This window comes from Prosopis cineraria, unplaced genomic scaffold, assembly GCF_029017545.1.
Source record: "Prosopis cineraria cultivar Desert tree isolate PC_DT_omini unplaced genomic scaffold, ASM2901754v1 PC2, whole genome shotgun sequence".
NCBI lineage: Eukaryota > Viridiplantae > Streptophyta > Magnoliopsida > Fabales > Fabaceae > Prosopis > Prosopis cineraria.
The window spans coordinates 9,929,025-9,998,303 of NW_026555333.1; the positions used below are offsets into that span (position 1 = coordinate 9,929,025).

Sequence of the window (69,279 nt, forward strand, 5' to 3'; positions counted from 1 at the left end):
CTCAGAACGAGTCTTCGCTTCCAACTCCGCTCGGTCCTCCCCAGTGACTTCTCTCACTCTCACTCTCCCAAAAAAACCGAAAAAAAAAAAAACACACTTTGTTTGACCGACTAAAGTGCCCTTAGCCACCAAGAAAACTCTCGCTTTCTAGCATGTTGCATTGTACCAGTACTCTTTCTGTTAACATTTATATATATATATTTATATATGATTAAATTAAGATGCAATGACTCACACACCGCGCTTACTTTTCTCATCACTTGTCACGCAACTTCCCCAACCCTCTGTTTCCCCTTCCCTTTATAATAAGCCCCCCTCTTCACTCTCACTCCAACTCATTCACCATTCAGCTCATCATACAAACAGCTTCTCCAAAATCTTAACTCTATCTCCCCCTCTTCCTGCTTCGAGTTCAGATCACATGGCTCTGGAAGCTGTCAAGTCACCCACCGCCGCTACTCCCCCCTTCCCTTTCGAATTGGACTCTAATCTTCATTCCTTGGAATCGTGGACTAAGCGCAAGCGTTCCAGGCGTCCTCGTCTTGACCATCCTTCCTCATGCAGCACGGAGGAAGAGTATCTCGCTCTCTGCCTCATCATGCTGGCTCGCAGCGGCCCCGCCGTCTCCCCCACCAATCCCACCTCATCCGACCGTCATAGCTCCCCTCAGGATAATCTTCCTCCTGCTGTATCCGGATCGGCACCGCTGTCCGCACCAGATCCAACCCCCGCCCCCAAGCTTAGTTACAAATGCTCTGTTTGCGACAGAGCTTTCTCCTCTTACCAGGCTCTTGGAGGACACAAGGCCAGTCACAGAAAACTCACTGCGGGCGGCGGTCATGGGGAAGATCAGTCCACCTCCTCCGCCGTCACGAGTACATCTGCAAACACCACGGCAACTGCATCCAACCCAGGGGGCAAGTCCCATGAATGTTCTATATGCCACAAGTCCTTCCCCACCGGACAGGCCCTCGGAGGTCACAAGCGATGTCACTACGACGGCGGTGCTGCTGCCGCTGGCGGCGGTAGCAGCGCTGTCACTGCCTCGGAAGGAGTGGGATCCACCCATACCGTTAGCCACAGCCAACGTGACTTCGACCTGAACCTTCCCGCTTTGCCTGACTTTTCGGCCAGGTTCTTCTCGCCCGGGGACGACGAAGTGGAGAGCCCTCTGCCAGTTAAAAAGCCGCGTCTTTTGGTGGCACCCAAAATTGAAGAAGATCACTGAATTGCCACGATTCATATGTGTTGGTCAGAATTAGATCACTAGGAATTTAGATCAAATTGAATCAAATTCTTCGTTTGTTATTTCAATTTTTCATTTGTTGGGGCATTTCGGGATTCATTTGTTTCTGTACATACAGTAACGGATCCTATTCGCTGGTTTGGATTCTGTAGTTTGACAGTGGAAATTCAATTTATTTATTTTAATGGGAATTCAAATTCATTTTAGTTCCTATTTCATGCGTCTATGTTGTTCTTTTCTCCGATGAGCGGGTGCTGTGTGTGAGCCGCCAAACGTACGCCGTGATGAAAGAGCAGATTCGCGTGAAGGGTGGGGCAAGTGCTGGTGCTTATCCACGTTGTTGACTGTTTTTACTGTTGGTACAGTGTGCAAAGCTTCCTTCAGTGTCCAGCGTCTACCACCACCTCACGCAAAAAGTGCACGCTATCTGCTGTTTCTCCCCACCGTAAAAAAAAAAAAAAAAAACCGGTTACCTTAGAAATTAGCAATTAGCTAAAATCAGAGAAATACTAAAATAGAAATAACGAGGAGCAGAGCAAATGGAGGATGGTTGGCGAGGATAAGGACGAGGTTTTGGAGGCTTTCTCGAGGTTACGGAGGTGGGTCGATGACGAGGACGCGTGGATTTACTTGTCGTTGCTTGTCGTCCAACGCGGGCTCTGTTAATTTTCTAATTAATGGAAGTGACGTGCCGCGTCGTTCAACGGTGTGGTAAGATGGCCAGACGCCAAATTACATGGAACAAGTTACAAGGGGAATGGATGCGTTTTTAATGCGTGGGAAAAGGAATTCAAACTTTTGTTGCTTTGTAATGGCATGCGTGTCCTTCATTTCCTTCATAGTTATCGCCAGGCCTTTTCAAATTTACTCTCCCTGTTTAGGGAGTCTTCTTAATTGATAAGCACCGGGCGGTACCCGACATTTAAAATTGAAGGGAAATCATGGTGTATTTGGTTGGCAAGGCATGTGCCCAATTTTAGGCCAGTTTGTTGTCAATTGTATAAAAAAGAAGCATATATTCTTTCGACAATTTCGACTATGTTCTTTGCGTGTTAATCAAGAACCGAGTTTTCTTTTGTTCTTTTATCAACCTACGCGTCCTTGTTCACACTTGTGGTTATGATCTATTGGGAATTTTACCATAATTTGGACTCAGGACTCTGTACACGTTTTTGTGGTCCAATAAAACAGAAAAAGATTCTACACACGTTTTGTAATTTTAGCTCACGCGTTCCACAGTTTCCACTTCCAGAAGGATTTACCGATTCACAGGATAACGTGCCATTCATTTGTGAGTAATTTTTTGTGTTTTTGTTTCTTTCGTCATGTATTTATAATTCACTGCGCGTCTTTAATTGTAGGATTATTTTGTAAGCAACCTCCGTGGATGTTTTATGTTCTTAAGTAAATATCAACCAATGTTGGAGAGTTTGGGAATCCTGGTCGGGTTCATCAAGAGATGAAAAAGGGACGTCAAATGATGCATAATGAAACCCAGGTCTCCCAAGCAGGGCAATCACAATCAGAATGCCCGTATATGACACCCGCAATTTACGCAAGCCAAAAATAAACAACAAACGCAAGATGCATGCACACAACCTTAATTAAGAACTGAGAAATCAACGAAAGGCAAAGAAGCTCAATTTGATCCCCACAAGAGCAATGACAGCTGCACATAGGATCTTGCATAACGAACTGGAAGAGCCCGCTCCCGAGGAGGGATGAAACAGTAGGCTGAAGAAGATTCTTAGTTTCCAACACCAAAGAGAATGGCCTGGCGTATTTTGGGCCCCACAGCCACAAGCATGACCGATTCACTATAAACCCAAGGATCGGAATATCATATCTTAATTAATTAGTAAAATAAAAGGGTTAAATTAATTGTTCACGTCATACGCAACTCTGTAAGTGAAGAAATGAACAGCTGACAAGTTGATGGGTGAATAATTTGACCCACGAATCAGAATTGCTCCTCCTCCTCCTCTGTGGGCTGAGCTAATATTCAGCTAACCTATGCTGCACAGTTGTGTCCAGGTTCTTTGGATCACGTTGTTGCTGAAGACGGCCGCGTTTTATTTGTCAGGCAATAGGAGAGAAAAGGATTTTTTTTTTGCTCTTTTTTAAAAAAGAAGAGCCAGGGTAGATAGAAGTATGGCCATCTATGAGTAGAGCATTTGAGAAAACACCACACATTCATATTTCATAAAATGTTACGCTTTGAATCTAAGGGACTTGTTCTGTCTTGGCTTTATTATTATTATTACTCTTTCTTTACGGAAAACGCATCTGGCATCGTTGAAATGCATGATGAACGTCAAAGCCAGGGCATTATATGTCACACTTACTTGGTTACTTTTTATCCTGTACAATTAGCCTAATTTCCTTTTATTTCACTTGTACAATTAGCTGGGCCAGGCGTTTACTTTTTGCAGCCCTGGATGGCACGCAATGTTTTGTTCCTTCTCACATTTGCATCATAAACGTGCAAACCCTGCGTTTTTGCTGTTAATTTGTGAGATACTTTTATATCCGAGATTAATTTTTTTAAAAAAATTACGGAGGGTTAAACTGGTTTGTCTTGTTGGTATAAATAAACAAATGAAATGGGTTGTCTTGTTTAATTTGTGTGTATGTTTATACGAAATAAATTTATCTGATCATGTCCCAGGAAAAATGAAAAAAAAAAAAAAAGATCAGCCGATCGATCAAATAAAACAAGGCGAATAGGACTAGTCCATTTTTCTACTCGGCATTGGTTTTTTTTTTCGCATGTCCCACGTGTTCATTATTGTCTGAAATTAAATCTTTTAAGACGGCCTTGAATAAATTATGAGATAAAATCAAAAAATCTGTGCGTGCGAGAGAAGAAGAGAGGAAGCCTCAATATAATTTCTATGAATATTATTTGGGTGGATTTTCTTTCTTATCTTCCCAACTTCGTTTGAAGTTTCGTTATTCTACAACTCTCTTTTGTTATTTATATTTTTAAAATCTTAATTCAAAATTTCTTATAACCATTGAATCAAAGGTACAGAAGATATATATATTCCGAAAAAGAATGGTAAAGAAGAGGATCACTACAAATTCTACAATTGATGTCTTTTTAGACATTCTTTTATATTCTGTCGTTTTTAGTAGTTATTTTCGTTCTCGGTCAAAATTTGAAAGAATAATCAATTAAAAGAGCACGTGCACATTGCACGATCATATATGGAATCAGTCAGCTGGTTAAAAAAAAAAAAAATAATGGAATTAGTCGTGTTGGCATTGGGCTCAGCCCAAAAAAAACTCACTGTAGATGGGCCAAGTTCAGACCAAGGGGAAAAGTATAAAATTCAGCCCACTCTTCAGGCCCCATATTTCCGGAACATTGACCGATTCAGAACATGTTGATTGAAGACGCAAACAACATGCTTGATTTTATTTTTTTTTAAAAGAATCTTTCTATTATTACCAAAAAAAAAAGCATCTTTCAATATATTGTAATTTTTGTGTACTTTACATATTCATGCCTCCTTCGAATTTAAATTCACTTAGTCCAGTTTGATTCTAATGAATTGCATTTACTCGTCAGAGAGCTGAAATATTTTGACCAAAGATTCAATTGTAGCATCGCAACAGTCATTAGTCAACTATACCACATATTTTGAAATTGAGATTATGTTTGATGTGATAGCTGAAAATTTAATAAAAAAGCGCCCAATATGCAAATAGTTTGGACTCTGATGAGAAAACAAAAATAAAATAAAATAAAACAAAATAAAACAAGGAGAAAGGAGTAATTGTTGCTCCTCTAAGTAACATATGCTTAGATATCCAGTAATAATGGCTTTTTTTTTTTGAAACTTTTAAACATGAAGAAGAGAGAAGTGAAGAATAGCGAAACTGCAGATGCCTTCCTTTCCTTCTCGAGCATATATAGGACATTTTATTATCCAAAGTAGTTTACAATTTTTGTTTCCCTAACCAACTTCTTTTGAAAGTCCTACATATTAGGGAGAGTTAAACACACGAAATGAGCATGGATGGTAGGGGTATCTGGCTGATAGTACAACTTTATACAGGACATGTTTTGGAAGAACTTGTTATGTACCTTTCAAATAAGAATAATAGAGAGCTCATTTAAGTTTATCCCCATACAATTGTCTGATATATGATATTCATTACCCCAATAAAATTTGAGTATATTTACTGTAAGTCTATTAGCAGATTATAAATAGAATAACCCGACTAATATTGGTAGATTATATTTAAATTATTACCTATTATAATAATAAAACATATTTTAAATAATCTTGTTCACTTTCTATGGAAGAATATAGCCTCAATAAATTAAGTACTGCACAATTATTCAGTTTTCATCCAATTCGCATTTTTGTTTTGCTTGAGATGCACGTGGGATATTCCATTAGCCACGAACCATGCAAGATTCTTAACATATAATTACTACGTACTACGTACCCCTTTCTTCTTTATCTCTGTCTTTCTCTTTCCTGATTCCTGACTCTTTGCATTTTCTCTGGAAATCAATTTGCTTCTGGTTGGAACTGATACGACTCTGCATGGTAGAAAGGAAGACATCAGCAGTGAGGGATGGATCCTGCTTCACTTTAACTTTTAAAAACCACCAACGTTAGGTTTTGGCGTCAACCTGATGCAGGTCTATAAAACAATGAATATTTTAAAGTCTCTACAGGTTGTCATTCAGTATATGGTCAAGTCGACAATAAACTCAAGAAGAGTTTCTTTTCTGTCGTATTAAGATCCTGATACTTCACAAATGGCGCTTTCCACATACGGGTAGTTTCTGAAGCATCTTGCAATAATTTGGATGGATGACATCATTTTTCTCAATCCTGGTGGGGTTCTGGGAAACGTAACATCTATCTCTCATCATTTGACAACTTTCCAGCTAACAAAAGCATTAATAATCAGAAAAGCAGAGTTCTTAACCTATGTGGTTAGTGGTTAGCATGCATTAACGAATGGCAGTACAACTCCAGTTAATTGCATCAATACAGCAGAAAGAACTATAGTTTTCAAGTATTAAAACTACTACTTAATTAAGAGTTCCTAATGATTTAATCATTCTCTCACTCAGCATACCTTTATCCTACTTAGCTTGAAAGTTGAAACTGATCATCTCCACCTGCTATACCTATAATCCGCAAGGTCTATAAGCAAATTCGATTTCCCACCTACGTACCCTTTCCAGTTATAGATAGCTACGATCAAATATCACGCACTTTCTGCAGTGTAATCTTCAGTTGTCTCCTTGCTTCGGAAAGCCCTGCGATATTGAGTGGATCTTCCACTATAATCAAATCCTTACCAATGATTTTCCAGGAGAATTCCTTTTTTTTTTGGGTCCTAAATGCATAGTAACTTGTGAGAAAATGACTTTCATTTTAGTTTTTCTTTGACTGCACGGTACGTCTCAATTTAATTTATGCATAATGCAGAGTTATTAAAAGGAAAATGTAGCATGAAGGATGTGTTATTATGAACTAACCCAAGGCGTGAAAAAAGAAAAAGCTTAACAAAAAAAGTGCACGCATAATTTCATTTTCCTTCCAATTATCTCTTTAGGCTTCGCGTCATGAATTCATTCATTGTATGGAAAATTGGGTTGGGCCGACCGATTTGATCTATGAGCTGGCTAACCGGTCGTGTGACTAGTTTGAAATCATACTTAAACTGGTGTTAGAATGGCTTGTGATAGATCAATCAATTTAATATTAAACCGGTATGAATTAGGCAACCCAGTGGATTGGCCCGTTTGACAAAAATAGAGGACAAAGAGTAAAAGAAATCAACCAGAGGATGAAAGATGAGCAAAAGCCAAGAAAGAATGAGAATCGAAGAATAAATCTAGTGGAAGAAGAGAAATGAAAAAGACAGAAAAAGGAGAAGAAGAAGAAGAAGCTCACCATCATCGGCAAAGCTAAAAGTAGAAAAAAGTAAGCACCTGCGAAAAAGAAAAAAGAAGAACGACAATGGTGGTCGAGTTAGTCTTGAAAGTTAAGAAAAATTGATAGTAAAAAGCTCACCTTTGCTGGAAGTACCGTTGCCACTGTTCTCTCTTCTGCTTTTTAAACTTCATTATGAGATTGCCTACTCACTCTCCCTTCTTTTAACTTGAAGCTATTCCAGTTTTCTGTATCTCGCGCTAACTAATATTTACTCAACAGGCTACTTTCTCATCTTTTAAATTTAATCCACTGCAACATGTTTTTTTCTTTGTTTTTTTTTTACCTGTTGCATTTTTTGCCTTTCAATTTCAATATTAAAATATTAAGCTTTTTAATTATTACTTAAAAAATAAACTCATTTTATGTTATCTTACATATTTTATACATTTCATCTTTTTTTTTTAATTACAAAGAGTAAAACAACTCAACAAGAGATTATAATCAATAATAATTATCTAAAAGGACACTTTCATCATAAACCTCCTTTTGGCCAAAAGAAGGTGGAATATTTCATCTTTTAAAATGTAATGATATACAAAATAGCATTTTTACATAATATTTTTAGGATTAATATTTTTATTTAAATATTTTTATAGTTAAATAAAAATATTTTTGTACATTTTAATTAAATTTTATAATTTTAATCATGACTTTTGACCTTGGTTTGACTTCTGGTTGAACTATTAACCTTTGAACTATTTTCTCGACTTGTTTAAAGTTGATCCACTTTTCAATACTTGAATTCATTAACCTCTTATCTACAAACTAAATATCTTGCAAGAAAGATCATATGTGGCGTCCTACTCAGTGACGAACTGATAAAATTTGCAGACTAATATGATTGGTAAATCATGTAAAGATAACCTGCTCGAAAATAGTCTGAAACTTGACGGACCAGATCTTTCCGATAGAGGTAAATAAGAGGATGAAGAGATTACCATTTCTTGATGCCCCAGTCGCGCAACTATTGAAATATTTCCTTTTCTTTAATAATCACTTTGTAAATTTTTGTTTCGTATGATTCGCCATCTTTTATCTTTTGGGGCTGTAATACTATATTCTTTAATTTTGAGAACAACAAACCTTTGACGATGCCGGACTTGGACCAGTACCTAGAAGATGGAAGGGCAAGTGTGTGAGAGAGAAAGACTTCAATGTATCAAGTCGCAAGATATTTCTTAAAAGGCCATGAAGGATCTAACGGACCCATCAACGAAGCCAAGTTAAAGAATCAAGATCACCTAGGGATACTGATGGCCATGGAACTCACACCTCCACCAAAGCAGGCGGGTCGGTAGTTGCAAAAGCTAGCCTTTTTTGGTTATGCTTCTGGGAAAGCAAGAGGGATGGCCACACAAGCTCGATTAGCAATCTACAAGCTGGGGAGATGGTCATTGCCACGAGACTGACATTATTGCTGCGATTGACAAGGCCATTGAAGATGGTGTTAATATCATATCCATGCCTATTGGGGGATCAAAACGGACGGATTACTACAGAGACGTTATAGCAATCAGATCATTTAGAGCCACAGCTCATGGAATATTTGTATCTGCTGCAGCAGGAAATGGTGGTACCGACCCAAACAGCTTGTTGAATACAGCGCAATGCATGGATAACCTGCGTTAGCACTGGAACCGTAGAGCGTGACTTCCCAACCTATGTCGGCCTCGAAAACGGGAAGAATTACACCGGAGCTTCTCTTTACAGCTGCAAACCCTTACCTGGTTCCCTATTGCCCCTTCTTTATGCAGGGAATGTAAGCAGCCCCCCTTCTGTTTACTGCTAGGCGGACACTTAGTTCCCTTGAAAGTCAAGGGAAAGATCGTGATATGTGAGCAAGGATTTCTTGGTGGCGTGGATAAAGGTTACCAGGTGAAAAACTTCTAAAAATTTTATATTTAATATATATTAACTATTCAAAATTTCAAATGTACTCTATACAATCTAGATTAACAATAGATTAAATCTAGACTTTGTAAAATATATCTAAATAATCAATATATATCAATTATAAAATTTTAATATTTAATTGAATCTTTTAAATTAAATCTAAACCAATAGGATTACAATTCATTTGTTTTAAAAAATATAATATAATAATAATAGTTTAAATTTGGACCATCCAGATTAGTCCAAATCTCATCACAATTATGAACACCCAAACCGGGTCCATGATCTGAATTAAGATAAGAGGAGAAAAACCAATAGGATTGGCTGCTCCGTGCTTAACCCCACGTTACTGGAGTGAAGGAAGAGGGCTGCGCTCTCACGTGTGTGTCTTTGAATTTCCCATCTTCACTCAGTAAGAGTTAACCAGAAGTAGTAACTTCTAATGCAAAAATTAAGGTTTCCTCCCTCAAGATCACTCTTTTTTGTGAAATGGAATCTTTAGTATTACAATTCATTTGCCTGTTCTATGCCCACGACGGTAAGCTATAACTGAAATGTCTGAGACACTCAAGGCAACGAAGTTTCCCATTAACAACAGTGATTCAGGCCGCTGTGATTCAACTGAATTCTACAGCACCATTATGGGCAGGCTATGCAAGCAAAGACATGAGAATTTCAGACCTATTCTAATAAGTAATTCGTTAAAAACAACAAACAAAAACAGAACTAACATCATTCAGAGTCCGCAGTAGACTGACAGACAGGGAGGTAGTACGTATCGAGTTGCCAATATTTATGTTTCACACCTTCCCAAACTTCTTCTCTCAAACAATCCTTAACAGGCAATGGAATTAATTGTGTGGAATACCCCAAATTCTCAAGTTCAAGAGACACCAAATGGCAGTAAACAACATGGAAAAAGGCGTTACTTCCGCATAAGCCATTGAAGAACGAGTAGATTCCACCAGGCTTCAACAGAACAGGAAGATGTTGATGGAACTCTCGCAAGTCTTCATAATATTCCCCATAGGTGTCAAAGAAAATACCTAAAGAAAATACAGATAAATCAACCTATCAAAGATTTAGAATAAGAGGTAAATTAGTTCAGTAAAGGATCAACAGGCACTATAAACAAACAAATATGTATTAATTAAAAAAAAAAAAAAACCTTCATGTCTTCCCTAATTCCTAATAGCAAAACCGATGCTCCTTGATAATATTTTGGTGACCAATTATGATGTTCAGAAATAAAAGTCCTCACAAAACATTAGTCATACTGATATTTAATCGTCCCAGACATACAATTCGATCAGCTAAAATCATGAGTATGCTACTAAGACGTAATACTGCCAACAAAAATTGCAGTTACCATCATATGTTTCAAGCTGAGTCAGAACATCTTGCCAACGACCAAAAATTATCTTCACATTTTCTTTCTGCCCCCATCCTGTCCGAAGCATGCGTTCATAAACCTCTGGATGGGCCTCAACAATGGTGTGTATCACAGGTGCATATTGCTGAATTGCTGTATCCACAAGACCCATTCCAAATCCAATATTCAGTATGTGACCACCTCCTGAACAAATAGCTTTAGCATGAGCCTCCATCAATGGCTTCTCCCAAGCCATCATGACAGCCTTGCTATTAGAGTCCATCAGCTTATCTTCGCTAAAACTTACCCTATCCTCCAAATAACCTTGATCAAAATTGGCGCTTTTCCTTTCTTTCCTTGCAATTGTACCCAGGATCAACTCAGCTTGAATGCCTGATTAAGCAGAACTTAGTAACTATATGAAAATGACAACAAATACTCAGGGTATGAGTGGTGGAATTGAAATTGGAAGGAGTCAAGGGGTAAAGATTTGAAACTTGGCAATATATTTAGACATAATGCATGGTTAGACAGGCATCCTTCATTTTCACACATCCCCTCTTTCACTCCATTTTCCAGTCCTACAGTCAAAGGCCTACAAAACACCCTTAGATAAACTAACAAACATCTACTTCGTAAGTGTATGTTATGGACAATTTAAACAACTAAACGTCAGCTAGGCAACCAAATGTGGGATTAAAACGCATAAGCAGTCTAAGGAAGTCAAATGTATCTAAGATTACCACAGGAATGGGCATTACACCTGACAACAGGCAGAACAGCCATTCTTTCTTCTTCTCCGTTTCTTTTCGCAATCTCGACATTTAATTTTGTATGGAGTGGACAATCAGTTTCTACTTGGAAAAAAAGAATAAAAAGGGAAAAAAGTACATCACTTTCTTCAAGTTGTGAGTTTTTAGCAGACTGTCAAGTTTTCAACACCATGTACTCCATTTAATTTCGCTGGATATCATGATTTATTACAAAGCAGAGCTACGCGTATAACATTTTACCGAAGTTCTTGAAAGTCACATTAGTCATCGTCATTCCTAAGTGGACCTTTAAGCCTAATGGAATGAATTATAGTTGAAGATTAGCTGACACTTGTATTGACACTTGACAGGGAGATAAGAAAAGAAGACCAAGCAGACAAGGGCAAAGGGAAACAAGCAAAGAAGGAACGTACCGGCATTGAGGAGGACCTCGAAGGCCTCCTGGTGGCCTTCCTGCATAGCGAAATCTCCGGCAGAGAGATTGGAAGGAGAAAGAGCATTCCAGGGGGCGCCAGCAGAGAGGAGGATCTTCAGCAATTCGGCGTGGCCAAGCTTTGCCGCTTGCATAAGAGGAGAAAGACCATCGGCGTTGAAATAGGTAACATCGGCTCCGGATTCTATAAGTTCCCTCACCTTGTCGGGGTCGCCGTTCTTCACAGCCTCGCATAGTTGCTCTCCCTCGTTCATGTCTGAGTTCCCTACTTCAGTCAGCCTGCGGAAGAAACCCTGCCATATCAGATTATAAGACTTGCCTCCGCCAAGTTTCTCATAATCACTCTCCAATCCCCGTGCTCTCTATGGAAGTGGTTCCCGTGCTCATCTCAAGAATTTTTGGGATGAAATCTATATCATCTAAATTTAACATGGACGATTTAAATTTAAAATACTATTATCTAGGCTGTACAGAATACAGGAATTAATTTCCCTGTACATCTCATCCAGATTTAAAGTATTAGTATATAATTTTATATTATATTTATTAAAATAAAAATTTATAAAAATTATAAAATAATTTTAATAAATTTTTTATTTTTAATCTAGTTTAAATTTAATTTAGAGGATTCAATTTAATATTAAATTTTTTATAATTGATGTATATTGATTATCTAAATGTGTTATGCATAGTCCAGATAAATCAATATATATCAATTATAAAAATTTTAATATAAATTAAATCCTCTAAATTAAATCTAAACCAATTTAAAAGTAAAAAATTTATTAAAATTATTTTATAATTTTTATTTTAATAAATATAATATAAAATAATACTTAAAATCTGGACCAAGATCTCATCCCAAAGATGAGCACATGATGCTCATTTATGGGATGAATAAGGAAACTGAACACACAGAGTACATCTAGATAATCAATATACTTCCTCCGTTTAAAAATATAAGGCATTTTTAACTGAATCTCGTTCCAATAAAGTAGTTATCTACTTTCAAACTAATCCTATCTTTTTATATTTATCTCTATTAAATACCATATAATAAATATAAAGTCACTATCAAAGGGATACTTTTGAAAAAAAGGCAATAATTACACCTCAAAAAAATTAAAATGCCTTACATTTTTTAATGGAGGAAATATATAAATTATAAAATTTTTAATATTAAATTAGATCTTCTAAATTAAATCTAATATTAAAAACTAAAAATTATTAAAATTATTTTATAATTTTTATTTTTATAAATATAATATAAAATAATACTTGAGATTTAGACCAAGATCTCATCCATGGGATGAGTAGCCGAATCACAAAATATGAATAAGTAATATATTTTAATTATAAAAATTTTAATATTAAATTGAATCATTTAAATTAAATCTATATCAAATTAAAAAAATTATTAAAACTATTTTATAATTTTTATTTTAATAAATATAGTATAAATAATATTTTAAATTTCAACCATCTAGATTAAAATTTCAATGATTTAGATTTCATCTTAGGAATGAGCTTCGTCTCAAGGATGAGGACCAGGGAAGCTGATCCCTTTGTCGTGGGCCGCTGAATTAATCGCATTCTCGTTATTTATTTTTTTGGTAAAATTGTTTTTTGTTGTTTTAATTTCGAAACCATTTTATCTGACTCTGCCCGCGCAGTATTCTTTTACTTCTAGCCTCAATACGCGAAGTAATAAAATTGGAAAGTAAAGTTAGCTTCTGAGAGAAAAAGACACGGGATATTGAACTCTTAAATTGCATATTTTTATCTAATCTCCAAATGGAGCAAGCCATTTTATGCCTACAAATGAATTTTTCTTTTAAAAATAAAAGTAACACGAGTTCTAGATTCAGATTCTAAAAAAATAGAGTGTAAATATAGAGCTGGGGACGGGGAGCCATCCGCGTTGATTTTAGTCTGATCATTATTGTTTGATTCTGAGTCAAAACCGAGTAGGCTTTGCCTTTCAGTTTGGTTTTTCGAATTTTTGAATTAAGGGAGTCAACTTTGGAAGGAGAAGGGCTAACACAGGATTGACCATTGCCTCGGCGGCATTTGAGAAACGACGCCGTAGCAGTGTGAGATGAAATGAATATTGCGCGTGCGGATGTACTTGCATTTCATGGTTTAACCAGGAGAAAACCTCGTTGACTGCAATCACCAAAAATAATCGAAAGAGACAAATTTATAAACGATGTGGTTGGCCGCTGTGACGCTGGTATTACCTTGCTTTTAATTTCTTCTCGCGACCACCGTATCCCTCCCCTGCAACTAATTGGGACTGATCTCGCCTGTCTATCTTCTTCGTTTTATCGTCGCCTCGAGTTTGATAGGATATTGCAGCCAATATTTCATCGGCTAGGGTTTTTTTATACTGGATTTATCCTTCTTACTGTTTATTCTGAATATTGTTCGAAATTCAACCCCCTTGTTTTGTAATGGCGTCGAGTTTGGATCGATGGGAAAAAGATCCTTTCTTTACGGCGGCTGAAGAGGTTCAGGAATCTGCAGACAGGTACCCATCATCATCGCTGCTACCCTTTCCGTCATTTGGGTCGGCTTTCTTAGGGTTCTCTATCATAGATTAATATTCGTTACGTAATTTTTTGATTGTGATTTTTTTGGAGTTTCGAGGGAAATATAGAACTAGAAGTTTTATTGTATCTTGGATTGTTTCTTACGTAGAGGAATTTATTACGCCTCGCAAATTCCTCAATTAATTGCTGTTGTTATTATGATCCCCGAAAATGGGAAGCCTAGGTTTTTATGTTTTAGTTGGTGGTTTAATTTTTGTCAATTTCTATCGCAGATTTTTTTTCTTTGGGCAACAAAGATATCGCAGAGTTCCAATGTTTTATTCTGCTTATTTTTAGTCCTTCGAATGTTGTTGTTATTGATTTTCTATCATTTTCTTTTCAAGGATGGAATCTGCTTATCGGAAATGGACTCACGCCAAAAAAGATGCTTCCGTTGGGTGGGACTCTGAGGAACTCCTCAGAGATCTGCAAACTTCTCTCGGCACTGCAAAATGGCAGGTAATCGCCCCCCGGGAAAAACTCTTTGATTTATTGTGAAAGTCGTCTGGGTCATATTTATGAGAAGCAAACGATAGTTAACCAGCTTCTTTATAGGAAAGAAATGATAGTTTTGTTTCTTATAAATAGGCCCAGAGGGAGTATTTGCTTGGTATATTTACCATCATAATGATTCTGGTCGCATTTTGGGTTGGCAATGCAGTTAGAGGAATTTGAACAGGCAGTTAGTACAAGTAATGGCAAAAGTTCAAGCAATGAAGCACAGAATAGGCACCGTGACTTTATTGCTGCTATTCAGGAAAAAGTTAGAAAAGTAGAGCAGTCTTTGCAGGAATCCATTGTCTCAGATGGCAAGGTACCTCTGCCTTGGGCGCATCTGAATGAAGGAGAGCGGAACGAGCTTGCCCTATTTCTTTCAGGAATGCCACCTGATGAAAGCAAAACCCCTACAAAATGTAAAGGTGGGGACAGTGAACGTAAACAATCAAGTCATAAAGAATTGGATTGTATTTCAAAAAATCTACTTTCATCTGAATGGAATGCCTTGGAAACAAAGGAAGATAGTTCACATGGGCATCGCAGGATAGCTAGTGCTAGTGCTGATATTAGTTCTTGGAAGATTGCAGTTTCTGATGATGTCCAACCACATGGTTCTTCCAATGGACCTTTTGGTCCTGTGCATAAGGTTCCCAGTTTTTCAGGATTTTTTAATTCCATGGAATCTGTTTCTAAGATTAAGTGGCCAAAGAATGCATTTAGAAAACTGAAAGCTACAGAAAATAATCAAGGAGCTGATAGTACATTGCTGCCATCGTCAGAATTGAACAGGGTGCGCTCTAAGTCTGTTATGGTTATCTCTTTTTTGAGTGTTTCTCTAATACTTTTGTTGAATCAGTGTGCTATGGTTTTTATTATTCTGGCAGGGCATAAGTGCGTGCTATGAAAGAAGTAAGAGCTACCTTGATAGTTGCGATAAATGCTATGACAAGCAACTATATGGTTGGTATGGGGCTATACAGAGGCAGCTTCAAAGGTCCCATTACCTAATGCAATATGGTCGACCTTTTCTAATACTTTTCTGGACGGTTGTTTCCCTTATCTTGATTGGTAAGCTCTACATCTTGCATTTGTTGGTGTGAATGCTGCATGCCTACACATGTCAATGTGCTAGCATCTTGCCAGCTGCAATTTTGTCTAATTTTGGGAAGGCTGGGCTTTAATGAATTGTGACTTGTTTATGCATCTGTGTGCTTATGTATTTCTTAATTCAATAATTTTTGTTGTCTTCTTGTTAATGATTTACATCTTCTTCCCTTCATCATAATGCTCTGGTTTGTTCTTTTATTCTTTCCGCCTGTCCATCTGCCTTCTGTGACTTTGTTGCTGTTGTTTATTTCATATATGTAAATGAGAAAACTTTCAATTTGTTAAACTCTGTTTATGAAATAGGCATTCTATAAGAATCATGAGGAATAAGTACATGAAATGTGGAACTTAGGCCCGCTTGGTAGCATGGGAAAGGAGATTTGGAGAGGGGAAAGAAAGGTAGAGCTTTGTTTGATGTGTTGGTATGCAATAATTATGGTTCCCTCGATGATCCTGTTTGCAATTTGGCAAAGGGGGTTCCTTCGTATCTGCTAAGCAAAGGAACTGCTTTCCAGGGAAGGATATTACCCACTTCCAGGCTCCAACATCCGCTCGGACATGTTGAAGGGCTCCTAAATTCTCACTTCATCTGTTTGATTAACTCTTTGCTGAAAACCTCCCTTGTAGTTTCTCTAGCTGTGGAAATTGAAGGAGAAGGGAGAGCTTGAAGGATATTGATCTACCAGTGTGGTGACTTAGAAATCTGATGTTTATGCTTTCAGGGAGTTGAAGTTGGAACTCTTATCAAGAGAGGAGCCACTTTTGACGACCTTGGTTGTGAGGTTGAAGTATGGTTCCTAAACCTTCAATGTGCCTGCTTCCTAGCACTTCCAGCTTGAAAAGAATGGCAGTGCTGCTTTTTGATTCTCTTTCCATAAAGTATTTGTAGTTGTAGAGACTTTCATTGATTCCACACTCTTTACACGAAGTATAGGAAGGAACTTCAATGCTGAAGGAAGATTTGAATTTTGAAGGATAACTGCTAGTGAATAAGTGCAGAGCCACTGAGTATTGAAACCATTAATTTCCACCAGACCGGCCCTTAGTACTTCCTTTTGCTTCTTTTAATGTTTTGCATTGAAATATTTAATTATCAATAATTCTTATTTGATGTTTTACAGTGAAATATTTAATTATCAATACTTCTTATTTGATGTTCTTTGAACTGCTTTATTCATACAACTTGGTCTGTGCTTGCTTGGTAACTGTTTGAAATAAAGGCCACTAACATGGAAGAAAGGCAGACATACTATCACTATGTTTGATTGTGGAATCTAAACACTCAGCGCAATTGCCTATGGGGTGTGTTCTTCCAAGTATCTTAATTTTCTTCTACTCTCTGATCAATAATAATTTGTTTTTCTTAACAAAACACTTATTTTTGTGGCTTACACTTGCTGTTATCTCTGCAGTTTTAGTAGCATTCCGAGCAGTTTAGAGGGAAGATTTGGATACATTTTCAATGTGTTTGTAATTGGCGGCAGCATGGAGGATAGCGAACCTGTTGGTACTAGTCAATATAATCTATGGTGAGAGAGAGGTTCTCTGATTCTCACGCGAACGGGGTCAATATTCATCAAAATTCCTTTGAAGTGCTTCGAGATTAGTGTGCGGAATTATCACCCTACTATTTCCTCCCAATTTGGTTGGCTTTGCTTGTATTTTTCCCTGTTTAATTTCAAAGCTGTCCACGAATATAGTTCTTTTGTACTATCGCAAGATAGAGATGACAATTGGCATACTGATGTAATTGTAATGCTTCGGAACGATTCCCACGAAGCTTTTATTTAGCCCAGCATGTACGCGCGCGCATCCTTACTAACCTTTTTAAGTGGGTTCTTTTTAGCTTGTGAAGACGTGATTGTCCCTTAACCTGTGTAATTAACAGTTTGCGAGACTTAAATGGATGGCAAATGTTTGATTGTTAATAACAAGCACCGAAGCAATTGCTTGATTTCCCCAAGTCTATAGCTTCGAAGGAGACATTTGACAGGAAAACAATATAGAGGAGACAACTTAAACATGAAGTTGGCGACTAGGAACCACGCGATTCTACAGTCGAACCCTTGCTTAATGAACCTGACCATGAACTGAGAAATGTGAAGAACTCGATGGCGCTCCCTAAGCAATCTGGTCTGATCGGGTGACGCACTTGTAACCAAGATAGAGAGAAGCGGCCAAGAAAGGAACAAAGAAGTCAAAGATGGCCTTGAATTTGGGGGTGGCGTCGTCTTTGATCACAAAGGCACTCATCTCTTTCTTGGCAGGTTCGTTGGTTGCATCGTCCTTACCGCCTAGGTCTTGGATTGTGTGACCTTGCAGTACTCCCACTTGGAACTTGGAGAGCATATTTTTGGCTCCCTCACTGTGCCCAATAGTATCAAACTCTTTGGTGGCATCCTTACCTGCAACTTCTAGCAGCACATCATCCCCTCCTGGGTGTTCCTCCAAGAACTTGGTCACGTTCAAAACCTGCCAAATTCAAACCCAGTCAAACCACATGAACACTGCGTGTAAAAGAAACAAGGCGAGAGAGGGAGAAGGGGCTCTTACTCTGCCATACACCACCACCCAGCAATCCCTGTTGGATTTGTGTTGGGCAACCTGGGAGAGGGTGTAAACTTTGTCTAGACCCATGGAATGAAGCAAGCGGTGAGAGTCCGAGAGAGGTAAAGTGGCAAAGTGTGGAGTATGAGGGTGAGAGAAGTGAAGAGCAGTTACTGGGAAAACAAGAAGCAAGAAGCCGAGTTTTGTAAGGCGAGAAAGGAGTGTGGAAGATGGGTTTTACAGGAAGCCCCAGCTACCCCCAGATGATATGCTTGGTTAGGTTGACCACCGGTGAGTCTACCCTCTTAAACAAGCCATGCGGCGTGGAATGGCGGATTCTCTCGAGTCTCAACCCATCCTAATATCCATCCAAGGAAGGAAAGCCACGTGTATTGCTCAGATTTATTTGAATTAAAATCCTTTTTTTTTAATCAATTTTATAGAGACTGATATATATAGAATTTTTTGTAATTTCTCTCTCAAGTGAGCTTTACAAATTTAAATAGAATTTATCATTAAAAGGGTCTCATAAATTTTATATTTATTTTCCATTCATTTATCAAACAATTAAAAAAAATATAGCGGTCTAATTTTGTTTAATTTCAGTATTAGTTCTTCTGTGATAAATTTCATTTGTATAGTCGGATGGTCTAATTATTGTATCTTGCGTGGGTTCACTATTCCATTTTTTCAGTTAAAATAATCATTACGTTTAATATTAATAAAATAAGCTATATAATCCGTTAATCCGTTCCCCGAACTCTGCAGTTGTATGAGTCCACATCTAATTTTATGAAAACAATCTATATATTTATACAATTAATAAATTATAGAAAGCTGAAGTGATGTATTCAACTAGCGAATAGTATTGTTCTTCAAAATATTTAGCTCCTATTAGATTGTGTGATTTAATATGTCGAGTCATAATATTTGAAAATTTTAATTTAACAATTAACATACCCCACTAAATAGCTCAAAGAGTACATAGAAAAACACAAACAGGAAGAAAAAAGCAGGAGAAAAAGTTAACGCACAGTGTGGAATAGATGAATTAATTTCGTAGCTTTAACAGTATGATCAACATTCAACAACGACTTGAACAGAAGTCTCTCGGGTCTAAAAGATTCCTCCGCAAACAGCCTCTTGCTTAGAGCATCTCGTAGCTTCCAACAAAGGATCCAGCGTTGGTCCCTGCCACGTGAATTAATGCTCCCCAGAATCCAATCTTTCAACGGTTTAGTTTAAAAAACAGTCATAATTAATGATTAACAGTCATCACTACAAAGGAGCTTCCAATGCAATCCTATGAAAATACATATCTGTGTTGCTCTCAAATCAATGCCCATGGAGGCACCGATGTCCTTGATAATACATTTTCTCGCTACTCATGGTCGCAGGCAACTGCAAAGAATTCTTATGAAGCGAGTTTGTTCTGGTTTTTTTTAACAGTTCTTTACTATGGTGTTGGTCAAATTATTGTGTTTACTTATGGACTAATGATAGTGGTTTTTCATTTGGTTGTGTTTATTTTATCAGGACAACAGGTTAAGTTTTTTTATGTACGGATCATTTTATCTTTTTATAAATTTGACTTATATTCTATAAAAAAAAATACAAAGGACCTTCCATCCTTAATTTCGTTAAGTAATAAATATTAAAAAAAATGGCGATATTCCTTGTACCATCCGTCTGCAATTTCGTTCTTTTCGTTTTGGTGTAACGCAATATTTTGAGTTGTTACTGTTTAAGGAGCTTTCTTGTGGGCTTTGCCGCGTTTTGTTCATCCAAATATATATATATGCCCTCCCTGCCATTTTCTTTTACTTTCCATTGTAATACCCAAATTTACGAAAATATTGAACCTTTCAGCATGCCCGCTTATTTAATTTGCTTGACGCATCCTCTTTCGAACATAACGTCTAATCAAACTAGACGCAGCATTTGACTGATTCTTGCCCTTAATTTATGATCCAAGTAAAACGCAAACACAACGGTCTTGTAGCTGTCAAAATCAGACTCGTTGGCGCATCGAGTCTATCAGCACTAATGAATTTTCCATCCACGAAACAAGAAATGCCTTGGAATCTCTTCGTTTATCCTATTAATAGTAGACATGTTTTGGACCTTTGGGCCTTCTTCACGATCCGATAGAATGCCTCATTTCAACTCCCAAGATGATTTTATCATGCCCGGACCGTGATCATAAACCGGGCCCATGACTACCTATTGGAAATTGCTCTCTCTCTTAGGATATATGACTACACGCTGGTATTATGAGATTGCTTCAAAAAGGAACTACAAAATAGAGGAGATTGAACCATCCTGGCATCAAATGCACCCTATTATGATTATGCAACTGTGAAGCAATCATTCAAAAGGACCACGAAGGAAATACAGCCACATTTACATTGTATCTAAGAGAGTGCATAATATTACAGCATTTAAGGCTGAGGTGCACAAAGAAGCAGGCCAACTCTGGCAGCTACTAAGATCCTGGAGCTGTTTATCTTTGGGTAGGGAGCCGCTAATGCTTTCTCATAACTTGTATTGATATATACTTTCATGAAGATTTCACTTGAGAACTGCCCTTTGAGAACTCGTTGCTGATACCTTTTTCCTTGCTGTCGAATTCCACTCCTTGAAATGTGACCCTTGATGACCGATACTGACTACCAAATGCAGTGCCGAATCCCCAACCAAGACCTACTCCGATCCCACAGCCCCCACCTTCAGAATAAAAACCAATCCACATCAGTCCCAGTGAGACATGCCGAATTCAAGACACATAAAATATGCCCCAGGCAGTCCATGAGTATCAAAGGCAAGAGCAGAACCAGATTTGAGGTTGGAGGAGAAAATGGTAGTCGAAACAAAGGTGACGCTTTGCAAATTATACATCACTGATATCTTAGGTTTAAACTATTAATTTTTATGATTTGTTTGGATAAAAAAAAAATGATTGGGAGGTGGGATTTTAAATTTTGGCGACCTCAATTTTAAAAAATGGAGAATTGTGGTTATAAAGTTTTTAATTGATTTTTTTTTATTTTTTTTCCCTTTTATGTCTCTCAAATAAAATTTTAAAACATATTTATCTATTTTTTAAAAAAAAGAACTTGTTAAAATATTATATTTCCTTTTTTAATTACTTTAAGTAAAAAATGAGGATTAATACATAAAATTAGTAATATATAGTATGACATTGATATACACTCCCCTCCGTTCAAAAATGTAAAATATTTTTAACCAAATCTTACATCTCAATAAAGTAGTTACCTATTCTCAAATTAACCCTATTTTTTCATATTTATTCCTATTAAATATCCTACAATAAATATAAAGTTATTCATCAATAAAGCCACTTTGAAAAAAAGACAATGATTACATCTCAAAAAACTAAAAATGCCTTATATTTTTTAAAATCCAACTCTTCAAAAAATGTCTTATATTTTTGAATGAAGATAGTATATATATATAGAATTAGAACCAAAGTTACTGCATAATTACTATTTACTTGGTAAAATGTGCATTATTTTCCCTCCAAATCTTAGCTTCCTCTGTAGAGTACTGCACAGGAATAAATTCTAGTACTCAATAAATTTGGAAATCAAAGTCACAAGAAATCATGGGCATCGTACCTGCACCAAGACCCAGAAGTTCAATGGCATACCTGTGGAGCAGGAAAAAAGCATCACATTAGAAAGGCTATGTTTTCTTGACGGGCAAAATACCATTTGAACATTGGAGCAGCTGCCATTATAAAATTTAAAATTATAATAGATAACAGACTCATTTTATGCCTTGATTTGGGTGAGAATGCAGAAGCAAAATTGGTAAATGTCGCTACTTGTTTTGTCATTAAAAACAAAAAAAATCTAATCGTCTGCAATGTTTTAACTGATTTTGATGCAAGGGGGAAAAACGAACAGGGAATTCAGCAATCACATTTAGACGCATTTAAGACAGTAAGAGGGAAAACAAAGAATGCAATTGCAAGGTGCCATCATTTTCATTGGTTCAATTAACACTATGAAGGAAGTGGATGCTCCTTTTGCCAACCTGGACACCTCAGCAATATAAAAGTATGGAGACTGCTAAGCAGTCACTCGGAGATTAGAGGTGAAAGTGCAGCAATGATAGCCTAGAAAAAGAAATAGATGTTCCATCTAGATTCTAACAGATTCATCATTATTTGAATCCTGTGAAGATAATCAACTTGTAAAGTCTAGCAGTAGTGTCCATAAAATGACAATTTTTATACATTTAGCCTAGAAATCTTAAGATCCCAAAATAGTTTTATGTCATCTAGTCATGTGGAAAAAAAAAAAAATTAATAACTCAGCCAGGTTTCTAGCGAAGAAGCCAGCTAAACGAAATGCAATATAAAGACGAACGAAAGACTTTTATGATCGAATCATGACTTCAAGCTCTTTCACATCCAAGCAAATTTAAAAATCCAGATATGATATCCAATAAGCTAATATAAAATGTGTGAGAAAGTAACTTTCGAGAGTACCAAGTGAACATAATAGAATGTAGCTTATATCTAAGGTAGATAGCTAGAAGCCAAAATGTTCAATAGATGTGGAATGGTCACCGCTGAAAAGAAGGGAGATAAAGTATAGCAGAGCATGAGTATGAGGAAGCTAGAGAAGACAATTAGGATAACTTAAAGGGAATTCATATTGAAGTGACAACTTTAAAATGTGGCCTGCATCGCCTGAAGAACATGGCATGATGAGTGATAACAGTTCGCACGATGTTCACTTGATAGGCGTAAGAATGCATCGTATCTGTGAAATCATTGAGCTCGGCATTTATCAGATATATGAGTTTACGATATTGTAGGATGAAGTTTAAGCATTGCTATTGTACACGGATAGATAGAAGAGTGTCAGACCTATTCCGAACTCGAAAAACCTAGAGGAGAAATTGAATTAGAAATTGAGTACAGCAGGAAGAAAACAGACCTCCGAAACCCCATCCTACACCAAAACCGCAACCAGCTCCAAAACCTGAAAACGCAAATTCACAATCAGATAGAAACTAGAGACTCGGAATTTACAGAAATTTTGATACCCAGAACGCCACAACTGAAACTCCCAGGTAATTAAGGTATACCGAATCCAACGCCAGTGCCGGTGAAATGTGTAAGAACCATTTCTTTCCGGTGAAACGGCTCAAGCAAAGGCACCGGTGGAAATCGAAGAGTCGACTGAAGTCTATCAAATGAGAAAATTACTGCAACGTCCAGTTTAAGAAAATAGTAGTGTTTGGAAATAAAAAAACTAAATTAAAATATTTTTATATTTAGTTAAAATAAAATTGTATTTTTTCGTAAATAAAAATTATAGGTTTATAAAAAAATTTAAAAATAATAAAAAATATTTATTGAGATATATAATTTTATTTATAAATAAAATAAAATAATAAATTATATTTTTTATATATATAAAAATGGAAGTGGTGTGCAACTGTGCATGATGACAACCCACATAAAAGAGACTCTAGATATTGGGTTCGGATCCTGACCCCCCTTTTTCTGTTTTCTTTTTTCTTTTGATCTGTTTAGTTTGTTTTTAAAAAAAATATAATTTTTTATTCTTACACTTTACTTATATTTTATTATAAATCTTTATATTTTTTTAAATATTTTGGATCTTTACACTTTTATTTTTAATATTTTACATTCATTTAAGGTCCCTACACTTTAATCATTTTTATCATTTAAGGACTTAGAACACAAAGAATGAAAGTGTAAGAACTCGGAACATTAAAAAAAGTATATGAATCTATAGCAAAATAAGAATAAAATGTAAAAACCAAAAGTTATATTTTTTTTTTTGCCAACCAAGAAAATTTGTTTAGTTATACCTGTTATAAAATTAATAGTAATATAAAATATGAATTCATAATGTGCCTATGTTTACTTGCGATTAACGATGATTCCTTTTAACAAACTCTGTTAATAGACTCTATGTAGCATGCAAGACTTACACTTAATTTTATTTCAAAAACTCCTCAACAAATATATGAAGATAGCTAGGTTTAAATCCTTCGACAAATTATATGACAATGTTTTAACAAATAATAAGACAAGGCTAACCTTCGTGTATCAAAAGACGGCCATAAGTACCATCTATATTTTACCTACTCCTCTCTCTAGGCAAACTTCTTCCAAATAATTATTTAATGTACATACTCACTTATTTCATAAATAAATGACTTAATGGGTTACAAGCACGTTTTAACCCATGCGAGCATATGTAATATTTTCATACATACTTCTTTTTCTAAAAACTTACATACATAATCTCCACATCACATATCTTTCAGGTCAACTTTTAAATTCACCTTTTCCATATCACAATAGCATTACATTACTAACTTTTCATTTCAATACAAAATTACAACATGGAACTTTTCAAGTTCAAATTCATCGTTATAGCCAAGTTAGGTTTAGTCAAGTCTTATATGATTTTTGGCATAATAACAATCACAATATTCAACCATTCAAATCAATTTATTCATTTTTGAAAACATACTCAATAGGCTAAAAGTGACTTATGCAATTCACCACAACATTCTAACAACACATAGATTAAAATTCAGTACTTAACTCTTTAATTACAAAAACAGAAAGGGGAGCCAATTTACTATGAAATGCAATAATAATCCTTTACAATTAATTTTTTTCATCAACATCATACTTGCACTAATATTTTAACCCTATTTAGATATTACAATTAATCATGCATACAACCTAAGAATTAAAATACACAACTTAACTCAAATTAACAAATAATGTAAGTAATCACCAAAATAATGATACTCCTAGTTAGCAACATCATTAAAATCATACACATAATACTCAAAATATTGAGGCTTACAAGTTAGGATAAAAGAACCTATGCCTTAGGCTATTTCCCTCTGTCTTGCCCTAATGAGCTAGCACCTACAATATTAAAAAAATGGGGGTAAGTACAACTACTCAATAATCAATGTTAATTTAGCCTATATAAATGTATGTTAATTAATTATCTTGATACAAGTGGCATTTTCAACTATCATAAATTCACACACTCAAAATAGTATAGTTCATCTAATCACAAAACTAGCAAACATGTGGCATAAATAATATCATTTATAAAGATCACAGTACTAACAACCATATGTCTCATACAAGATGCGAGACCGTAATAATACCAACAATGTGACCAAAATATGTTATGCACAATCAATGCCATCCTTATAGCCTTTAGATATCTCTGATATAAGACGATTGGCTATTTAGTTAGTTTGTTCATAAAATCAAACTACTCAAGCCTTTTACTTATGAGAAGATGCCTGACTAAAGCTACTACACTTACTTTTGAGTCACAATTTTTCCTACCACTAACAACCATGAAGTGCCATACCCCTAAGCCAGTCTCCTTATAAACTAGTGGAGATTAGTTAAATTTGAGTTCCTCAATGGATAAATAGAACAGTCCCTTAAAGAACAAGTGAAACAATAAATAAATAAACAGAGGCAAGCTATCGAGCTCTAAATGGTGGCCTTATTACGTGTCAAACTCTCACCACAAATGATCATACAAGGTACAATTACTTCGCTTATAGCATGCATCAAATCATCATGAATATCATGCATTATATCATCATCAATCCTTATTATATCACAAATCATTTCATATCCATATACACATCCATATATATCCTCTCACACAATCCAATAATCACTTTATTACAATCAAGGTTCATATCACATTCATTATCACATAGCCCTAGCCTACAATGCATGCATTCAAGTTCTCAACCATTCAAGGTCATTTTGCCAAATATCATTTAAAACATAATTTTAAGTCATATTTGCATTATTTACATATATTCGAAAACATACTCTTAATTTTCAAAGTAGCATAAAGCACTTACATTACACACATTTCAAATATCACAATTTGATTAATAAAAACTATATAACCAACCAACGCACAAATGCATAAATGAGATGTTCATTTGATTATCCCAAACTTTTAAGAGATTAAAAGCTTATCCCACGCTAACAAGCACTTTTAAGGCTTCAATTAGCTCGAATGGTTTCAATAATAGTTAATCTATAATTAAGCCATATCAACAATCATTAATATCCTTACTAGAAAATTTCTAACATTTACTCAATACTTTCAAGATTTCCAAAATTACAATTCTTCTCATATAAACATACCTATAGAGTTTATTGGCTTCCTTTAGCTCAAATTAACTTCACAAAGCTCCCAAGCCACCACTAATGACATTAAACAAACTCCAATTGCCAAATTGAATGTCATTTTTAGGTATTTATTATCCTCTAATCACCGAAACTCATAAACCATAACTACTAGTTCTTAATAAACTAAACAACTCTTATTACCTCTATTTAAGTCAATGGGTTTAGATCCACAGCTCTAAAAGTTTGAAATCATTATCCTAAACTAACCCTAGCTTATACAAGACAATTAAAAAGAGTTAGGAATCTTATATTTGGTGTTTAATGACTTTAAAATACTCCAAGACCATCAAATCTACAAGCCTTAACATAGTAAACTTCAAGCTTTTTGTTTACTCTTTGTTTTATTTCCCTTTTTTTTAATTCTAATTGTAACACACCAATTTTTTTTTAAATAATTTAACTCAACCATAGTTGGGTTACAGCCACCCAATATATTTTATATCAATAATTTTAATATAAAAATATTTTATAATTGGCTTCAACTCGCACAATACAACATTTCAGCTAAATTTTTACCTCCCACATGCCATTAGGCTAAATCACATTTGTCCATCCTTATACTCCCAACAAGTAAACTAAATCACATTTGTCCATCCTTATACTCCCAACAAGTAAAATAAATAATTTAGTCAATTTTCAAAACAAGCCAGTTATTTGGCTTCATAATCATACCATTTTAACCAATCCAAAGTAAACCAAATATTAAAATTACAGTCATCCAAAGTGTACCAAAAATAGAAATAGTTTGAAAGGCATGATTACATTTATATATTCATATAATTGTCAATAAACAAAAAGTCCTAATATTGGCAATATAACACATTATAAATCATAAATCAAATACCCAAAAGAGACAGTGGATCTATGCCACTAAGCCTCTGGGACTCCTCCACGTGTCACTCGTGGCTCTTCTCCTGAAAATTGTTAACCACATAATAAGACTCAAAAGTCCCAGTAACCAAAGCCAATTTATGATAGTATATACAAACAGTTAAGTATGTGCTTATTAAGTGATAATTAAAAATAATATAATTTCAACAAATATAAGAAATATTACAATACAGATAAATAACCATCCTTATATCCCTCCATTAACCTCGAGCCGTAGCCCTCACTCGGTGCTAAATTACCCGACCAAAGGTAGATTAGCCCGAGCCCTTACAAGCCACCTATTGAGCTCCAATAGGGGCGTACCACGTGGCACATAAATACAACAACAATAGCAAGTCTCCTAACACCTCCCACAATAATCAACAAATTCATAATAATATTGCACAATTATACAATATTACAAAATTCATAATTTTTTTAATAATCACCCAATTAACATGAAGTAACACTAATCATAAATTAAAAGCACGGTTACCTCGTGGCTTTTTCAATAAATTATTCCTTATAATTTCTCTCCCACCACAATCTTCACCAATAATACAATCTACAAATAACATATTATTTATAAATATTAGTTTTAATTTTTGAAACTAATAAAATAATTCTAATAATAGAATTAAAAATATAACATAATTCCTAATCTCAATCTTAATACAAATCTAGAGTCAATACTATTAAGTAAAATTTTTAACTCCTCTTTTACTTATCAATAAATATTAATAATCTAAAAGTCAACTCCTAAACTAATTTCTATTATCAAAGTTTTCTTTTTATTTTATAAATTCGCACCTAAAATACCCAAAAATTAAAAATTGAGTCTCTAGCTTAGAATCATAATCTTATAGCCATAATAATTCATTTCTCATCCCAAATAATCATCTAAATCTCAATAAATCAACATATATTTTTCAGATTTAATAAAAATCTAATCTAAAATTTGATCCATTAGTCACAAATTCAAAGATCATCAACAAATTTATACTCTAGAACATTTATTATACTATTAACAACCTCAAAAACTATATTTATTCAACATAAATTCATCCCTCTTCCAGATCTTAAATTTTCTACCACCACAAAATCAGAAACCAAAGAGGAAGGATGATTAAAATTTTTTTAGAACACTTATTTAATCTTGAAAAGCTTGAAATCACATCCTAAATATCCTATTAAAAACTCTTACCTTAAAAATTTAGATCTTCCGCATCGGCGACTCACGCTCACAGACGCTCTCTCTCTCTGCCTCAGCTCGCGCACAGGGAAGAATGAAGAAACGAAGGAAACAGGTGAGTGTTTATAAAAATTCAGTGGGTCCTATTTTTTTTTATTATTTCTTCTTTCCTCTTTTTTTTTATTATTTTACATGTAATCATTACACGGCCGCCGAAAGCAATCTTGTTCTTCTTCTTCTTCCTCCTTTTTCTTAATACCTTTTCTTTTTTTTATAATAACAATAATTTAATAATTTTTTTTATTATTATTTTTAATTAATAATTTTTTTATTTTAATTTAGAATTATATCCTAAGTTAGATTTAATAATCATCTCCTACCAATTTGCTTATCTCTAAATATTTTTTTAAAATTTCTATTAACCCAAATTAACTATTAAAATTTAAATTGGGATGTTACACTAATGTAGATTTATATATGTAAAATTTTGCCTATGTACTACGGCGCATGCAACATGAACTGCTGCGGACGGCATAGAATAAGGAGCTCCTGTTTTGTGTCGTGACTATGGCACAGGTAATGTGTGTCGTGGCGCATGGTGTGACAAGAAGGGTTCTGAACTTTTCTTGCCTTTCCAGAGCCCAAATCACCCGACGTTACTTTAAACTTTATCCTTGAGTTGTAACTGCAACCCATTAGGCAGATTAGTCCTTTCAAACCATCCTCTAACTATACAACAATTTAATTTACTTATTACCCTCATTTAGTTTAACTAATCAGGGGTTTAAATTGTAGAATGTTACAAGGGATGTTGAAATTATTCGGCTTGGAAAGAAGGTGAACCATATGTAATAAAGAGGAGCTACAATTGATTCTAAGAGGCACAAAATTAAGTAGGGTAATAAAAGAGAAAGACATGTATATCAAAGCGGTTATGACACCTTTCATTGATGTTATTACAGTTGATGCCATCATTAGCCTTGTAGATTTGCATCATTTGTGGGTTACTCATTAGCACTCAAGGGTAATGGACGAGTCACTTGTTGGAATATTAGTCATGTGTACTAGAACAAATGTAGATTGATTCTCAAGCAAAACTAAGACTCCAAATGCATATTGGGGTTCAGTGCTTTGGTGTTATGTTGAACTACCAAAATGCATATTATGATGCAAATTTGTCTACCTTGTGTAATTTCTATCCTTAGGGAGAAGATCTAATACAAATAAGAGGGGTAACTCTAATGTTTTTGAAGATGAAATTGATAATAAAATAGTATTTAAATTTTTTTATAATTTTTTATTTTAATAAATATAAAAAATATAAAATAATACTTTCAATTTAAACTATCTAAATCAAACTCTAGATAGTTTAAATGTCATCACAATTATAAAAAATCATGTTCATCAATACAGGTGTATAATAAGCTGGACAATCTTAACTAAAATGAGCTAGGCTAACCTATACCTGTACTTAGCTCATTTTAGCTGATCCCAAAATAGGCTAAGCTAACTCGGGCAAGCTAAAATGGGTTAGACTAGCCCATTTTCATGGGTTCTTTTTAAAAAAAAAGGAAATAAATCATCTAACATGAATTTTTATGGTATATTTCAACATAAAAGTCCAAATAAAATCAAAGAAAACAAAAATTAACAAATAAAAATTATCATATCAATTTGTGTGCTCACTAAAAAAAAGAGGAAATAAAAAAGGAAAGAGTGGAGATAATTGAATCAGTCTATTCTACTTGTCAAGCCAAAGAACGTACAACCACATACTGATAAGCATCTAAGTTCTAACTAATTTATTCTCAAAATTGAAGCGTCCAAGTTTGAATCACAATAAGTCAAATCCTAAAGAATAAAAAATAAAAAAGCCACAAATTAGGTGTTTAGATCCAGTATTATGTTGGCCATTCACAAAGGAGTAGAGAACTAGTAAAGGAGATGACTTTCCTAATCCAAGTTGTGAGAGTGGGCTTTGGATTTCAAATCTAGCAGTGATTGGGAGTTTCAACACCATGAGTTTGAGAGACAAGGGAGACAAGCCAAGACAAGATCAGGGAAGCTATTGTTGGACTTGAACCGAAGGTTGAAGCTAGACGAGAAGAGGGAGACAACTCAAACAAGAAGATCTGGCGATAAGTGTTGAATAGGGATAAGGGGCGATGAGTCGACAATGATGGGTGGAGTGGAATGGAGAGAAGAGAGTGAACGATGATGACTGATAATGAGAGTGAGCAGTCGAGTGCAATTCCAAATTGAACGAGGATTTTTTTTAGAGGGAGAGAGTAATATGCAACACAATGTTTGAATTTATACACACACACACACACACACAACTATACCACTATATGGGGCCGGACGGGCTGCCCGATGAGCAACCTTTAACTCGTCCTGCTTGTTTACGTTGAATACGAGCTGACTCGTTAAATTAGCTTGCCCCTTTTGTTTCTCTAAATAGGCAGGTTTTAACCACCCATTTCATCCGGTTGCAGGCGGGTTCAATGAGTTGAGTATTATTTGCTCACCCTTACTCGTCAATGTGATGTTAGTCATGTGATGAGAACTAAAGATGGACCCTTAATTAAACCTTCCATGTCAACTCAATGGAACACAAGCACGCCATGCATATACAAGTAACTATATATAAAGATGCCTCTTGTTTCTCCACCAATATCTCAGCTTTCATTGTCACAGCTAACTTACTGGGTCATGTGATAGTGTCCCTGCAAAATCTAATAAATTTCCTCGTGAATTGCTTAACATAAGAATTTCACAAAGTTATCAGAATGAATATATATAATGCAACAAGACCCCATCAGAGAACGAGTGAAAATTAAACAAAAACACTAATTCATAACTTTGGGGACAATTTTGTAAGCTTTGGTCTTGTCTATCCAATGCTGAAAGGAATTCTTGGTGCTCCTGAATCCTAAGAAGCCATGCTCTTTGGCTTTGTTCATGCTATCAATCAAGGGCTCCTCTGCCAACACAGTCTCCACAAACCACCATTGACCAATCTCTTCCAACTTCGATGGCTGAAGCTCGTACTTCTCAACGATCTCGTCCCACACTGCTCCTTTTCCCCTCATCCTCTCCGTCCACCTCAAATTCCAACCCTCCTCGAACCCGTAATTCTCTATCCCAAACTGGTCAGCCAACACCTTCCACAAATGCTTCCACCTGAATAAATCCCCATTGCTGCAATTAAACGCTTCGTTTTTCGCATTAGGTTCTACCGCTGCCCATATCTGCTGCTCTGCTATCAAGTCTGCGTCGGAAGCTGCAGAAAAAGACTCCCACGCCGCTTTACTACCGGGAAATATCAAGGGGACCCCCTCATGCTTGCAAATAGTGGCGTACACACACAGTGTGCCGACCATGTTCATCAAACTGAATGGGGAAAACCCAAATATCACACGAGGACGATGAATGGACCAGCTTAGTCCCTCTTTCTTTGCCGCCTCTCGGAACAGAATGTCCTCCTGGGTGTAGTAGAAATTGGGACCGTCGAGTCGTGGCATGTCCTCGGTGTGAGGCGGCTCGTGGGGTTTGATCTTTCCGAATAACCCAAACGGGCCTTTGTAGTGTTTGGCACCAGTCTGAAGGCATAAATGGCGGAGCTTCGGCGCGTTTGGAATGACTGCTCCCAGGACGTTCCTGAGCATAGCCCCATTGACCTCGCAATCCTCGAGCTCCGCGGCCGTGTTGACCCATGCCACGTAGAAGATGTGGGTGACGTCTGTCAATTTGGAGAGCTTAGCTTGGGTTTCGTTTGGATCCAAAATATCGCACTGGATGTATTCAATGGGATGATCGGAGTTCCAGTTGGGTCGGGGCCGTCGTGCAACGCCGTAAACCTTCCATGGACCTCCTGGTGTGTCCCCCAGCGGTAGAATCTCGGCCAAGCTGTTACCCACGATACCGGTAACGCCTATCACCAGCGCCACGCTTTGGATGTTTCGACCATCATCTTCATCTAATTTCTTCTGCAAAATGAGACATCAAAAGGCTTAGAGCGAGTCAGAGATGGCGCAAGAATTAGAGATAGAAAGAATGAGGAAATTTGGGAGATGCATGCCTTGATAGCACCAATAGCTCCGCCCCACCACCAACTCATTTCCTTGGCCAATGCCTGCCTGATGGAGAAGAAACGGAGGCCAACGCAAATAAGAAGGAAAGGTTCTTCAGTACGAACTTGGTAGTTGTCGAGCCGCTGGGAACAATTAGTCAATCCTGGGAATGGCTTTAGACAAGCCGTTGTGACTCTTGAGTTGCAGGGACTTGATTGTGCCATGACGCACTGGTGAGGAAGAAGCACGTGTTTTCCAAATCATGCCATCTGTTGAAGCCAAAACTCCCTCTTCTGAATCTGATCCTCTTTTTTTTTTTTTCCCTGATCAATCGTACCTTTCGTTCTGTGCTCCCACTTTCTCTTTTCTGAACTTCTTTTGGCTTTATTTTGTCCTTAATTTCAATATGCGAACCAAAAACAGAAGTGAAAGGCAGCCTGACGAGGATGCGGGTCAATTAATCACAATCCAATGGGTTATTCTCCTGAGTTCTGATTTTGAAATTAAGTCAAGTCATAATCCTCTTCCCCTTCCATAATGTCATTTTCTTTCGGTACATTTTTGTGCTTTGGTCTTCTGATAATTATTTTTTATCACCAAATGACGTATTCTCGTGATTCCTGAGGCCTCGTTATGTTGTTCTGTATTTGCGTGTTTCTGCGTGCAGATAGGAAATTCTCTTTCTTATGTGAAATGCTGTATAGAATTGAGCTGACTATTCCATCTTGCATGCATGATTGTAGCTCAAACCCTTGAGTGTGTGAAAAGGTAAAGAGTAATAGCAAAGGATCGATGAATTGGTAGGCGGATTAGGACCGAAAAAAAAAATTATGTAGTCACAGTCTCGCTACATGTTGAGCAATGAGAATTGGCACAGAAAAAATGGGTGAGACATATGCTTAATGTACGAAATTGTATTATATTATTCTCGTATGAAATTCCTTTTCATTTTTGCATTATTTATGCTCTTCTCTCTCCCAGTCTTTCTCCATGCATGCATATCTATATATATCATGTATAATAAATGTTACAGGTGTCTGTGTTCTCGTGGAAGACTTACATTCTCACTTCACCTTGTTACAGAGTTCTAATAAAACAATACAGTTCCAGGTACGCCCTTCCCTTTCCAAGCATCTGATTTTTGAACAAGTCGCTTAGCAACTGGATATACCCTGCAGAACATCAATTATTGTTCATGATCGCTTATAATATTTTATCCTCAACATTACATCCAAATGAACAATCAATGACAGAGTGGTCATGATTTCACTTAAACCACACTTTACCTCTGTTTTTTTCTTAAGCACCGCAGTTGAAAATTTTGAAGTCATAAACCAAAACAACCAAACAAGTGGATCGAAGGAGTAAAAAACAATACATAGCAGTCGAAACAAAACTACTAAAAATATTGTGGTGATCAACATTCATCAGATTCTCGATAATCATAATCAGATCAACAGTCAGAAGCTTTGGATTTGCTATAGATGCCTGCATCTATAGACTACACTGGGGGCATCTATAGACTACACTGGGTACATATAACAGAGGTATATATACAGTGATACGCAGTAAGAGTGAACACACATTAATGTTAATCAGTCATACCTTCTATGTGTATTATTCCTCCTTTTATGAATTATATATACATATATATATATGTTATAATAATAATATAAGAAATTGCACCGTTCATTTAAGCCATGAATATTATGGCGTATTTTTCAGGCTTACGTATGATGTACAGGTTCCGCGTCTTGTTTATATTGAAGAGAATTTAATAACTAATTAGCTTCATTCATTGAAACTGACGCGGTGATAGATCATTAACTAGCCAGTTTTACTTAATCATGCATTATGTTAACAATGTAATTCGGTTGTAGCCCAACAAGACGTATTCTTTCATGCTTGATTAATACTCAGGAATATTCCTTTGATCCTATTTATAAAATAAAGAGAAAATAAAAGATTTAGTTTTATTTATCGGACATTTGTTAATTTTCAATGTTCCCATTTATATTTTTATTTTTATTAAATACTTTAAATAAAAATATTAGTAATGAAATTTAAAAATATTTATTAGGAATGAAGAAAAAAACTTGTTAAATTTTAATATAAAATTAATGAGATTTAATTTTTTTAATTTTAATAAAATATGTTAAAAATAACTATAAATAGAATTAGAAGAAGTACGTGAGCCTAGAAATCCAACAAAACACTTGTTTAAAGGGAGGTGATTCTCTCATACTCCCCTCCTCCTGGTTCTCATTTTGCCCTCATAAGGACAGGAATTTTTTTTTTTTTTACTTTTCTTTAAATTTATCACTCACCTGTCCATGGCCTCCAGCCCTCCACGTGAAACCACGATAAAAACCAGGAAGAGGGGAGTCGGAAAGAACCTGCTCCTTTATTTAATTTTGAGCTTTTGATTTTGGGCTATCAAAAAATATTATTCTTTTTGTCTCAAATTATAACACAATTTTAAATAAAATTATATATATTAATAAAATTTATTAAATACCCTTTATAATTTTATTTTTTAAAATAAAAATAAAATTTTAAAAAAATACCATTCATTTAACAAATATTAAGGAGAGAAAATATAATAAGAAAGGTAATATTAAAAAAGTATTATTAATAAATTTTACTTTTATTAAAGTGTTTTATATTTTAAATTGTCAAAAGTTTAAAAAAATATCTTATAATTTAAAATGAAGGGGTAAATTATATATTGGGCTGTGATATGGGATTCATAATCAATACACAAATTATGGATTTTAAAATGTCTCTCTCTCTCTCTCGTATATATAATATGTTTTACTTAGCTTGAAGCAAACAATAAAGTTGCCCCGGCCCGGAAGTAGCTAAAATAAAAATATTGATTCCAAAATTGGTACGTGAGTTTTGGAAGATTTGCTTTTGAAGAATCAAATTGAACATCCCAACCCCTTACTATAATTTATTTAATTAAATGAACCAGTTTAATAAAGAGCAGCAATAATTACCCAATATCAGATGATTATGGACGTAGGTTTGGTAATTGATTGAGTTTGTTTACTTCCTCTAATCTTATTTGTAAATCATTTTTAACATGTTGTATCAAAATTAAAAAAATGTTAAATCTCATGAACTTTGTTTTAAATGTTAATGAGTTTTTACCTTTATAATAAGGACAATAATTTAATAATTTTTTTGATATTTCATAAGGGTAAAAATATAAAAATAAACATAAAAAATAGTAAATTGTTTTATAAATAGGATTAATCTTCTATCTGTCCTATGAATAAAACCAAGAAAGTACTAGTTAATTCTATATAATGCAGACCTTAAAATAAAAAGATTCCAACAACTTCCTCAAAAAATCACAAAAACGCTCGAGAAAAGAACGTAGAATAAGATGATATGGATGATGGCGATGTAATGATGAAAATAAAGAAAGGAGGGACCATGGGCCCATTTGGTGGCAACTCTCTCTGCCCTTGTTCCTATAAGAATCCAGATTCCAGAGTGTTCCTACGCGTAACTAAAAGCAACTTGCTAGGCCAGGTCTCATCCATTCCCAAACTTACCTCCCACGCCAGCTGTTCACCTTCCTCGCTCCTACTCTACTCCTCTTCTCCACAACCTCTCGTCCTTATCTCCCAATTTCCCTTTCTTCGACTCACTTGCTTTTTCATGAAGTATTCAAACTGAAACTTTTTTGTGATGAAAAAGGCATAAAGTAGCATTGCCATTGGCGCGACTAAGATTAGCCCATATCCGTCAGAAAGAGATTGACATAGAGGGTGGTTGAGTTAAAAAATAAATAAATAAATAAATAAACAAACAAAGAAGATTCATTGGAGAGTTGAGAGCATACACTGTTTGCCCAGTCATTCCTATAGCTGTAAACAGGGTTATTAACTGCACTGTTTAAACGTAATACCATGCTTTGTCTTGTCCTTTTTGATAACTTTGAGGAACACGTACATGCATGATCCGTCCGCATCATGGAATCAAACATACACATGTACATGGTTCTCCTACTTTATCTGGGAATCCCGGGCTGTCTCACAAGAACCATGTTCATGACTCTCGCACTTGCAAACTGTCGAGATGACATTATGCAAAACGGTGTTTTTATTTCTTTGAAATGGATTGCCTTTGCCGTAAAGACGAGGGAGTCCGGATTTGATGGAGCTTGACGCGCAAGGTTGTCTCGGGTCGTTCTAGTATGATGATCATCGATCATCGATCATCGTAGCGGCGGGTTTTGGAGAAACGGGGATGGAAGATCCGGTTGGCGCCAGGTGGAAAGACAGATCAAAGGCAGAGAAACCACGAGCAGATGCCACGTACGTACCTCCCCTAGCTAAAAGCAAATAACAAGCCATACAATACAACCAATATGGCAGGCAATATGCCAATAAGAATGGCGCATCGTGCCCTCCCTAGCCAGCTGTCGCTCGCTTGCATCTCTGTGAAGTTACTAGTCAGTAATAAATTCTCCAACAGTAACATCTTCCTAAGTTCTCACCCAACCCTTCCTCGTTACTATAAATACCTGTCTCCTTCCTTCCTTCCTTCCTCCAATCTCAATCACACTCCAAACATATCCTCAGTTACAGTGTCTCTGGGATAAAGCAACAAGATGAAGCTGCTCTTTGCAACTCTCCTCCTGGCCTGCCTTGTTCTGAGTTCCTCTTTCATTGAGGTCACCATGGCTGGTTCACGTAAGCCAAGCTCTCCTTAATTCACTCGTTATTTCTAATTTTTCTTTTCCTTTGCATAGAACGGTTTACATATACACTGATCTGCTGTGTTGTGGATTAATATATGTATATATTTAGCGTTCTGCGATTCCAAATGCGGGCAGAGATGTTCGAAAGCTGGAAGACAGGACAGATGTTTGAGGTTCTGTGGGATCTGCTGCGAAAAGTGCAATTGCGTGCCTTCTGGGACTTATGGCAACAAGCATGAGTGTCCTTGCTACAGAGATCTCAAGAACTCCAAGGGCAAGCCAAAATGCCCTTGATCATATATCGCCATACATATTTGGCCGTGGACCCCAAACATGTTATTGAGTTATTTAGTACAATTTGATATTCTACACTTCCATATGTTTAGTAATTTGGTTGTAACTAGGATTTTGGGTCTGTCTGAATAATGCTCCGATCGTTGGGTTATGCATACTCTTATAATCTAATGTAAACTACGTCTCTCTTTGGTAATGAATAAATAAGTGCCTTTCTATGGGTTGTCGCCCACTCATACATAAGTTAATAGAAGTTACTCCCACTAGTTTACTCCCTTTAATCACATTTATAGGATAAAAAAAAATTTATTGATCTTATTTACAAGTTACTTTATTAATTTTTTATTATAAATTTTTTTACTTAACTTTCGTTTAAATTTTAAAAAAAGAGAGAAAATATATTATTAAAATATATATTTAATAAAAATAAATTTAAAAATTATTAAATTTTTAAATAGAATTAATGAGTTTTAATTTTTTTATTGTGATAAATATATTAAAAGTAGTTTATAAACAAGAGAAATTAGAAAACTGGTTCCCAACCAACAAAGCAGGCTTTGGAAAATGGTTGAAGAAAATCTTTTTGTTTACACAATCTTTTTGTTTACACTAGGAGTTCTTTTTTATCTTCTTGCCAACCAAAAACGCAGCGAATGCAAAATGGGCCAATGACCTTGTCCTTTTACGCCAATTAACCTTCTTTCCTGAGTACTTCGGAACCTTCTAGTCAGTCTTGGCGTTTTCTGCTTTTCGGCAAGTGACGAGAGAGGAAACGAAAATACAGTATAGGATGATAATCATTACATTATTATTTATTTTTTTTTATATTTTTCATTCTAGTTCAATCTACTGATATATGTAATATGAAAAATTTATATAATCGTATTTTTAAGGAAAAATGACAATTATATTTTACTAAAATGTATAAATAATAATTTAATTTTTTTAAATGTTATAATTTTTTTAAAGTCTCTAAAAGCTTTCCTCTCATCAATAAATTTATATAAATTATTAAATTATTTTTTAAAAATAAATTATTCATAAATTTTATTTAATTATTCATAAGTTTTTTCTTATATTCGCAACAATGCAACAGTAAATAAAAAAATTAATATGCAAAGTTGTAACTTATTATTGTATTGTTGTGAATATAAGAAGGAAAGTTATGAATATTTAAATAAAATTTGTGAATTATTTATTTTTAACAAAAATAATTTAATATTTTATATAAATTTATTGATGATAAAAAAAATTTTAAAATTTTAAAAAAAGTATTGCATTTTAAAAAATTAAATTATTATTTATCCATCTCAGATAGATTTTAATGTCATTTTTTCTGTTTTTAATTATTAAAGAATGTATAATGTGAACTGTTTGGCGTCCTTAATTTAATCCAAGGAAAATAGGTGAAGGTTTTCTTATTGGTCTGGTTGGGGAAAGCAGTCTAATGTCTATGATGACCAACACCACAAGCTGTCACGCACAACAGTCTTTAAGTTATTCTTATTCTGATTCTATTCATAAGGTTAAAAAAATTATATCATATTTATAAATCATATTATTAAATTTTTATTAAATTTCAAAATATATATATTTAATAAAAATAAAATTTAAAATTTATTAAATTTTAAAATAGAGTAAATAAGTTTTAATATTTTTTTAATATTAATTAAATATATTAAAAATAATTTATAAATAAAAATAGAGGAATAATATTTAAGCCTAAATATATTTCCTTTCATCCTTAATAACAGATATACTTTTAAAGGTAAGACTTATATATTTAATATACTTTCATCCAATCTAATTAAGACATGTAAATTTTAATATGTTAATAATATTAATAAAAAAAATTATTATAAAATAAATAATTTATAATAGATACACTTATTTTGATTTAATTAAAAATAAATATCTTAAATATATATGGTTAAGTATATAAATTTTTGCTACTTTTAACTAAATAACATGAATCGAAATGAGACGTTACAATTAGCTAACACTTTAATTAAAGAAAAACGGATGATAACATCATAATTTAAAATACATCCTATATCCAAGGGTAAAACCAGGCTTTAGGTTGATAGGGGGCAACTTTTTTTTAAATACAATCTCTTTATTAAAAATATATTATATTTTTAATTAAATTATACATTTTAATAAGTTAAATATTTGTCTTTAAATTAATATTATTTTTCATATTTTTCCTTATTTAATAAAATACAGAAAAATTATCTTCAGATCTCACATAAATCACGTCCAACATGCTTTATCAAATTTAATTTTTTTTTAAATTCATTAAAATTTAATAAGTTTTTAATTTCATCTCTATTAAATATGCTTACTTTTATTTTGGTAACATTAAATATGCATATTTCAATAGCATACTTCTCTCACTAATATTTACTCTCTTGGTTTAAAAATGTAATGCATTTTAATCAAATCTCACCCCATAATAAAGTAATTAATTATCTTTAAATTAACATTATCTTTTCATATTTACTCTTATATAATAAAGTATTTTGCTTTAAAATAAATATAAAGTAATTTATTTATCATAGACACTTTTATAAAAATAATAATTATACCTTAAAATATAAAAAATACTTTAAATTTTTTAACAGAAAGAATAATAAAAGATAAAAAAATTATAATAAAAATGTTAATGACATGAGTTATAAACTAGAAAAAAAAAAAAAAACTATGTTCTTTTATCCCATAAGTAGAAGAAAAGGGAATATTATAGGTGGTCGAGGTTTTTTATAAAACTACTCTCTTCGTTAAAAAATATAAGACATTTTTATCGAATCTCACCTTTTAGTAAATTGATTATCTACTTTTCAACTAACTCTATCTTTTCATATTTACTCTTATTAAATACTCTATAATAACATAAAGTTATTATTAATAGAGACATTTTTTTAAAAAAAGTAATGATTAACTTCAAAAAATTAAAAATAAATTATATTTTTAAATATTTAATTTTTTAAAAATATTTTATATTTTTAAATTACCGGAGTAAATGTTTGGAGACCCATATTACACACAGGTTCCGCCACTGCCTCCATCTTTCGCAAAGTAAAAGAGTCATATTAAAAGCCGGAAAATCGCTAATAGGGCCCATGTGGGTTACGGTTATGTGCTCCACTACCCTATCCTGCAAGAGAAAGACCCACATGTTTGTCAAAATCGATTTCATTCTGACACTAGTTAATATTAATTTCACACTTCAAATTTCATGCGGAAAGTAGAACATAGGTGCAAATGAGGAAACTCAATTTTTTTTTTTTTAAAGGCTGACTCGAGTTTAGCTTTGATTGTTTAATCAGATATAATATTTGTCTTTATCAGGTATCTTTATCATTTGCATACTTACGTTAGGACCGCAATATTTGGTATCCCTTGTGTCAGGAATTAGTATATCTGTACCACCCGTGCCCCTACTATTTAATTGGCCCATTGATTTGGCCCAAGAAAAAAAATGGCACATTGAATATTAGAAATCAATTAAGGTCTGAGATAGAACCGATCATGTTGGGCAGAAATTGGTGATGAGCACCAAAATCTGAATCATTTAGATTAAATCTAGAAGGTTCATGTTAATTTTTATTTTTTTAAAAAATTATTTTAAATGATGTAAAATTCAAGATAGAGATAATCTTTTTAACTATTATTTTATTAAAAAAATGAAGTATAGAAGACAATAAGCAGACATCAGCTACATCATGGTTCAAAAAGGTAGTAGCAATTTGTTAACCATCATCGTCCATCTCGTTGGCAACAAGTGGAAATTCTAAATATGAGTCATGACGAAAAACATTATCTTTAAGCACGATTTTGCCATACTGATTGTTGCACGACAGCTCACTCAAATTAAACAAACTCATTCTATACTATAAGTCAAGAACACGGAATAAAAAAAACTAGTAAGAATAAACTCATGAACACAACAACAAAGCAGGATTGGAGAGGAGGAGGAATAGATATAAAGCTCAAAGGTTGGTGCAAGTTGCTCTTGCTACATGCAAGCCTTTATATAGGCTATGATCCGAACACAAACGTTGGACACTTAAGATGCCAAATTAAAGACCATAAACACAATCATGCACGGGCCACGAGCATGAACTACCATAAAACCAAAAAACTAATGACATTCACATTTGAATTTCAAACAACCAAATTTAAAGGTTGTCAGTTCTAGATTAACTTGCACCTAAAAGGATGAATCAACTAATTTTAACTGCAACTACCCTACACTAGCTTATATTATGTAGACAAGCTTACTTCTCTTGCAAACTCACTTACTAACCCATGTTCATTTCTTGATACTTACACCCTTGGAGTTCCTTTTATGTGAGCAATTTAGGATTTATCATTTTGACACATCATTCAATTATTACAACACATCATGCCTTCAATTTGTTCACCATCGTAGGCGGAGTCAGTCTGTTACTTCGGTTAGAGTTTTCAGTTCTAGCAGCCCGCTTGTGAGTGCACACTAACCGATGAATGGCACCAATGAGATTATGACCAACAGTAATTTAGACAAAATCAAAGCAACCTACTCCTTGTTGAATATCGTCTAACCCCTACAACTGATCTCTGTGCTCTCCCCAGCCACCCTCGGCTTGGAAAATCTACTCTGTCCCCTCTTGAAATCATTGTTTTGACTGTTACATACAATTTGTCTACATCAAAGAATATTGAAGCAGTTTACATGTTGTATGAAAAGAATAAGTCATGCAATGCTGTAATGCTGCACAGTCCACATCTTCCAAGGAAAAGGATATTCTCATCTTGTCAACATGGAAGGTAACCGGCGCAACTCTCTTGAAAAAATGTTAAGTCCGGTTGACTAAAATGTTCTCAATTGTCCAACCTCGTGCTCCCCTTGGTGCGTGTGCCAAGGCTGGAGACACTGCAAAGCATTCTTCTTGATGTAAAAAGCAAAAGTCCACATGTAAGATTGTCTAGAAGGAGTTTGCAGCAATAGTTCTTTCCAGTCTCTTTCATGACGCATGAATTTGACTCAAATCTCAGAAAAAGGAAATCTCTTGGCAAGTAGAGTAACCCAAGAAAAAGGAAGAGCACCACTTAGGGAAATCAAATATACAATGAATGCTACATAAGCAGCTGTGCAGGAGCATACTACAAAACCAAACAGCAGACCGTTCACTTCCGAAAGGAAGAAATCTAACAATAGATAGCCATTGATCACCATTATCAGCGCAGCAATAGTCCACGCTACCCTCTACAAAAAAAAAAAAATAATAATAATAATAATAATAAAGGATGAAAGGACATTATAAACAAAAATAAGATGATTTTAAATGCCCAAAATCAGTTTCCTGAACTACCGAGTTAATAAGCAACGCTATAACCTGACATTAAAGCAGCTCATGAACATGAAATAACAGGGAATCATTTATGATCTGAGGAGCACATCTTGGCAGAAGAGTAGTACCTCTAAAGACTTCTCCTTTGGATTGGCATCGATATTTTTATAGTAATAGTCACATTTTCCAAGTAATTTATTTTTAACCATGCAGAATCAGTTGATTTCCAATTAAATATAATCAGAGCACTTAAGCTCAATGTTTGATAGAAACTTACAACAATTTTCAATGCCTAATTACAAAAAAACTGAAACAATAACAGAAAGGGTAACATAGATCAAGCCCAAGATAAAAGTCCAGACTAAACATGACAAACAAACACAACCGAGTAAAGACAGAACTTCAAGGATGAACTAAAATGGTGAGGAAAATTGGAACCAATTACACTTGAGCTTTGGCAAAACAAGATGGGTCATATCACACAGACATAATTTCCACATAGCAAACGGTGTATGCAAACATTATGATCCATCTATATAAATGCATATAGCCAAAGACATAATAATAGTTTCCAAGATTTGATTATTAAGATCTCCCAGCACTGTTATCTAAACAAAGAATCACCTGAAAATCCTAACGGTGGCTGCGAACAACAATCTAAAAGGGAAGATTTTATCTCCTTTCTTTGACATTCAATTCATTGTGACTCTTATAACTTATTAAAACCAAGTTCTCCAAAAAAAAAAAATGTAAACACAACTTCACACAACAAAGGATGCAGGAACTTGCTCAAGAGATCTTAAAAATTGGATGAAATGAACAAATAATGACAAGAAATACGCACCTCAAGAACAAGTCCAATCCTAAAGGTCCCCATGACCTGCTCTTTAGAGACCAAGGTGAGCAGAGGGATAAGTGCAAACGGAATTTGCATTGACTGAAGCACATTCAGCCACTCATTCAGAATGTCCAATGATGCTTCGGATGTATTAAAAATAATAGCAACAACCATAGTTGGCAGAATTGCACAACTTCGAGTGATTAATGCCCTTAACCATTTCTTTAGCCGAAGGTTGAGAAAACCTCCCATAATGAACTGCCCAGCATATGTGCCAGTAATGGTGCTACTCTGTCCAGCTGCCAATAACCCAATACCCCATATATAAAGAATTGGGAAGAGCCCTCCTCCATACTTTTCCTGAAGATACTGCCCTGCATTAACCAATCCTATGCTATTGGCCTGCTTTGAACCGTAAAACCCCTTAGCAAAAACTGTTGTGACAAATAGGTTAATGATGAAGGAGACTGAAAGAGCAACTGTTGACTCAATGGTATAGTATTTAAGAGCCTCCTGCACCTGGCCTTTCTTACGGAGATCAACTTCCCTTGACTGAACCAAAGCAGAATGCAAGAACACGTTGTGAGGCATTATTACACAACCCACAACCCCCACAGCCTGGCGTATTGTTTTTGAGCTAAGTCTTGGAACTAAAATACCTGCAGGAAGGATGAAACATAGTTATACCATGAACATACCAAGAACAGTAAAATCCTTTTCTTTGTGAACAGCGCAGGGGACGGTGCAGCAATTATACAGAAGAAACATATTTTTGCCATATTCACACTCCATTATTAGATAAATACCCATCAAGAGTTCTTTTCCACTAGGTTTGGTGTCACCAAACATCCAGGCAAAAGAAATGGCCATTGTCCCAATGAGAACTGCAAAAACAGCTTCCAGCTTCCTTACTCCATAATTCTCAAGAAATAAAAAGACAAAACTGTTCAGCACAGAGAAAACAAACCAAAGTTAGACATATTTAGACATAAAAAGTAAGATGTTCCCAAGCAATTGATCACAAGACTTATATAAACTAGAGCCAGAAAATAGAAACCAGGGAAGGACAATTGATCTAAGAGGAGAAGAACTGGTAAATAACGGTTCTCCGACAAAAACTCAATTGTGAACTACAACAATCATATACACCTTTAGTTGTTACCGCTGAATCTAAAACTGTATGAATTACAAAGCAGGATCAATGTTTAAAATTTTTGGTGAGCTAAGGCAGCTCAATTGGAAGGCATAGGGATTCCATAATTAAAGAGTTAAATTAAAAGAAATAAGATGTGGTCCGATGAGAAGTTTGAAAATAAACACACCAAGTTGTTGCAGATAAGCAATGTTCTAACAAAACCATCACAGAAGAAGAACCACCAAAGTAGAAAGAGAAAGAGAGAGGTTGGAACAGAATCGATAATATCATTATAAAGGATGCAAGATACAGCAGAAAATTTTGGACATTGAATATGAACTTAAACATGAGTCCTAGAGAAAGGCGTGATCAGTTGCTCGACTTGTCACCGATATATGTTCTAGAGACTTTTGATATATCAGAGATAGAAGTATTACAAAATGGATTAGCAGTCATTTAAGAAAATTTGTACTCAGAGGACCTTAATAATTACATTTTCATGTCTTTTTTATGAGTTGAAGTCTTGAATCATGATGGTTATGATCTTTAACAAAATTTGTACTCTTGGCATGTGTTTCATGTGTAAAATTAGGCATCCTTACAGCCTTTGCTAGTGCTGCAATCATCAGAAATGTTGCTTTAGATTGTCTTCTCTATTTCATTTTTAAAGTCTATATGCTTAATTTTGACACTGAAATTGAAAATTTCTTTCATCCCTTTTTTTTGGGCGGGGGATTCTTTTGAGCTTCCAAGCGTTAATGGTTGTACTTCTAAGTTCTTAACATACGGAATGAATTAAGAATTGTGAACTCCTACACAAATGCATATATAACGTCTAAGCTGAATCCAGAATCTTCGACTACAATTACCAGTTGCTCCATTAGATCCGTACAAATCAGCATATAACGTGACCAAAAATCTGTGGATAAAGAGCCTTCATTCCCTACATATTGGTGATATTCCTTTTTGCCTTACCATAATAAAAATCTCATTTTTCGTTAAAATAAACAACGATACTCACTGCTGGCCAAAGTCCGTTTAATTTGGAAGTTCAAACCCGGCAAGAAATCGCTGTGTAATTAGCACGGTTCTCAGAACTTAAACAAACAATATGACGCCTTGTGAGATTTGAAACCGCAGAAGGATAAGCTTTTTGACCAAACAGTATAAAAGATGCAAGAGCCTACCAATCGGAAGCAGTAATCACGACTCCCGCCCAAAGGGGCAATACCCCATGGCTAAGAATTTGAATAGCGATGGCACTCCCAATGACCTCTTGAATATCAGCACCAATCAAGGCCAGCTCGGCCATGAACCACAGCACCAACCTAGCCCACGTAGGATATTCGTCTCTGCACAGCTCCGCCAGGTGCCGGCCTGTGACCACCCCGATCCTTGCGGAAAGAAGCTGGATCATCAAACCCATGATGGTGGCCCACATCAATAGCCAGAGCAGGGAGTAGCCGGCAATGGCTCCAGACTGGAGATCCCCTTCGAGATTTCCCGGATCCAGAAAAGCTATGCTCATCAAGAAACCCGGTCCCATGAATAGCCATAGCTTCTTCCACGAGAAAGATGGCACCGTCGTCGAATCCTTATCGTCGATAGAGTTTAAATCTACTATGAGAATTTTCTCCCCTGCCTCATAAGCGGCCTCGTCGTCGTCCAGTGACGAAGTCTGGGATTCAGATTGGGGTTGAAGCAAGCGGTTGGCTTCTTCGTCCTTGTCGTCTTCTGGAGACTCATCTTCTCGTGAGTGCGGGGTCATTGCCAAGCTGCGAGGAGAGTGCTTAAATTAAAGGTCTATAAATGCTAGGTTTATTCAATTTAAATTTCCGGCAGGTTTGGAAAGGAGCAGTGTGCAATTATGGCGTGCGTTATATTGTAGGGCTGTGGAGGTGGAGGTGGACGACCAGCTGCCGCCGTGAATTGCAGAATTTATAACCGTCTCATGGAGCCGAATCACCAAATGGCGTGGAGTGCCCCAATAGCAACCCGACACGTAAAGGATGACGGGCTAAATTTGTGACTCGGAGAAGCTTTGGTGGCGTGTTACCATATATGTTGCCATAAAATGATCAAAGTCATGTTTAGTGCAGAGTGCTCGGGAAGAAGATTAAAAGAGGAAGATGGAGGCATGCCGTGTTCCGCAAATTAGGTAATTTTCTTGTGCATTATATTTTATTAGACATATTTAAAACTAAAAATAACCTAATTTTTAAAGCAATTATCATGTCTTTGTCATCATCAATGCAAAATAAAATATTAAAAGGGGCACAACTTTTATAAATAATGAATGATGCAATTTTTCTTGAATTTCATATATCATGAGGTAAAGTAAAAAATAAATTATCCATATCAATAAAACACAAGAACGATATTTTATAAACTTACTTTTTAAAAATAAAATTTTAAAATATTTCAACATATATAATCATTATGTTATAATATTATTTTATTAAAAGATAATATTAAAAATATATTATTCATAAAATGATATTTTTTTAAATTATCTCATATTTTGAAATAAATAATATACTCAATTTTATTTTGTAATTTAGAATGAAGAGAGTATGTTTACATGTTTTTTTACAAATTTCGTGTGATTTTTCATATATTTTCAATTTTTATGTGAATAATATACCTTATTATAATTTTATATTGTCGATTAATATTAATTTAGTTTAATGCTTCACATAACCAGCGACAAGGTTTTAAAATAAGCCGCTAGATCTGGTCACAAAAAAAAAAAAAAAAAAACCGTGGGGACTCTAATCCAGCAAGCAGTTTTTACCACCGAGAGCAAAATAGACGTCCCTTGCATTGCGCATTTAGCCATCTGAATGTGGCGTGTGTCACCCACGTGGATTACAAAACAAACAAGATAATCGTTACTACATGAGGGTAATAGTGGAACTTCAACCTCTTCAAAATCAAAAGCAGGCCCAACTCAACCAGGGAGGAGTCTCTACTTTTCCTCCCTCCACTTTTCCCATCTTCTCATTCATATCATTTTTTTTTTTTCAGTGAAAGACCACAAGTAAATTGTGTTATCCAAGGTGAATATTCATGTCATTATATAAAAAAATCCTTGCAATCCAGGTACAGAGAATCCAAAATAAGTATATTAAAATTATTAGTAGAGGCTTGATAGGTCAACTAATAAGCGCATGTATTTACTTTTCTAAAAGCATGATCAAAGGAAACAATTTAGTCTAATGAAATGAGATCTATGATATCATTGATAATGGCAATAAAGTAAATGATTGATAGAGAATTCATTGCAGATAAATGAAATAGCCTTTATAAAATTAGAGTATATATTAACTTTGTTCAACTTTTCAGCCCAACAGATGTTAAGTCCTTTCAAGATATTTATAAGCTCGGCCACCGTACTTGGATGATATCCAAGATATTTGAAAAAGCCTTTAATTCATTTGCTTTGTTTGTCTTGGATGAGTCTGCCACAAGAAGCTGCAGCATAGATATTGACGGAGCTATATGTATCCAACCTAACCCATTCTTTTTTTAGGGGGAATCATTTAGCTTTAGTTTTATCGCTCTTTTGATTCAAGAAGTCAATTTTAAATTAAAGGTATTATTAATGATAATATCTATTAAATGATTTTTTAAAGTATGCAATGAAGAGTGGGGAAGTGGATGAAAAAGGAGTGAAGAAAAAATGGAGTGATCAACTCACCCAACCCAAAAAAAAAAAAAAAAAAAAAGACAAAAACTCTGCACTGGGCATCCACTTTACTGTGCCTTGGCCGAAAAGAAAGAGAGAAACTAGGAGCCTATTTATTCAAGGTTAAAAAAATAAGTTAATTTTAGATAATTTAAAATGTTTATAAAAATAATTTTATTTTATAGAAATTTTATATAAAAATTTTTTTATGTTGGGTGTAATAATAAAAAATGATTGTCATAGTTATTTTTAGACTTATGATATCTTTGTAAATTATGGCTTATAAAAATAATTTATTTTAAAATTTTATTATATTTTTCATATTTTGTATTTTTATAATAATATTTTTCAACTACTATATTAGATTATTTTCAAAAATTATTTAAAGCAGCTTCTCAAGATAATTAAAAATGTGATTTTTTTTGTGTAAATTCTGAATTTAAGAAATTTAAACAAATATCATTGTATTCTACTAAATAAAATAAGCGATTTTTTTATGAAAAAACTAAAACAAACGAGTCCTTAAGAAAACACAGAACAAGCGCCTAAAGGATAGTAATTAGAATTGAGAAAGGCTTTTGTGGGCCATGATTATGAAAGTGGTTTTAGTCAACACAAGGCGATGAGAATAATATTTGGAGGCAAGGTAGAGTGTTTATCTTAAAATAAAGCACAAGCGTCTTCCTGTTTGGATACAGCTGATTTTGGCATCCTTCCTCGGTCGCATCTGCAACCATAGCCGCAGACATTGGATTTGTTCATGTAAGAAAGAAAGTGAGCATGCTCCACCACTTTCACCGGTTCTGCTTAGTGATTCTCTCAATCACTTGCCCTTCTCACCTTCCCTGCTCATATGACATATCTCGTTTCTTTATTCGTTCACAGTTCCTCGAATTCTCAATTTTGAATTGCCGCTGAGAGGCTCTTGTCACTTGGCTCCACAGACAACGACACTTGTTCTCCACTCACATTTGGATTGCTTGGCTAACATTCATTTCATTCCGGATCGGGAAAATTCGCTGCGATGTCGACTTGAGAATTCAGATTAACTATAATTCTAGTGCTGGAAATTAGTTCATGCATGCTAATAGGTAGCTCCTCATTCCAGCAATCAAACTGCAATATTAGAGCAGTTAATTTCAGTTCAACCCAGATTCAAGAGAAGATCTCTTTTTCCTATCTCAGATTAGCTTCCCTGTTCTTTGTGCGGGCACCATACTTTTTCAACAAATCATAGCAAGGTCTTTAATCTTGTTGAAGGAAAAGCAGTCTGCGCTCAACTTTTCCACCTCAAATTATACGAACCATTAGTTTGTGCTTTAGCACACAGTAGGTCTTTGTGAAAGAGGGGGTAATTATCTGTACTGGATAAGAGAAACAGCATTGGGGCTCGTCAGTTTAATGTTCCTTTATTACGAATACAGTCAATTTTTGCAGCAAAAGCTTTCAAAGAACTTATTAGGATAAGAAGAGCAAACAGTAGCAACAAAGAAGACAAGCTTTTCAGTGGCTAAATGAAATCAATTTTTAAAGCAACAAGGTCATTCATTATGACAGTTTACTGGTCAATAATTATCATTGGGCGGCTGTCACCTTAAAAGTGGTGCTGAGATCCTGAAAATGTTCAACGTCAAACAGTTTCATGATTATTAAGCCAAACCACATCATGATAGAGGGGGGAAATCTAAACAGAATGAGCTGAGAAGAAACTCAGTATCACTAATTTCGTACTTTCTGCTCAATTTGTTCTTCCGGATCGAATGTGAACAATATTAAATTATTTATGTACCATCACTCCACATCTCTGAAGAGCTTTATCACATAGGTTAAATGAATCAAATGTAAAGAAAGAAAGAACTTCAATCTGCAATTATACGCAAGTACTTTATAACTGACTAATACTCACCGAGAATTAACAATACAAGAGTTATCCATCACAACGATAAGAATTTCTCTTTTCTCAATAAAATCTGCAAGACCTCAAAATCAAAGTAACTCGTATCCTGCAGCTTAATGCAAAAAAATATTCGAAAGCCATGGGATACATTGAGCTACAAAATGAATCGCAGACAACGAAGATGATAATATCACCGTCCTAATTTCTTCTCATGCTTTCCTCACTATCTACAACATCCCTCTAGTTCAATAATCAATATCATTTCGTGCTTACGCGCCTAACTATGGAATAATCTTCGTGGCTTGTGAATAAGCCTCCGACATATGGGACAAACTTTGCTGTCGCCATCCATAATCCTGCAAAATGCACCGTAGTGAGAAACTCCTAGAATTTATTAATGGGTTAAAATCTTATTAACATCTTGAAATTTGTGTACCTCTGTGCACAGTCATAGCAAGTAGCACAATGGCCACAAGGAATAAAGAAGCAGTTGCGCAGTTCATCGTAGCAAATGACGCACAGTTTTTCATCATATAACTCCTCTGAAGAGGTGCTAGATGCTCTTGATTCATTATCGTCATCATCTTCCTCTTCATTTGTCCCATATATCTTAGTTTTCACTGGCAACATGGGCTCAGTTTCAGTGACCTCGCGTGATGTAGTCACAACACTTGTATGATATGTGTCTGACATCACATTAGTGCTCTGATCGCGGTCATCACCACAGGCTCCAAGATATCTCAGTATTAGAAATATAACAGCAACAATAAATCCTACGAGTGGAAAAAGGAGGCAGTTTAAGCGACAATTATATAGTAGACCTCCACTTCACTACAGCTGTTTAAGTGCTATTGAACGTACCTAAAAGTGCTATGTATGTAAGCACACGAGCCACAAAAGAAACTTCGACTGACCAGTCCCCATGAACTCCCTGTGGTCAATTTTTATGAACAGTTTCAAGTTAATTTGAAGAAGATCCACACACGCACACGCAGAGATAGGTAACACATGGCCGTGGCTTACGTTGTTGGTTGTCATTAGAGTTAGGTAATGTGTGTGAGGGAATAGGAGACTCAATCTACATAATCCGTTTGCAGTAGAGCAGAGCTTCTTGGCTTTGGAGGTATCATACACCATTGCGGATACATTAACATTCATGGTCAATATAACATTCCCGCCATTCATGTTTTGAACCCCGATGTGGTATCTATCGTCTTCCTCGACGAGGTATTCAGCTCCTTTACCTGGCAGTACCCATATATAGTCCCTAAGTCAAGAAGTAAATGTTTGTAGCTAGCTATCAAAGAACGTTTTGAGTGTGAAAGTTCATTACCATATATTGTCCCAGGGTCAGCAATTGCATCAAGGGATGTTTGTTTAGGCTGCAGTCGTTCAAACTTTCTTTCTCCTGCAAATTAAAAATGCAATCTGTCATTGGAGAGATTTGAAATGCTCGACCATAGTTTAAATCTGATGGGAAAATATTATATTTGTAGAATCAACACGAAGAGAAAGCGGGAAATTCTTCTCTAGTTACCTTTAATCACGACCCCTTCTAGCTGATTTAAATATCTGGCCGGTGCTTCCCAGCCCATGCGGATCGTGGAGCCCCTATTCAGCCACAAGGAAAAACCCTGGAAATGAATACACACTATCTTCAGAGGCATTCTTCGGACAATTTGAACAAACCATTCTGCATGTATCCCAAACTAACATTCTGAAGAGTTCCGAAATAAAATGTGGAATCGGTTACCTTGCGACTGTATGCCGCAACAACTAGGAAATTTGATGCACTCCAATTAGCCTGCACAATTAGCTCAGGTTTCTCTTCCAATGCATAAACGAGAACTTCACTGTTATAATAATCCTTTACTTCAATTTGTTTCACAAATACAGAACCTGCTTCCACCAAACGGGATGAACCGGGTCCAAGCACGAGACGAGAATCGCCAAAATACCCGTACCGGAGAATGACAGAAACTGCAGAAACAGAGAAAAGGGGATGGCCAAAGATTAGAAAGAGGAGTCAATGGACAGAAGATCGAATAGCAGATGAAAAAATTACATGCCACATATCCAAAGGGTGAGAGGAGTCAAAAAGCGCGCCAAATTCTCTTGCCATCGCTGAGAATGAGAAGGAGTTGAATGCAACCAGCGATGAGGCCGGGTTGAAGGAGGCGACCAGAATGTCCTCCGCATGGCGTCTTCTTGATGTGCTCAGTGGCTGTCACCGGGACAAGTATGGGGCAGAGGCGGAAGGGAAACCGAAAGATTGTCGGAAGCAGATAAAGAGGAGGAGGGAAGAAGACTGGTAGGTTGCCGTGGTTGATCACTGGGTTGAAAGAAGGCGGGATGTATAGCTTTCTCAATTTATTCAACTCAACTAACTGTAATCTGACGACAGTGGCGGGTATTTGAATGGCAAGTATTTTGAACATTAGGTGTCGCTATTTGTTCCGGTAAATTTTTTGGCCCATTGAATGCTAGGTGAATCCTCGAAGAAAATGGCACCTTTGGTGCTAGGATGGGTGGAAGATGGGAATGGAATCTGGGCCTAATGATCTTTTTATAATTTCTCTTGCACGTGAAGAAATAAGTAAAAGGAAGATTAAGGAAAGAAATAAAGACAGCCTTCTTTCGAACGAGATTGGCGTGTGTATACTCAAGAAGCTACCGATTAAGTGATGATAACATTAGATTTGCGAATTAATACAAATTTTATTTATTTTTTTATCCATGGTCTCCTTCTATTAAAAAACAAGTCCGTTTAGTAATTATTGATAACAATAGTTAGTTGCCATCATCGTATCATAGTAATAAACAATCAACATCACAGATATAGACTTTATAGCATACAAAAATACTATGTTGGGAAGCTATTTCGTTTATTTACATGTTTGATTTTTTATTAATTAAAAGTTGGTTTGTTAAAAAAGTTTATTTAATAAAAGTTAATTGTTATAATGAAATTTTTCTTTGACTATATTTTTTAAAAATTAATTTGAATAATAAAATTTATTTTTGAATGTACAGTTATTAAAAAATAATTCATAATAATTCATAATTTTTATTATACAAATGTAATATACTTGAAATATTTTTAAAACATAATAAGAATTTTAAAAAATAAAATTTAGTATGTTGAATAATAAAGTAAAAAATATAAAGTTGGATATATCAAAAAAAATTATAGAATAAATAGTTCAATATATATTAACATTAAAAATTAACATAATTTAAAAGAATATATATATATATATATATGTGATAATTTTTTTATTCAAAAAAAGTTTAACTAGCTAGACGAACCTTGTTTGGTTAACCAAATTTGTTTACATATTAAATAATAAAAATAAAAATATAAAATTTGATATATTGGACAAAAATTAAATAGTTGAATATACATCAATACTAAAAATTAATATAATTAATTTTTTAATTTATAATGCTAAAAGCTTGATCATTAGCTCTTATTATTATTATTATTATATTATTTAAATTATGATTATATTTTTAATGAATTAACAATATTTTTTAAATAAATGAATAATATATTAAATTTGGGGTAACATAGTTAATAACATCTCACTTTTTAAAGATTTATAAAGGAATAATATATTAAATTTAGAGTATTATAGTTAAATAACATCTTACTTTTTAAAAGATTTATCTTTTTATATACACCGAATATACTTTCAATAATATATTCAAAATATTTTTAAAATGTCCTTTTAGCTCTTTATTTTTTTTTTAAATAACATTGCACATCCCAAACATGAGAACATAATCATCAAAGTCAAAAGTGATGCACCCAAATGCCCCAAACTTAACAGTGTTTAAATTTAGAGTAAAATAATTTAACCTCCTCTCTATTTTATCTTAATTAAAAATGCATCCCTTCTATTTTTCAAATCTATATGAACTCCCACAACATAAATAGTTAGAAAATACAAGCATTTCCTATATTTTTAAGACTTTATTTCATCCATTTAATTATTGATTGACTGTTAAATCATATATGTTGGATCATAACACATCTTTTTAAAATATAACAGTCTTTACAAATCATTCAATTTATCAAAAAAATTACTTTTTTTATATTGTAATTTTTTTAGTCCTAGAGGCTCATTTATTTAGTAGCATTTTTTAAAATTTAAGTCTATAAACTAACTAAATAATGTTTCAAACATGCAGTTAAAAAAACTTAATAAAATAAGGATATAATATAATAAATTACTCAATACAATTTATATTCATTTTTTAAGATTTTTATTGATTTTAACACAAAATTTCGTATTATTTATATAAGTATCAATATACTTAATCATTTAAAGTCTTTTAAATTGGGAGATAGCGTAGAAAATTAGATTATAAAGGTAAAATAATGATTTTAAATTTTTCAACACAATTACAAATAAAACAATTAATTTTTCAATCTTTATAGTTTTACTTAATTAGAAAATTAGATTATAAAGGTAAAATAATAATTTTAAACTTTTCAACACAATTACAAATAAAACAATTAATTTTTCAATCTTTATAGTTTCATTTAATTTTTAATCAGGTGCTTGTAATTTTTTCCAGGGTCCTTGGACTTTACTCTGTTATAGGGGTTACTCCTTTTGCACATAAACCGTTAATTTGAGAGCCAAACACTGATAAGATGACTGTTAGATTTGATGTGGCGCTGACTAAGCATGCAAATGGATTAATTTTGCTATGTAAACTATGACTGGACTTTGATGGTCAAAACATGAGCAACGTGAAAAAGAAGCCTCGTTCCCTTAGAAAACCATCGCAATCTTTGCAAGAGCTATAAATCTTTGTTGTAAGGATGAGAAAGGAATAGAGCTATAAGCCTTTATATAAAAGCACTTCTTGAGCATCTTCTCAAGAATTCGGAAATTGTTATGATGGAAAATTTGGATAAACCGAAGTACTTTCCATTGGGATTTGGGAGGTTCAGTAAGTGAATATCGAAAATCTAAAACTCTCAAATCATCAAAAAAGAGAAAGAAAACCCATTATAAATCATCTTCAAGCAGAATGACTGAACCATCAGATTAATTACAAGCCATACTAAAGTCGTCCTCAAGCCAATCTTTCCCTTCAACATCGTCTTGGATAGCTTCAGTCTTCGATCTACCAATTTTCCCCTTCGACGGCACCTCAATTTCTTTCTTATTTGCGACGGGGTCGGCATCTTCTGCATCCACTTGTTTAAGGAATGAAATGTGAGTCTTGTTCAACTCTCTCCTGCAGACAATATTGATATGCCTATTCTCGGCCAGGAACTGAGTTACCTCCGACCACACCTTTTTCTGAAGATGGACAAGGTAACCCAGGAAACCAGGGACCGAGAAGTCGTGCCTTGACGACGATGCAGATAGAGTCCCGTCACAGTTTACGTGGCAAACTTAATCCCATTTGTATGCTTAGTCAGCGTCACATCACATTTAACACCCATTTTAACGGTGTTTGACTCACAAATTAGCGGTTTATGTGCAAAAGGAGTGACCTCTAAAACAGAGTGAAGTTTGAGGACCCAATAAAAATGAGAAAAAAAAAAAACCACAGGGACTTGAGTAAAAGTCAGGTAAAATTATAGAAACTGGCAAATTAATTTTGCCCAATAAAAAATTAAGCATTTTAGAATAGTTAACGGAATATTCTTGACAGTGTTAAAAATTAAACTAAATTGTAAGTTTTGAAAATAGAAATAAAGTGTATATAATTTTAGCAAAAGGAAAGAGAGGTAATTGTATTCCACTCTTGAATTTAATATATATAATAGTTTTAAATATTTAATAGTCAAATGAAAAATATAAATAGATAAATTATACTCTTTTTCTAAGTTGCCAAAAAGACATTTGACCTTATTTCTAAACATAAATTTTCAATTCACAAGTTATATTTGAAATAAGAAAGCATATTATAATTAGAGCTGTTAATTTGGGCTGAGCTTATTGGGCCGGTCTTTTTAAGACTAAAAAAAATTTAGAATTGAATTATTTTTTTGAGGTGTAAAATGATAAATTAAGCTTAAAGCCCTCTTGTATATTTTTTTTAAAAAATTAATATATAAAATAAACACTACAAAACCAAATGTTATGTGTAACAGTTGATGATGCTTCACAAGAAAAATAATCAAATTATATTAATGCTGATGATAATGGAAGTCATCAATATTTAGCTAATGATACAAATAAAATTTAATTATCATCGGTGTTGATTTTGTGATATTGCTATTTTTGATTAGACTTAAATTTATTATTGTATGTATTATCTTAAATTTATTATGATAGACTTAATGTTATATGTAATAACTTTTTTAAAATTTAAATATATTTATTTATAATTTTAAATTAAAAAATAAAAATAAATATAGGGTGAGAGCCTAATGGCTAGCTGGCCAAAATAGAATTGTAAAATAAAATTGAGTTTAATGAGATCAATTTGTTTAGGCCTTGACTCAAGAACTAGCTCTAATTGTCAGCTCTAATTACAATCAATTTGGAGCCTTTTTTTTTTTTAAAACCATTTTCGATCAGAAAGCCCTGATAAATGTTGAAGTATTCTCGTCCTATGACAAGGCCGGCCTTGCAATCCTATGGAGTTTGTTTTAGGTCAAATACACTCTTAACAGTGTTCATGAGTCGTTAAAAGTACACGACCCATACTAAACTACACGTGCAATATAAATGTCTTTTTGGCCATATATGCAATATGAGTGTTGATTGACGTTGATGGTATAATTACTATACTAAAGTTTTTCTGGCAAAAAAAAAATTACAATATTACAGTTTTATTGATTTGTTCACTATTCGACGGTGGTTCTGGACTCTTACAGAGTAAAAACACACCTGGTCAGACTATTCGTTTCAAAAGGGCCCAGCTGACAGTAAACGTAGAACCTTGGGAGCACCCGCCAATTCGCGCCAATTGGGGAAAACAATAATTTTAAAAGGAAACAAGTTATTGTGAATTTCCAAATGAGCATGAAGGAAAAATTTCGACAGCCGCCAATGGCGGCAGTGTAAAACAGTTTTTTGGGTTTTGGTCTGTGTTTTGCAAAACCACACGTGCCGCTCTTCCTCTTCTCTGCCAGCATTCCAGCAATATAATGCTCCATCCATTTTCAATTCATTCTCTCTTCTCTTCCCGTCGCTGGCTTCGTCTCGCTCCATCTCCCTCCAATATTCCAATCAACAAGATGGAGACCCGCGCGGCGAAGAGGAGGGCAGGAGCCGCTGTCATTTCCCAGAATGAGTCTTCCAACAAGAAGTGTGTGGTGTTGGGGGAACTTTCGAATTTATCCAATGCTATCTTTCCCGCCTTTTTTGATCAGAAATGTCGAAAGAAGAACCTCTCATTGGATGATACCAATGTCCAGCACAAGCAGGCAGCGCAAGTTGATTCCAGGTTAGACGATGACGCCAACCTGGACTATCAGCAAAAAACCGATCATCACGTCTCTCAATTCTATCAGTACCTTCATGAATGGAGGTAATTCTCGGTTTCACTCTTCATTTGATTTTCAAAATAACAGGAAAGAACGGATCAGAGTGATACTGAACAGTTTCTTGCTATCTACCTCGGCCTTCCATCTTTAATCATGATTGCTTGTGTCTTAGTTGGAGCCGAAGCGAAGACCAGTGCCAGACTACCTGGAGAAAGTTCAAAAAAACATTAGTGCTAACGCTAGAGGAATTTTAATCGATTGGTTAGCCGAGGTTGCGGAGGAGTACAAGCTTCTCTCGGACACGCTTCATCTCTCGGTTTCTTACATTGAAAGGTTCCTCTCTGCTAAGATCGTCAGTAGGCAGAGGCTTCAATTGCTGGGCGTTTCATCCATGTTCATTGCATCGTAAGGCTTTAATTAATATCTGCGGTCACGTTAATATTATTATGATGTACAGGATAATCACAGAACTTTAACGCCTGTCCTTTCTGCAGGAAGTTTGAAGAAATCATCCCTCCTCATTTGGAAGACTTCTGCTACATGACTGATGATACGTACACCCAGGCAGAAGTAAATATTCAGTTTTAATTTTTTTTGGTCAAAAATATCCAGTTTCTTTTAATTCTAGTAAATGGTCTTATTTTATACTTCGGGATTTTGTGATCTCTGTTAATTCCCCTAACTTCCCCCCTCTGATTTTTACGATGTAGGTTGTGGAGATGGAAGCTGATGTACTCAAGTCCTTAAATTTTGAAATTGGAAATCCTACTGTAAAGACATTCCTAAGGCAAGAATACCGAACTTTTTCTTGGCATTACTCTGTGGCGCAAATGCATGGAACCTGACAAAAATGAAATTGGGCTGATAGTTTGTATTTATTGGTTTTGGACTTTGGTTCAGGAGACTTGCTGGGATTGCTAGCGAGGGTCAGAAAGTGAGCTAAAATATTAAGGCGCACCTGTATTCATATTTGAAGAAACACCTCTTTTCATTCCTTTGTCATCTTTTTTCTTCTTTACTTTCAGACTCATGTATTGCAGTTTGAGTTTCTGGGATACTATCTTGGTGAACTGAGTTTGTTGGATACGATTGTGTAAAATACTTGCCGTCTATGGTGGCTGCATCAGCTATTTTTCTTGCCAGATTTATCATCTGGCCTAAAGTCCATCCCTGGGTAAGTATTTGATGTTGTGATAGCGTTACACTTCTCATTCGAACTAGTCAAGAGTAGTGTTTCAAAGTCAAAGGCACTCATCAAGTCGAGTGCTTGTGGCAGACTTCAGCTCTGCAAGAATACAAGTCCCATGAGTTAAAACCATGCGTGCTTATCTTACACGACTTGTACCTGGCAAGAAAGGCGGGCTCTTTGCAAGCTATAAGGGAGAAGTACAGGCAGCACAAGGTGATTTGTCTTCAATTCTCTCTTTATCTCTACCATTTTACGGCAGTCTGAGCTTCTAGGTGCCAAATATGACTGAATTGAGATCTTTATCTGAAACAGTTCAAGAATGTGGCAACCCTGCCATCCCCCCCGGAGATACCAGACACTTATTTCGAAGAATGGTGACGAAATGATAGTTCCATTGCATGAATGGTCTGGGGTTCTAATGGATAATTATCTGTTCCGTTCTAAAAGATTGCAGTGGAAGGGGATTGAATGTTTTTGTTATGCAGGGTGCTTTCCAACAAGGGATCGTAGGCTTCAAAAGAAATGCTGCAGGGAACGTAGCCTGTACAAGAAAACCCAGGATAAATTCTTTTGCTGATTCCATAAACATTTTATTACGGGCTCTTTTGATTATCATCTAAATTGTACTTTTAACTAAGGAGCTCCTTGTAATTTGCGAATCAGAGACAGCCCCGTTTTTGTCCTTCGACGGGCTGATCTAAAAGTTTAGTTGGGCTCTAATAGAAAAATTCATCATGCGATAACATTACTTCTCTGGCCCTGTTCACAGGGCAAAGAGAGAAAAAAAAATATCTTATTTGTAAAAAAACTTGTTAATTTTTAATGTTTCTCTTTATATTTTTATTTTTATTAAAATACTTTAAATAAAAATATCAGTAATGAAATCTAAAAATATTTATTAATAATAAAAGTGAAAATTTGTTAAATTTTAAGATGAAGTTAATGAGGTTTAAATTTTTTTTGGTTTCAATGGAATATGTAATAATTTATAAATAAAATTAGAGAGAGTATACATTAAGGACTCGAGGGCTCAATTTGGCCTCCCAAACTTCTAATTCTAAAGTGTTAGCTCAATTAAGTTGAAGTAACTTAACATCCTAACAACTAATTAAGGTTGATTTAATTAGTAAGGCTTTGACCTATAATTTATAAGGTTATGGAATTAAATTTTGTTATTGATGTATGACTTTATTAATAGATAATTTGTAAATGTTCTTTAAACTTAAAGACATACTTTAATTTTGATAGGTATTGAGACTAAACTATTTAAATTTTTTTAATAAAAAATAAAACTTAACACACCAACATACACTCGTCACAAATAAAAACAATTATTCTCTTTGTTTAAAAATATAAAGCTTTTTTAATCGAATTTCACCCTCAATAAAATAATTATCTATTTTTAAACTAATTTTATTTTTTTATATTTATTTCTATTAAACATTCTATAATAAATATAAAGTTATTATCAATAGGGGCACTTTTGAAAAAAGATAATGATTATACCTCGAATGAATAAAAATATTTTATATTTTTAAACATTTAACTTCTCAAAAAATACCTTACATTTTTAAATGGAAGGAGTACAAGTTATGAATAGTGTATTTTTTATTATTTACTATTCACGATAATTTATAAATAATATAAAGAGTATTTTTTATTATTTACTACCACTACTACTATTATTATTATTGACAACTATTACTAATATTTTTGTTTAATGTAAGTATAAGGAGTAAGCTATGTCAATAGTAGGGAATATTTTTCTTGAGGCACTAAAAATAATGGTATTTTTTTTTCATTAAATTGCTATATATACAAAAGAACTAGGAGTTCCAACTCCAAATCATTTATTCAAACGATGAAATTGTATACAACTTACTACCACTAGTATAATTATTATTTGTTTTCTATGGGCTTTGCACTTAAATATTTTTGGTACATCTTTCACTTAAAATTTTATTTGAATTAAAATATCTCTGTTGAAAAAATGAAAAATTAATATTTATCTTGTATATTAAATAAAGATTAAAAAATTTACAAGACAGGCTGAATCTGAAAAACACTGAATGACTTATTTACACATTATATGCGACGTTTGCTGGAGCCGTCTAATTTTTAGCATGAAATTTGAAACTGTGCTGGAGAAATTTAACAAGTTAGGTCCCTTCAAACCAAATTGTGAGCTTTAGTTTATAATTACAAATTACAAAATATGAATTACGAACATATTACTAAGGTGGCTTATTCTGTACATATCAAAGTTTCCGGTAAAAAAGTAAATATTAAGATTTTATATTTCAAAGTGAACAAATCACTGTGACAGTTGCGTGAGCTAGATCAATTAATTCATACCAGATATTATTGTAAATTTCCTTTTTTTAATCTTTTTTAATATATTTGATCTCTTTATCATAAAAAAAAATCCTAACAGATATTGAATTATTTATATATAAAAAACCATTAGTGCAAATTGGTTCCACTACATATGATGAGGGAAAATGTTCCATTGTATTGGTAAGGGGAGATTGTTCATCTCATGGTATTTTGAGCAACTGGCACAGAAACTAATGAACATCAAAATAATTTCGTCATGGACGATAATTCTATACTTCTTAATTAAGTGCGTACAATAAACGAGAATATCGTCAGGAAGCCATGCATCCGTCGTTGTCGTTGTCAACTGTCGTTTAATTTTGTCATTTTATTTCCTTTTACTTGCATTCTTTCTGCAAAGAATAAGCATCTGATATTAAAATAATTTTTATGAAAAAACCTACAACTAAAAAGGCTGCCATTACCTAGGCTAGCATCTTGGTATTGACGAGCATTGGCCTATTGCCATTGGGATAGTGGGATAATTTTTCCACTCTCAAATCAAAATGATCTTCGTAAAATCTAAAGATAAAGTTTGATTCTCATGTAAAAATTGGTAAAAGATAGTATAAGGGTGCATGTGTATTTAGATACCCTTCTATGGTTCCCAAAACTCCAATTTAAAAAAAATTCCATTCAAATAGGAGTATTTTTTATTTTTAATTTTATATTTAGACTCTGGAACTTAATTGTAGGATAAGCTATTTAAAGTTCCATCTAATAATCAATTATTTTGAAATATTCCTCTAATTCTTTTTATAAATTATTTTCATTAATTTTATCAATATCAATGTAAAAAAAATAAAATAAATAAAAGTTTATCAAATTTTAAATATGTTTTTATATAATAAATATGAAAAGTCAAATCATATTATTTTTTCTCTCATAAATAGTAATTTTAAAAATATTTTTTAATTATTATTTAAAAAGTTATATTATGATTTTTAAATAAGATTAAAGGAGTACTATGTACGATCTAATAATCAATTTTATTCTATTTCCAAATGCTCCCCTGATTAGACGAACTGAAATGGGGGAAAATGTAAGAGTAACGGAAGAAGACAGGGCGATGATGCAGTTAAACATATTGATGAGGTTTCCAGGTCAAGTGGGAATTTGATAATAAGAAAAAGCGAGTTAATTATGGACACTTTTAAGAATTCTGACTTTTTGATAAAATGAGTTGCCGTGGCAGTGGTGAACATAAAGATAGACCCAGAGCAATTAACGTAACACGGAATCACATACGAGGAAGAACGAGAGGCCATTGGCCAAGCCTGCCTGCCGTGGTTCCAACTACAGAATAATGAGGGTCATTTACTCGAAACCCAACACCACCTCCACCTGGCACCTGCCATGCCAAGGAAAGCACACGAGAAAATCAAAGTGTCGAATCCCCTGTTCGTGATTCAGTGATTTACTCCCAGGTCATTTGCTTGAACCCTTGCTTGATTGGTCTCGCGCATGATTTGACTACTCAAATACGTCTGCTTTAAGCAACATTTGCCTCATTTGTTTATGAAAAAGACTCTGCAAATATAGGACTAAAGCAATGCATGCAGATGTCCTCGGAAGATTAAAAGAGCGCAATTATTCCACCAGTTTGGGGTCGACGCAGAGACTTTTACCCAAAAAAAAAAAAAACAGAGAGAATCATGTATAATTGCGAGTGTGTGTGTGTAGAGAGAGAGAGAGAGAGAGAGATTGTTAAAGACAGAATTAAGTGGCTATAATTGGGTTACCAGAGCATGGCACATAGAGCCACAATAAGCAGTTTCCCTCAAGGCGACAAGCAAGGCCAGGACAAGAAAATGGAGAAAAAGCACTAGAGCCAGATTCTGAATTCTGAATATATAAATGCGTCATGAATTGGAGCTGGAGTGAGCCTTAATTTCGGAGGAACGGAGGCCAGAAGAGGAAAACATCAGAAAGGGAGGGAAGGAAAATCAAGAGGGTTCTCGTGAAAGACAAAGAATGTATTAAAGCAAAAGCAAAAAAAAAGTTGCATCGTGAGACGTGTCCCTTGTTTGCACGGTGTACTCAATGAACATCACTCTACTTTCTACATCACCTTTTCCTTCCGTCTACACTGCCCAAATAAAGCCTAATAGCTTTTCCCCTCCAATCGAGTACTTGCTTTTTGATTTTTCCAACTTGCCTTCCGATATAAGTATCCCCCGTTCTCCCTCTCTCCCTCCCTCCTAAAGCCAAACAATATGCACTTCTCGCGCTTCTCTCTAGTAGGCTGGTTTCAGAGGGTTATAGTTTTTGTGCTTCTCGCATTCCTAGTGTGCGCAGAAAAGGAAGAGTCCTCTGTGGTAGGCTTGAGCAACCGCACAATAACGAGCATGGCAGGGAATCAGAAACAGAGGGAGAAGCAACTTGGAATGAAGAAGCCATTCGACGTGTACTTGTCACGAAAGAGGAAAGTCCCAAATGCATCAGACCCCCTCCACAATCGTTGATCACTTTCCTTCGAGCTTGTAGTGAGGGGAAAAAATTCGAGAATAGAGGTTGTAAGTGTTGTCGAGGTTCATATTCTGCGAAGAGAAGTATCACTGTACAATATGGTTTTGAGGTTGGTGCATTTGTCAACGGTGGTTGAAGGTTGTGGGGAAATGCTGTTTCCTCCTCGGAAATCACGCCCGGGCTTGATTTTTCATCAATCAGAGCTTTTGCCCCTCCCTTCCAGATATCTTATGTTGTACTAGAATCTATACTGGATTTGTAAATTGAATCTGAACATATAAAGTGTCGAAACTTTGTGATGATTGAATTCTATGTGCGTCTGTTTGTATGGGCAAGCTTTCAACTATATTGTTATATTGTGGCGTTGTCCCGGGCTTTTATTTACTCGGTCACATTTGGAGGCAGAGTCCTGAATTCCCCATTGAAGCTTGGTTGATTGTGGAGGCCATTGGTTATTCATCTAACTTGTCTCAATGTGTGAGTCCTAACATATTAGTTAGGATTAGGAAACTGTGAATGATTCCTTCTTTTTTTTTTTGGTTAAAAAGAATAATATTTGGAACGAACGACCGGGGATAAGGGATTTGTTGTTGTTGTTGTTGTTGTTTTTTTTTTGGGGGAGGGGGGGGGGAGGCACTTGTTGTAGACTCTGGTTTAGCCTTTTAAGGAATCTCTCGACATTCACAGGGGCTGGGAAGTCGCTGCTCATTCTATTTGGAATTTGGTCTTGATTTAGATTCTCACCTGCATTAGAATTCAACAAACACTCATACAAATGTAGGTGCGTGAAGTGGCATGTTAGAAAGCATCGCATGATGTGGCTAACGTTTATTTCAAATTGTACCTGCTCATTCGTGATTCTTGCTTAAGGAACCAGATTACTAATGCATTAAACAAAATGTTTCTGAATAACATTTAAGTTTGGTTTACATGGATGGAAAAATAGGAGAAAATAGAAAGAAAAGAATATTGAGAGAAAACTTCTAAAAATAACATTTGGTGAGTTTTTTTTTCTCATAGTATTTTCTTCCCATATTAGATCAGTTGCATTGAGAGTACTATTGGCCCAAATCAGTATCAATTTTTTTAAAAAAAAATTGACACACACACACTGAAAAATTGAAGTACCGTTATACCATTTAAAAATCAAGACATTGATGTCATAAAATTGGAAATTAGAGGGGAGTGTCGAGATATCCATGGCAACAACATTGCTCCAACACTTAATGATAGAATCAATCTTGAAAAATCTCCTTCGAAAACAGTTGAATATTAACTCTCAACGTTGTAGCGATTACATTAAAGTTCCTTGAAGCAGTGTAAATCCCATCATGTGGTCGATCTGAAGCAAATGAGGTTAAAAAAACTTAGTGTCTGAGTGTGGTTTTGAAAAGCAAAATCGTCATCATAGTTGCTCAAAGGAGGAGGCCGAAGCATCACTCTGAAAAGAATAATTGTCTTTTGTATCCATAAAATTAGAACCGAAGCAAAGGTAAGTATTAATGTTGTGAAAGATGGAATAATTTATCGAGGAATGACACTTCAAGACCAAATGGTAAACTTAATTTCATCTTGGGACTAGATAATTTAAAATTCTAATAAAGATAAAGCCCTTCATTAAAGCTAAAAATAAGAGTTAGACTTGGTAGATTGCTCATTTAGATCCGTTTTTATGATGATTTGGGTTAAAAAAAATAACATTTTTAGGAAATTTGAGCTTTGAAACCTAATTATAACAAGCACTGAAAAACAGGTTTAAGTTGAGGCTCAAGTGACTCATTTTTTTGTTTTACCTAAAAAATAAACTGTTTGCAATTTTTAAATTGAATTCAAATTTTAGAATACATGTTTATACTTTAAAATTAAAATTTATATTATTTAATTTTAATTTATTAACATTATAATTTGTATTTTTAAAAAATATGAAATATTATAATTAAATTTTTTAATTTTTAAATTTAAAGAAAATGAACTGATGAGCCTAGCCTTACTCTTTGAATAAAGACCAAGTTTTAAAAAATAATTAATTTTAAGATAATCAAGTTTATAGACTTAAACCTTATGGGCTTGCCTCCTTGACTTCGGCCTTATGTGATATTTCAAAAATGAACACTAAGGCCTCGTTTGATATGATTGAAAATTTTTAATGAAATCGGAATTGAAATCGAAATTAAAATCGAAATCAGAATCGAAATAGAATTAAGTTTTAAAAGTGTATTTGGTATGAAGATGGAATTTTAATATAATATTAATTTATATATATACTTAAAATAAGAAAAGACTAAATTATCTTTTTTTTAAATTAAAAAGACCTAACTTGTTATAAATGGATAAAAAAGATGAGGATAGTGGGATTCGTAAATTAAATTCAAGAGAACTGAAGCAATTTCATGGTCAATATGATGGAATTAGATTTTAGCATTTTTGGTGGAATTAAGATTCTTAAGAATTACAACTCTTGCATATCAGTTATGCTTAAATTAAAATTTTATCTTTGATTTCATTTTTATCTTGCCAATTCAATACTACCAAACATGGCCTAAAGGCAGACATCAAGATTTGACATTAAATGATCAAAAGTCAACAGGTGATTTGATTCTGATATTCCAAAATTTGATAATATATAAAGCACTTTTGAATACTGTTTAATCTTGAAATAATATCAATTCTTGAAATATCGGTTTTGAATTTGACAACATGAAAATCAAATTACATAATGAGCTTTGATCCTTTATTGAAATTATAATATCTTTTGATCATGAACTAAAATTAGATTTATCTTTAATCTGTGATTCACTTGTAATACATAATTTTTTCCTTGAATATCGTGTGATACATAAATAGAAACAAGAAAACAAAACAGCTAGTGCACACATTCTTCTCATCATCTGCCATTTCCTTGCAAAAAGTACCTACCTAGGCTATCCAAAACATACTCTGTAAGATTGTGGGCTCAAGAGTTAACGAAGGACTTCAATCCAGTGCTGTTCAGGCAAAACTCGTATTACTTTTGGGAATTATGAAGTTGAACTGATGAAATGTGGTTGTGTTTGAAAAACAGAAAAAAGGACGTTGGAATCTTGAGCCAGGCCCAGGGGCGGACCAAGCGTACACGCATATGAAGCCCATCTTTTGACCCTTCAACATGCACCATTTGATGCCCACCTGGAAAAGCCTTCAGTTTTATATCGGGAAATGACTTCATTTCTTGCAGGCTCTTTTCGTTTTCTATTAGAACTAAAAATTCAGATGGACTGAGCTTATTCAGACTCAATTTTAATAGACCTGATTTTCAAAAAGTTTGAATAATTAAACCTGGTCCAAATTTTGTCGGGGCTTTGGGTGGCTCAAATACTCAAATTTTATTTTAAAAATTATTTTTAATTAATTTTTTAACTTTAAAATTAATTATTTTATTTTAAAAAAAATATAAAATATATATTTTTGATACTTAGATAATGTATAGGACTCAAATATATGATATTTTAGTATAAAATAACTTAAAACTTAAAAAATTAATTAATATTTATTACATTTTATATTTTTTTTAAAAAATAAATTTTTTATTCGAGTATTCAGGTCGATTAAGGCTAGTTTGAATAAGCTTGAATATAAAATAACCATAATTTTTAAAAGCCCAATCCTAAAGTTTTTCGTGTGAGTTCGGGTTAGTTCATCAGGCTTGGCCCAAATTACCGGCTCTATTTTCTACATTAACTTTCATCAGCCAAAAAAAAATCACCTGGATTTCTTCAATAAGAGTGCGTACGCATGTGTATGTGTATATGTGGGAAAAAATAACAATAATTTTTTTAAATATATAAATGATAACCAGCCTTCTCAAAATTTTATAACTTTTTTGAAATCTTTAGTACTTTTTGGACATTAATAATTTTAAGATGAATAACTAAATTGCCCTTTGTTTAAAATAAAAATAATGGGTTTAGCTCCAGCTTCCTAATCACAACTTTTGTTATTTAAATTATAAAAATTAAATAAAAATTAGAACTTCTCACATAAATTTTTTTATAATTGATAAACAAGTTCTAAAAATAACTAATCATAATAATGACTTTTATTTTATAAATTATAAAAATTGAATAAGAAATCACAACTTCTTATACGAAATTTCTTTTGTGATTGATAAATAATTTTTAAAAATAACTACTCATAATTTTTATTTTATAAATCGCAAGAACAACATGATTTTATTTTTATCACTAAAGTCCAAGTTTTAAAAATAATCAGTTATAATTTTTATTTAACAATCATAATTTTTATTTTGTGAATTGCAATACTTAAATAAGAAATAACAACTTTCCATGTAAACCCTTTTTTTATTTTAAAAAAGGTACAATCATTCAAAAGAAATTGTAACATTCAGGAAATATTTATTACATTTTTAAATTGCCCATCATATATAAAATTAAAGTCTATTTTCATGAGACATATTTGTTTCATTATTAATCACAAGGGCATTTTAAAAATTTTAAATTTCAGACATAACTATTAAGATTAACAATTTTTCTTAAACTATATAAATCAGTTAACATTTTCTTATATTTGAAAATGGATGGATTACGTCAAATCAGATCACCCAGGGGAACCAAGAAATAGTCAGTGGAGATCCATTCAAACAATAGCAATACAATCAGTAATCTATAGTAAAATATTCCTATGAGGAGGTTCTAATTAATTAACAATCACGAAACTCATAACTTATTTTGGAACTGACGGCATATTTATTCAGCTCACCAATTAAAGTCAATCCCTCTGGAAGCACCATGACACACATGATCCTTCAAAATTGTAACCCACTCCCCCTATCACTTCTGTTTCATGCAGGACTTCTTCTTCATGACATGGGTGTTTGATTTCCCCAAAACATGCATAAATATCAATTGTCAGCCAATCAAGAGTCAACCATTCAAGGGTGGAGCTAGGATTTAAGAATAAAAAGAGTTAAAATTAAAAATAATATATATTATAAAGTTTTCATGAAGTTTATAGTATTAACATGTACCCCCTTCATTAAAAAAATT

At 34.2% G+C, this 69,279-nt stretch overlaps 8 protein-coding genes and 1 pseudogene across 14 annotated transcripts; 4 read left to right on the forward strand and 5 right to left on the reverse strand.

Annotated features, from left to right (window-relative positions):
• The first annotated feature begins 289 nt into the window (after positions 1-289).
• On the forward strand, positions 290-1,452 carry LOC129298535 (zinc finger protein ZAT10-like). The gene has a single exon (XM_054936955.1). It carries the CDS (start codon positions 422-424, stop codon positions 1,226-1,228), a length of 807 nt encoding a protein of 268 aa, XP_054792930.1. The 5' UTR covers positions 290-421; the 3' UTR covers positions 1,229-1,452.
• Positions 1,453-9,670: 8,218 nt separating this feature from the next.
• Positions 9,671-12,087, reverse strand: LOC129303447 (protein arginine N-methyltransferase 2). Its single transcript, XM_054942766.1, has 3 exons — positions 11,670-12,087; positions 10,481-10,876; positions 9,671-10,157 (listed from the first exon to the last, which is right to left on the reverse strand). The coding sequence occupies exons 1-3, from the start codon at positions 11,941-11,943 to the stop codon at positions 9,844-9,846; spliced, it is 984 nt and encodes a 327-aa protein (XP_054798741.1). The 5' UTR covers positions 11,944-12,087; the 3' UTR covers positions 9,671-9,843.
• A 1,728-nt stretch (positions 12,088-13,815) lies between these two features.
• On the forward strand, positions 13,816-17,675 carry LOC129302098 (uncharacterized). 6 transcript variants are annotated; one of them, XR_008591178.1, is made up of 6 exons: positions 13,816-14,219; positions 14,625-14,739; positions 14,942-15,568; positions 15,663-15,846; positions 16,401-17,201; positions 17,298-17,675. XR_008591178.1 is itself a non-coding variant. In XM_054940777.1 (5 exons), the coding sequence occupies exons 1-5, from the start codon at positions 14,143-14,145 to the stop codon at positions 17,321-17,323; spliced, it is 1,029 nt and encodes a 342-aa protein (XP_054796752.1). In that variant the 5' UTR covers positions 13,821-14,142; the 3' UTR covers positions 17,324-17,675. The 6 variants fall into 6 exon arrangements, 1 of the variants encoding a protein (XP_054796752.1); XR_008591177.1 differs by having other exon boundaries at positions 16,401-17,187; XR_008591179.1 differs by having other exon boundaries at positions 13,817-14,219; positions 16,189-17,187.
• Positions 17,676-17,788: 113 nt separating this feature from the next.
• On the reverse strand, positions 17,789-23,675 carry LOC129302100 (cytochrome b5). Its single transcript, XM_054940778.1, is given in 7 exon segments — positions 17,789-18,357; positions 18,439-18,489; positions 21,008-21,159; positions 22,071-22,085; positions 22,088-22,102; positions 23,403-23,447; positions 23,554-23,675. Coding segments are annotated over 7 exon segments (669 nt in total). The 5' UTR covers positions 23,594-23,675; the 3' UTR covers positions 17,789-18,006.
• A 7,655-nt stretch (positions 23,676-31,330) lies between these two features.
• Positions 31,331-33,171, reverse strand: LOC129303651 (3-oxo-Delta(4,5)-steroid 5-beta-reductase-like). Its single transcript, XM_054943106.1, has 2 exons — positions 32,845-33,171; positions 31,331-32,752 (listed from the first exon to the last, which is right to left on the reverse strand). The coding sequence occupies exons 1-2, from the start codon at positions 33,058-33,060 to the stop codon at positions 31,613-31,615; spliced, it is 1,356 nt and encodes a 451-aa protein (XP_054799081.1). The 5' UTR covers positions 33,061-33,171; the 3' UTR covers positions 31,331-31,612.
• A 4,212-nt stretch (positions 33,172-37,383) lies between these two features.
• Positions 37,384-38,065, forward strand: LOC129303907 (peamaclein). The gene is made up of 2 exons (XM_054943493.1): positions 37,384-37,545; positions 37,663-38,065. Exons 1-2 carry the CDS (start codon positions 37,464-37,466, stop codon positions 37,845-37,847), a joined length of 267 nt encoding a protein of 88 aa, XP_054799468.1. The 5' UTR covers positions 37,384-37,463; the 3' UTR covers positions 37,848-38,065.
• Positions 38,066-42,371: 4,306 nt separating this feature from the next.
• Positions 42,372-47,246, reverse strand: LOC129302874 (metal transporter Nramp2-like). Of its 2 annotated transcripts, XM_054941752.1 has the most exons (5): positions 46,344-47,246; positions 44,828-44,964; positions 44,541-44,680; positions 44,028-44,423; positions 42,372-43,098 (listed from the first exon to the last, which is right to left on the reverse strand). In XM_054941752.1, the coding sequence occupies exons 1-5, from the start codon at positions 46,922-46,924 to the stop codon at positions 42,877-42,879; spliced, it is 1,476 nt and encodes a 491-aa protein (XP_054797727.1). In that variant the 5' UTR covers positions 46,925-47,246; the 3' UTR covers positions 42,372-42,876. The 2 variants fall into 2 exon arrangements, with proteins under 2 accessions (XP_054797727.1, XP_054797726.1); XM_054941751.1 differs by having other exon boundaries at positions 44,028-44,680; positions 46,344-47,244.
• A 3,440-nt stretch (positions 47,247-50,686) lies between these two features.
• Positions 50,687-53,091, reverse strand: LOC129303451 (E3 ubiquitin-protein ligase APD2-like). The gene is made up of 8 exons (XM_054942776.1): positions 52,811-53,091; positions 52,495-52,721; positions 52,279-52,375; positions 52,075-52,149; positions 51,765-51,985; positions 51,603-51,672; positions 51,178-51,514; positions 50,687-51,097 (listed from the first exon to the last, which is right to left on the reverse strand). The coding sequence occupies exons 1-8, from the start codon at positions 52,938-52,940 to the stop codon at positions 51,019-51,021; spliced, it is 1,236 nt and encodes a 411-aa protein (XP_054798751.1). The 5' UTR covers positions 52,941-53,091; the 3' UTR covers positions 50,687-51,018.
• Positions 53,092-57,954: 4,863 nt separating this feature from the next.
• On the forward strand, positions 57,955-60,125 carry LOC129302518 (putative cyclin-A3-1; annotated as a pseudogene).
• The last annotated feature ends 9,154 nt before the right edge of the window (positions 60,126-69,279 follow it).

Excerpts from the sequence above, each read along its gene's own strand:
- LOC129302874 (XM_054941751.1), bottom strand. The coding sequence starts at position 46,924 with ATGACCCCGCACTCACGAGAAGATGAGTCTCCAGAAGACGACAAGGAC. Across the intron at positions 44,965-46,343 it reads GTGATTACTGCTTCCGATTG|TTTTGTCTTTTTATTTCTTG; the intron begins GTAGGCTCTTGC and ends TGTGCTGAACAG. Across the intron at positions 43,099-44,027 it reads GGATTGGACTTGTTCTTGAG|AGGGTAGCGTGGACTATTGC; the intron begins GTGCGTATTTCT and ends TTTTTTTTGTAG.
- LOC129303451 (XM_054942776.1), bottom strand. The coding sequence starts at position 52,940 with ATGCGGAGGACATTCTGGTCGCCTCCTTCAACCCGGCCTCATCGCTGG. Across the intron at positions 51,986-52,074 it reads TGACCCTGGGACAATATATG|GTAAAGGAGCTGAATACCTC; the intron begins GTAATGAACTTT and ends GGGTACTGCCAG. Across the intron at positions 51,515-51,602 it reads TACATACATAGCACTTTTAG|GATTTATTGTTGCTGTTATA; the intron begins GTACGTTCAATA and ends TTCCACTCGTAG.
- LOC129302098 (XM_054940777.1), top strand. The coding sequence starts at position 14,143 with ATGGCGTCGAGTTTGGATCGATGGGAAAAAGATCCTTTCTTTACGGCG. Across the intron at positions 14,220-14,624 it reads GTTCAGGAATCTGCAGACAG|GATGGAATCTGCTTATCGGA; the intron begins GTACCCATCATC and ends TTTCTTTTCAAG. Across the intron at positions 15,847-17,297 it reads TGTTTCCCTTATCTTGATTG|TTTTAGTAGCATTCCGAGCA; the intron begins GTAAGCTCTACA and ends TTATCTCTGCAG.
- LOC129303651 (XM_054943106.1), bottom strand. The coding sequence starts at position 33,060 with ATGGCACAATCAAGTCCCTGCAACTCAAGAGTCACAACGGCTTGTCTA. Across the intron at positions 32,753-32,844 it reads GAGCTATTGGTGCTATCAAG|AAGAAATTAGATGAAGATGA; the intron begins GCATGCATCTCC and ends CTCATTTTGCAG.
- LOC129303447 (XM_054942766.1), bottom strand. The coding sequence starts at position 11,943 with ATGAACGAGGGAGAGCAACTATGCGAGGCTGTGAAGAACGGCGACCCC. Across the intron at positions 10,877-11,669 it reads CGAGGTCCTCCTCAATGCCG|GCATTCAAGCTGAGTTGATC; the intron begins GTACGTTCCTTC and ends CTGCTTAATCAG. Across the intron at positions 10,158-10,480 it reads TCAGCTTGAAACATATGATG|GTATTTTCTTTGACACCTAT; the intron begins GTAACTGCAATT and ends TATTTTCTTTAG.
- LOC129303907 (XM_054943493.1), top strand. The coding sequence starts at position 37,464 with ATGAAGCTGCTCTTTGCAACTCTCCTCCTGGCCTGCCTTGTTCTGAGT. Across the intron at positions 37,546-37,662 it reads GGTCACCATGGCTGGTTCAC|CGTTCTGCGATTCCAAATGC; the intron begins GTAAGCCAAGCT and ends GTATATATTTAG.
- LOC129298535 (XM_054936955.1), top strand. The coding sequence starts at position 422 with ATGGCTCTGGAAGCTGTCAAGTCACCCACCGCCGCTACTCCCCCCTTC.